Source organism: Gossypium hirsutum, chromosome D04 (assembly GCF_007990345.1).
Source record: "Gossypium hirsutum isolate 1008001.06 chromosome D04, Gossypium_hirsutum_v2.1, whole genome shotgun sequence".
Classification (NCBI taxonomy): domain Eukaryota; kingdom Viridiplantae; phylum Streptophyta; class Magnoliopsida; order Malvales; family Malvaceae; genus Gossypium; species Gossypium hirsutum.
Window position 1 is genome coordinate 1,724,411 of NC_053440.1, and position 60,948 is coordinate 1,785,358.

General features: G+C 34.2%; 2 protein-coding genes and 2 long non-coding RNA genes across 10 annotated transcripts; 2 read left to right on the forward strand and 2 right to left on the reverse strand.

Annotated features, from left to right (window-relative positions):
- The first annotated feature begins 12,186 nt into the window (after nt 1–12,186).
- Nucleotides 12,187–19,747, forward strand: LOC107931560 (uncharacterized). 4 transcript variants are annotated; one of them, XM_016863481.2, is made up of 10 exons: nt 12,187–12,330; nt 13,375–13,706; nt 14,935–14,974; nt 16,500–16,569; nt 16,672–16,717; nt 16,823–16,921; nt 17,071–17,139; nt 17,267–17,429; nt 17,644–17,777; nt 17,953–19,747. In XM_016863481.2, exons 2-10 carry the CDS (start codon nt 13,479–13,481, stop codon nt 19,495–19,497), a joined length of 2,394 nt encoding a protein of 797 aa, XP_016718970.2. In that variant the 5' UTR covers nt 12,187–12,330; nt 13,375–13,478; the 3' UTR covers nt 19,498–19,747. The 4 variants fall into 4 exon arrangements, with proteins under 4 accessions (XP_016718970.2, XP_040947546.1, XP_016718971.2 ...); XM_041091612.1 differs by having other exon boundaries at nt 16,515–16,569; XM_016863482.2 differs by having other exon boundaries at nt 13,375–13,652.
- Nucleotides 19,748–20,549: 802 nt separating this feature from the next.
- LOC107931572 (uncharacterized) lies at nt 20,550–27,413 on the forward strand. Its single transcript, XM_041091615.1, has 3 exons — nt 20,550–20,783; nt 26,530–26,796; nt 26,936–27,413. The coding sequence occupies exons 1-3, from the start codon at nt 20,603–20,605 to the stop codon at nt 27,406–27,408; spliced, it is 921 nt and encodes a 306-aa protein (XP_040947549.1). The 5' UTR covers nt 20,550–20,602; the 3' UTR covers nt 27,409–27,413.
- Nucleotides 27,414–29,708: 2,295 nt separating this feature from the next.
- LOC107931558 (uncharacterized) lies at nt 29,709–36,497 on the reverse strand. 4 transcript variants are annotated; one of them, XR_005912312.1, is made up of 5 exons: nt 35,909–36,456; nt 35,697–35,813; nt 34,444–35,064; nt 33,675–33,800; nt 33,387–33,576 (listed from the first exon to the last, which is right to left on the reverse strand). It is a non-coding gene; the product is annotated as an uncharacterized lncRNA (long non-coding RNA). The 4 variants fall into 4 exon arrangements; XR_005912314.1 differs by lacking the exons at nt 33,387–33,576; nt 33,675–33,800 and adding an exon at nt 29,709–30,475 and having other exon boundaries at nt 35,909–36,449; XR_001693268.2 differs by lacking the exons at nt 33,387–33,576; nt 33,675–33,800 and having other exon boundaries at nt 34,163–35,064; nt 35,909–36,497.
- Nucleotides 36,498–38,504: 2,007 nt separating this feature from the next.
- LOC121216218 (uncharacterized) lies at nt 38,505–39,237 on the reverse strand. The gene is made up of 3 exons (XR_005912315.1): nt 39,100–39,237; nt 38,899–39,011; nt 38,505–38,781 (listed from the first exon to the last, which is right to left on the reverse strand). It is a non-coding gene; the product is annotated as an uncharacterized lncRNA (long non-coding RNA).
- Between the last annotated feature and the right edge of the window lie 21,711 nt (nt 39,238–60,948).

Consider the following 60,948-nt stretch of genomic DNA (forward strand, 5'->3'; position numbering starts at 1 on the left):
GAAACCCAATACGTTAGGGCACGATTTCTTAAAGTTCCGAGCATTGAATATTGCCCTTATTATTTTTTAAATCCTCATTTCGAGAAAACGACGTATCACATCCAATACATTAGGACACGACTTATCGAATTCCCGAGAGTGAGTTTTATATATTTTGATTAAAGAAAACTTTCGATTATTTAGATTTAACGAGGAGAAATAGAACCCAATACATTAGGGCTCGATTCTCTCGGGGATTCCAAATATCGAGCATATGTGTTATTTTGAAAGGCTTTTGTATAAAATAACTTTGACATTTGTAATCTTTTGAATAAATAAAAACGATTGCATAATAGTGTACAACGCGGAATGATAATATGTAAACTAAAGCATGCATTAATGAATAACAAAGATTCGATATATGTGAATAAACAATATCATATATGTAAGAGCATCAATTTTATACCCTACACTATGCATATACTAACATCCATATTAGCAAGCAAAAAGAATTAAAAGGTTAATCTAAAAAAATACAAGCGAATTAACTAAAATGTAACAAGCCTTTTTCAAAATAATAAAAAGGTAACATGAAAGAAGAAAATTTACATATTAAAATGAATTTAAAATAATATATATATGTGAAAGTTTGAAATATACCAAAACATAGTTAAAAACGGGTAATTTACTAATAAAATCTTTTTTTTCAAAAATTATCGAAATGGGCCCATTTTTTAATTATTTACCGGAATGGTCCTATTTTCGGGAAATCGCGTCCACGTCAGCGCGATGTCAGGGTACGCGTCAGGAAATCGCGTCCACGTCAGCGCGAGATTAAAATAAAATACCGATTTATGTCAGCATCTCGCACTGACGTGGACGCGATTTCGGCCCGCGCATGAACAGTGCCCAACGGTAAAAAAAATAAAATACCGGGCCCATTTCGATAAATTTTAAAAATATAGGGCTTTTTTGGTATTTTGAAAAAAATTTTTGGATCTTTTTGTACTTGTATTTATTTTTTTAATCAATTAACTCTTCAATATTACATTAATAGCAACAAGTACAAAAAAGATTCAAAATTATTACCAACAAGATTTGAACCAAGGTACTAAGGGAAAATAGCAAGCATCTTAACCAACTAAGCTAAACTAATTAATTAACATATTATAGAAATATTGTTATTATCTTAATTATATTACTTATGTTCTAACGATTTATCGGACCTATTCCATACACGTGTCAAATCAAAAAAAATAATACAACAATTCTGTAAAAAAAAATCCGGTGTTTACTTCAAATAAATAAGGAAAATAATGATTTGAATGTTTCAAAATTCAATTTTAAACCGAAAAAATCGAAATTTAGGGGCAAAAAAGGATCTTTTTCAACGAAAACTTCGGCAAACCGCCTTCGGCTATTTGTCAGCGCGTAGATCTCGAAAAGTTATTCGAAATAAAAAAAATCGTCTCAATCGGACAACCGAGCCAAAAGTTATGGCCTTTCAAAGTTTTCCAAGCTAAAAAACATAAACTGTTCATCCACGTCAGCAAATCGCGTCCTCGTAGGCGCAATTTGTGTCCACGTAAGCAAAGCGCGCTGACGTGGACGCGATGTTCTGACACGTCCCCTGACATCGCACTGACGTGGACGCGATTTCGGAGAAAATGGCCCATTCCGGTAAATAATAAAATATCGGGCCCATTTAGGTAAATTTAAAAAAATAGGGCTTTTTTGGTAATTTTCCCGTTAAAAACAAATAATTTGAAATCAATAGTATTTTATGTACATACATATGTATAATAAAATAATTTAATATAGGTTAAGTACATAAAAAAATTAAATAGGGATGTTATCAGATAAATCTTTAAAGATGAAATATATAAAAATGGCTTTTGAAAGTCTATTATAAAATAAAAGTTATTAAAAATATTATAAAAAAAATAATAAAAGTTATTAAAAATATTATAAAAAAAATAATTCATCACAAAGTTATGATAATGATAAAATAAAAGAATTTAAAAATAAGTAATCGAAAATGTAACCAAATATAATAATAATGAAAATAACAAATAATAATAACAAATTAATATTAAACTAATTAATAAAACAATGGGCTGATTTGGAGTTAAAGCAGAAATTTTGGGATAAATCTGAAATAAACAAAAGGAAAAGTCCAAATTACAAAACGCGAATAACATAGGGACTAAAATTGGAAATATTCCTTGCCCATTCAAACGACGCGCTGCAAATGGGCTAAAATGAAGTAATATCGAAAATATGGGGGAAATTTTGTAAATAAACAAAAACTGAATTAAATCAAAGAAACAAATCGGGAGGACTAATAGCGCAAATATTCCCTCCTAGACCACAACACGCAGATCTAGCCGCATCTGGGTTGGGTCCTCGGGTCGTTGCCTAAACGGCGTCGTTTGGATGCTAGGAACCCTAGCCCAAAACAGCGTCATATGGTATTATTATTTAAACAAAATTTTCTAACAAAAAAACATTAGCAGTCTGTTTTAAAAAAATCTTCTTGTTTCCTCTGCTAGGGTTTCGACCCTAGCCTTCAGCGCCGTCTGAGACTCCGTCGATCTTTGCCGTGATTTCCCCGTCAACGGCGGTCGAAGCTACACCCCTAGGGGCTTTTTAGCTCCTCCTCACGCGGATCCAAAGGCGCTACCAGGTAAGACCCCCTTTGTACACGATTAAAAAATAAAAAAGAAGAAAACGGTAATGAAAAAAACTGAAATAGACAGAAAAAGATCACCTTCCCCAAAAACCCTTTGATTTTCTGCTGTTGTATTCTTTTTGTATTGATTTTTGGTGTGTGTCCGTAAAAAACTTACAAAAGTCTCACCTTTTGTTTTATAGGCCGAGAGAAAATGAAAAAACATCGAAAATACATTTTTTTCTTTTCTGCTGCGTGGTTTGGCTCTATTTGCAGGTACAGCGTACGGCGAGGGACGTGGCGTGTACGGAGGTGCGAACGTGGCACGTATGGAGGCGTGCGTGGCTGGGGGAAGCGTAGAGGGTGGCGCTGGAAGTCGTGCGGTCATGCGGCGCTGGGAACTGGGTACTGCTAGGGTTTTGGTGGATTTTGGGCTTGGGATAAATTAGATTTGGGCTAGTAATTGGTTATTGGGCTGGATTTGTAATTTGGGTTGCTAGGGTATATTGGGTTAGTGATTTGGGCCATTTGGGCCATTGAGCCCGTTGCTTGTAAATGGACACTAAACATTGGACTATTATTTTTATTTATTTTTTGTATTATTATTTAATTTGGGCCGGGCAAATTTGGGTTATTACATGTGAAATCACAGTTTCATACAATCTCTTCTCCTGCATAGATACCATTTACATTTTTAACACTTCTCCATGCTTCATCCAACTCCATTTTTATTTTACCAATTATTTTTAATTTATATTACAATATAATACATGATATTAATATTGTTAACGGAAAGTCGACTCATTCGGAAAAAAATCTTCAAAAAGTTGGTATTGCCTAAATGGATAACTACTCTATGTTGTAAGGTAAGAGTTCAAATCCCACAAAGTGCCAATATTAAGATTTTCTTGGTAGGTGACTGTAAGGGTCAATCAAGCTGAGCCAAGCTTTGATATTGGCTAACTTAAGCTCGAGTTTAACTCAAAATTCGGAGCTTGATACTTAGCTTGAGCTCAATTGAATATCTATTTTTAAGCTCAAGCGTGGCTAGACATATAATCGAGCCACTCAAGTTCGATTAAGCTCGTTTATCAATTTTCATACTCAAGCTCAATTGAGCTTGTATGTAGTCAAACTTAAGCTCAAGCGCATGTCGATAATTAAGCTTGGGGTTAAAATATATATTATAAAGGAAAAGCTTAATAAGATTGGTGACCCGCTCAAGCGAAGTATTACTAAGCTTGAATCTAGCTTGATCAATAGCTCGAGATTGACTTGATAATTATTGAATCGAGTTCAATTTCTTTTCTTTTCTTTTTTGAGTAAAACTTGAGTAGTCTTCGAGCACTAGTGTATCATTTACACCCCTAGTGACTATGCACTCACATGGTTTTCCTTTTCAAGCACCCAATGAGGCAGTTCCATTCTGTTGAATCTGTTGCCTCTTTAGGCACTCAAACTCTTGGCAAAATCAGGAGAAAAAATCTCATCAAGAACAATACCAACCGATTGAGGGGTCCACTAACTCTCGATAAACAACACTTAGAAGGCTTCTCCCGAAAGAGTATGAAATCCCTCAATAAAAAAGCATATTTTCTATCGGAGAGTCAAGTTAAAACCCTCGTTAGGGACAATAACTCTCGATAGTGTAGGGATCTAGTGCTCCTAGTATAGTTTTTCGTCATAATGCACTTATAATTTTTTGAACATACTGGTTTAAATAAAATTCAATCATTTACATTAATGTCATTTTTATTTTGTCCTCAACGATTTTTGCATGCAAGCAAAATTAACAAGCAAATATTGACTTGCTCGTTACTTAACATTTAACGAATATTAAGTTGCATTATGTGGTCAAATCACAATGCGAGAGACAACTTATATTAGTTGGTAATCTAAATGGTCCATTGTAACACCCTTTACCCATCTTGATGTATGATATAAGTGAGAGGTGTTGCCAGAGCACTTTCAACCTTGAACTAAAAATTTTCTTTTATAAAAATATATGTTTGAAAACATATTAATGTCCTTTAAATTAAATTAAACAAGTTTAGAAAGATTCAATATAATTAGGAATCAGTTCGAGTCATTGAATATTCATGAGGCACATCCAAGTCATAAAAAAATTGGTTGAAGCTCATTGTCTTAAACCGAAGTCATTCGGTTTGAGAAAAATAGGAGTGCCATCATAATTTAAAACATCAAATAATTTAAATAAAATCATAAAGATAAAGATAATATAAAAACATTTTGAAGGCTTTAAAATCAACTTAAAACCATTCGAAAACCTTTTTTGAGTGATCAAAAGTGCTCGAGGTCAAGTATGAGCTTTGGGAGCTCAAAACGGCCAAAACAGTGCAAAGGCATTGTCCAAGGGCTAAGATATCAGTACTTAAGCCCTAGGTATCGATACATGGTCCATGTATTGTAACATTTTAGCTACTGACTTGTTCTGGTCCAATAGCTAAGGCAATGATACTGGACCCTAAGCCCTTAAAGTTGAAAATTAAACAAAAAAAAAATCATTTCCAAACATATTCGTATCATATCAATAAGTATCAAGTCATAATTACATAGTTCCTAAACTCACAAAGATCCAAATTACAAGCCATAAATGCATTCAAAGTGAGCAATGAAACAAAAGCTTATAAAAGAGTTGTCAAAAGAGTTGAAATTTACAAATAACCTTACAAATTTAATTCCAATAAATGTTTTTATCTACATGCCAAGATTCAAAACCAATTATAGATAAATTTAGGAACTAAAACCTTAATCTCAAGTGGTGACGCGATGCTCCTAAGTCAAAACACCATCTTTTCGAAAAATCCAAAATCTAGGTGTTTAAAACAACTAACGCGTGAACTTGATGAGCTTAGTAAGTACATAAGGATAATCAAACTTATCCTATTCTGTTATCAATGTTGAGCCCTTAAGACAAATTTTTCAAAATTTATTAATGCTATGTTTAGCCTTTCTAACGGAGTCTTATCTAATTATCGAATCATGAAGCTCAACTTACATATTAATGGTATACTAATTATTCACATTATGGATCTTAAACATGTGTTTCTAATAAGCATTAGACCTCACATACGTTCATCTTTCTAACCAAAATCATTTAACTCAGTTTCGCTTATGGACATTGGTTCCTTATGCACGCCATATACAAACTTTGTTCATTTTTCCATTGGGTTTACAAAATCATAAGTTTTACTTTCAATTTTACGTCTTATGACTTATCTCATATTTCACTTATATCACAAGTGGTTGGAACATAGTATATAACATGTTTATTTTTAACTCAAGGATTTATTCAAATTGGTCTCTTTTAACTCATTAAACTTTTAACCCATACCACTTTAGGAGATTTCTTACAACTATAATTCTATTATCAAATCTTAATATGTTCTGCCCTTAGTAAATTCTTACAAAACAACTTGAATACATGTGACTCCTCCACCACACTAAAGGGAACCAAAGTGCAAAATTGTATAGTAGTGCAACACATCAATCCACCACACCAAAAAGCTTAAAAGAGCATAAACTACACAACACCAAAAAGAGAGCAACGGAATGCTAAGCTCAAAGGCTTCAGAATTTGCATGTTACTGCATAGCCTGAAGGCAATAAAACTCTAAATACAAAACTACTAACGTGTTTTAGACCCTAATTGGCATGTCAATCATATCCTAACATTTCACTAAGTCTATTATGACACATTAAAATTACAATTAACATTTATCGATCAAGGCCATTAGCACACACATATGCACACACGTCATATAAGGGCACTTTAGGTGCTTTCACATATGTTCAAATCCAAGTAATAATAAAGGCTTTACGAACATGTTCATTTTTCATAATATGGTTCACATGGACCAAGAGTAACAAGTTCAATTATTAATAACATTTTCCAAGTGATATTCGAGAAATATCATTATGATCTCAAATGTACCCAAACGTCCAAATTTCATCACTATATAAGTTTCCACACCTTTAGTACACTTTTTAGTTACATGTTGATTCTATCAACAAGTGAGAAACATTATTACATTTTTAGCTATGACATCATATTAAAATTCTACATTCATTAATTAATACATTTCATATATATAATCATATAAACCGAATCATTTTCGTTTTCAGTCTCATGGCAATTCACAACTTAAAAACATTATTATAGTCAACATTTATCTTTATAACTAATGCTTATTTTGACTTTTATGATTCACAACCAATTATTCTAACACATTAAGGCCAAGGAAATTAAACATAATCTTTATTATCCTAGCTTGCCATCTATATCTCACTAGTTCTTATCTCGTCAACTTGGGCATCCTCATCAATATCAATTGCATTTTCTCAATTTAGATTAGAATATATATATTTTACATTTATTTAGATTTAGTCCTTATAACTACAATCCATGTAACAAAGTTTTCCACTTTCAATAATACATGTAGCATATTTCAATTCTTAACAATATTCTCATAATTCACAATAATTTCTTATCTCATTTCACATGTCACTTTTACAAATATTGCAATTTGGTCCTTAGTACATTAATAGAACTTTAATAACTTTTTAATACATATAACATATTTCATTACTAAATATAATTTCCATAAATTTTCACTAATCCTTATCATATCAATCTCATGTCACTTTTACATTTTTTAACAATATAGTCCTTATAACAATAATATAATATTCAAAAATTTCAATTTCTTTAATACACATAGCATTTTACATTACTTAGCAAAATTTACACAATTCACTATTAATTCTTATCATATTTATCACACATTACTTTTACATACTTTCCAATTTAATCCTTTCTTATTTATACTTCATTAGTATTATTCATAACCTTACTATAACATTACACATATCAATCTTTTACATATTCTACTTCATGTATACACTTATTTTTAACAATAACATTCCTATCAAATTTTCCATCATTTACAAATTAGTCCTTTTTCACATCTTTAGTCTTTTCCTCACTTTTATTTCTATTTCTCCATTGTAATTTATTTAGTATAACACAATCAATTCATCATTCTTAATACTTAATTATCATCATGTCTAATTCTTCATTCATGTAACATGTAAAATTATACTTAAAATATTATATTCAAGCATTTATACCTCTAATTTAACCTAACTATTAACAACACAATTAAAATAAATAATCCTCTAGTTGTACTTACAATTCAAGGCTTGAAATTAAGCTTTCTTCTTCTTTTCACTTCTCCCTTGCTTATTCTCCACTTTGTCCTTACTTTCCTCTCATCTAAGACAACCATGGATGCTTATCTTATAGAATTGATGTAGCCACTACTTTTCTCTATTGATTTCACTCACTAACTATGAAGGGATTTGGAAGAAACTAGTTTAATTGGCTTGATATTAGTGAAAATGACTTAATTGAAAGAAAAGAAAAAGTTGGAGAAGGTGGTGGATGGAGGTAATGTGAATTTCCATCTTTTTCTCAAATTTTCTACACATTTCTATATAAAAATCTAATCAAAATATCTTTTAAATAAATTATTTACACTTTGACCCTCCAATCATGTTTTGCCACCAATTTTAATCATTAATTATTAAGTCTCCACAATTATCTTCTCCAATAATTACCATTTCACCCTTCAATTTTCTACAATTCCATGGATGATTCATCTTTTCTTTTGGTAAATTTCCTATCCTATTCCCACCTCATTTTCCATTGATTCCATTTAATCATTTTTACTTTAAAATTTCTCACTTTAGCCCCATTAGTTTTCACTCTCTTACAATTTAGTCAATCCCCCAAATTTATTTCTCTTAATATGTAGACTTTTTCAAATACCTTATGCACCTATCTTCATTTTCTCATAACATTGACAATTTTTAATTTGTCTTTCCCAAAATTTCGACTAATTTATCATGTATTTATCACTATTCCGAACTTTGGAAATTTTGAGGATGTTACATATCCAATTTCACATTTATTACATATTTGTTACCATTTTCCTATAAAAATTAGTTTAAAAAAAAGTAGGGTTATCCAAGGGTACTTATCATTAGATGCATAAATATTTCACACCAAGCTCCAAAATACTAGTTTTAATTATCATCCTAGCTCGATATTTCAATATCCAACAATTCCTCATTTTTCCATACACATAAAAATATATCAAAAATTAATATCCAAGGCTTCTAAGCTTTTATTCAACATCCAAGTTCAAATAACAAGTTAGGAAAGATAGAAATCACTATTTCTTACCTTGATGAAGCTTTCTCTCTCAAGCTTTAACTTTCTCTTTCTAGACTCAATAAAACCATTTCCTAGAAATGATGATTTGAAGGAAGATTCATGCTAATGGAAGAGTTTTCTAGTAGATTTTAGCAAAATCTCAATATAGGTATTGAGATTTTTGAAGAAATTACAAGGAAAGCTTGAAAAAAAATAAAAAAGATGGAGAGAACCTCCATCGAGGAGATGTTGGTCGGAAACATGGAGAAGCTAATTTGGAGGGAAGGGGGAGCTCTTTTCTCCCTTTCTCATCATTTTAAAATCGACCAAATGGACCAAAAGGCTTAAGTCCACATATGAGCCCACCATTTAAAACAATAATAGTCCACTACATTATTTCATTGGCCCAATGATTCAAAACTTATTTAAATTATTCAATATCTCATTCAATTGATGTTTAAAAATTTAATTCTTGAAAGATATTTAAAAAAACCCTTAAATTAAAAATTACCTTTTTGCCCCCATTTTGTCTTTAAATACAATTTCATCACAACAAATACTTATTAATCAACTCAAATTCCATAATTCTAATTTAAAACTTAATGCACGCCCTTGTATACCAAAAATTTTACTTTTACCCTTTATCTCGACAAAATTGAAAATTTTTTAATTAGCCCATACATTATCAAATCTTTCCAATTTGGTCCCAAATGTAGTTTCCATTATTCTAATACATTTTACAAACTATTTGCATGTTAAGTAATCTATATTAACTCATATTTTCTCTTTTGGGGCACTTTAAACTTTAGTCTTCGAAATTTTTAAAATTTTTAATTTAGTCTTTTTTGCCACATTCTCACTTTTAAAATTCTTTTCATTAATTTTACATATATAAAATCACTTTATTATCATAAAAATTCTTTTTTTTGGACAAATTTTCTAATTTTCTCGAAAATTCACTATATTCGTTATTGAAATGGTGTCATGTTTTTAATTGGAATTTTGGATGATACAACTCTCCCCTCCTTAAGAAAATTTTTTGCTCGTAATTTCATCCTAAAGATTACAACATGCCCACAATAAACACTTTCACAATAGCCATCATAAGCATATCTCACATGTCAGAGTATCACGTCTTAATTCACAGTTCCACAACACACAATCACATATTTCACAAGTTAACAAGGGAATGAGAAAGTTTACACTCAGAATTTAGATAGGGGTTTAGGCTACTTCTAAATTCTCAATTAACATTATGAATCGTGTTTACAAGTAGTGATTCCAAACACTCACCATACGCACTTTCACCTTGTCGCCGAAAGCTTAAACTATCTTTTCATTGCCTTTCACTTTACTCGTAGAAGGTCCTAACAATTCCAAAGCTTCACCAAAGTAAATCACCTAATTAAGATATAGCCATAGACTCACCTAAATCAACCAAAAACTCAAAAGTAAGATATATTCTCTTGAAACTAAAAATTTCGACTAGCTTAGTCGAAACGTAAAAATGTCAACAGCTACTCATTCATATCACATAAAAATTATTCCAATCGACTAATTATACATCCAAGAACAATTTTCAACCTTCAAACTACACAATACTACACAGATTCATGGTTTTGAAATTTTGACATACTATGGCAATTATCACGAAAATTTATTAAAACATTGGAATTATTTATGAGAAAACTTTAAGAGAAGTTTAAAAACCTTCTAATCACTTTAAAACAAGTTGAAAAGCACTTTGAAACATCAGTTTCATTCAAAATCTCGAAATCCACCATTAACAACTCAATTTTTGGTATTTAATAAAAACTGATGATTCAATAAGTAAAACTCCATTTAAAAGATTAGGTATTATCAAAAACTAATAGGAAATCAAATTGTTACCTTCGATAAGAGAAAAATAAACGTTTGGTTGAAAATCCAGAAAACTAACAAGTAGTGCAATGACAAAATCAATGGTGTTATTGATGGTTTTTATGGAATTCTAAAGAGGTTTAATGCTAGGATGATAGAAATCAAATGATTTGAAGTTTGGAAAATAAAATTGAAAAAATGGGGTTTAGGGATACAAGGGATAGCAAAACAAAAATAAGAGGAAGGGGTTTTGTGAGTTCTTGTAGGTGGGGGGAAAATTAGGTCGATTTTAAAGTTTTAGGTTACTTGCTTTTGAACCACTCTTGACTTTCACCCTTTTCCAAAATAGTCCTTATTTCAAAATTAAAGATCTTCCTTAGCTTATTTTCAAAAATTGATTAAATCTTCTAAAAGTTATAGAAGGAGACATTTCCAGTTTACCATGCTTGAATTATTGAATACATTTGAGCTAAAATCCCTAAATTAATCTCAAAACTATTAGGCCCAATTTTGAGGTGTGACAATGAAAATTTTTCGCTTATTTTGAAGACGCTTTATTTTTTTACAAAAGTTTTTACTCAGATTTTTCTAATTTTAAGTTTAAAATTGTACAAAATATTCTTTATTTTATGTCTAACTATTGTAATACATATATAATAAATAAGCTTTTTCTTCATGTTGTTACATTAGTAAACAAGTGAAGCATTATTGTGCAAAATATACAATGCATTAAACACGCCAATTTTATGTCTTACGTCGTACCTTGTTAGTTGCACTTCTATAAAAACACAATTGAATTACATTTGGAAATATTTTTATACACTCCTCCAAATATGAGCCTTTGCCATTTTCCCTATGGTGCTTGTAGTAAATTTCATTTAAGGAAAAACAATAACGTTAATTTTTTCCCAATGGTTCTTAATATAAATTTTGAACTTTTCTGGCTAAATGGTTCTTAATATAAATTTTGAACTTTTCTAGCTAAATTATTGTTATGAAAATCTTGACAAATCATGAATTGTTTGAACATTCTTATCACTTATTTTCTTTTTCATGGCTAAAGTATTTTTCTAGCATATTCATAATATAAAGTTCAAACCATTTTGGCTAAATTATTGTTTTGAAAATCTTGACAAGTCATTAAGTTTCAAGCTCTTGTCTAAATTATTATTTTGAAACAAATCATGAATTGTTAGAACATCTAGATGCTATTCAAATGAAGACATTCTTATTTTCCGTATTTTTCAAGTTGAAATTGAGTTGAAAGAAAACTTTTTCTTTTTTGTCTTTATTGGCGTAATCAGAGCATCATTAAAATAGAGAATATATTTGCTCAGCATACATTTGTCAATTCTAACTCTCCATGCAGCGATAGCCTTTTATGGTTATTGTGTATTCATTTTCTGGCGAATCCACCTAGATTACCTTAAATGGGTAATTAATTAAATGCCTTATAAAACGGTCGTCTTCTCCTCATAAAAACTTCACAGAATAGTGAAGAAAATATAGGCCTTGCCAAAATTTATCAAAAAAAATCTTGCAGATTCTTTCATCGCTGGTTTGCTCGAAAAAGGCAGAGTTGGTAATTCTCTTCTTCTTGGAGTTACGTCTAGAAATTACTTGCTAGAATATCATATAAACTAAAGTGCATTCTCCCAATTATCTTTTAGTGTTGTAATTGTTTTACCATTTTAAATCTAAACCAAGAGATTTTTCAAAATCATGTTTCTGTTTATATGCATGCGCCATCTACATTATTAAATTAGATTATGTTTCTAAGATACTGTTGGTTATCTTCTTTAGGAGATCAATTTCACTTATGTGAGATTTTGAATAATTTTAAAGTTTACTCTTGAGAAAAAAATTTTGAATCTATCATCAAGAAGAAGGTAGTTGTTTTTGTACTAAAAAATTGTTGTCATTTGTGATATATATAATAAAAAATGTTGAATTGGCTCCTATCTTATTTGAAAATGGGTTTAATTTGTTTCTAATGGTTATATGATAATACTCAAACTTTTACTACTTAGGGGCTAAAGTTCTTATTTAAAGTAGCTTAATTTAAGACTTTTCAAGTAGTATTCTTTTTTAGGCACTGTAGACATTTGATATAATACTGTTTATTGATGCCCAATGAGGCGGTTGACATACCAAAGGAAAGAAAGAAGCATGGAATGGAAGAAAACTCATATGAAAAATATTTATCTAGAATTCTCTATTTTTCATTTTCCCCTAATGCTCTTATTGGTTTTCCTTTTTGAAATTTCAGTTTGATAAAATGTGAACAGTTTTTGTTATACTATTACTACTACCTGCTAAATTATTTAATCTCGCATGTTTATTGATTTTTAAAATGGAAGTGTTGCTGAAGTATCATACCATAAACAAGTTTTCTAATGCACTTGCATGCAACTTGTTTGATATAGATAAAAATAATTCTCATATACATCACAATCTAGTCTTCATCTTTTCCTAAATAAAATGCTATTAAATGAGAACTATTTTCTACAAGTAAAACTAATTATGCTATTTTCTTTTTGTTCAATTTGAAATTTGACATGATACTTTCCACTCTCAGCATTTTGTATTTCTTACCTTGACATTTATGAATTCACTTTTAAAACAGGCACACAGAAACGAAGGGGAAGAAAACTAGTGCATTTTTGTACATAAAGGTACAAAAGTGCATCTTATGGTATTTATCGTGACAACGCAAGAGAATAATACATTATGTTAAGTGGGGAATATAGAAGGAGTCCACGAATAATTGAACTGGATGCACGGAAAGCAAAAGAGAGGAGCCAAAATAAGGGCAAAGCGATATGTGAAGTGACAGACGAGGAGGAGGAACTGGATAAGGGGCAAAATATTTTGAAACAAAAGCGCGGAAGGAAAAAGGTTAAGGTCAGAACTGTCCAAGATGTTGTTGTTAATTCAGTTGAATATAAAGTTCAGAAGGTACCATCTGTAGCTTATCCATTTCAAATGCTTTACCTTCAGTTGATCTTATTCTTTTATTCTCTCAATGGTAGAATTAGACCTCTTAAAATTTTCATGCGTATTTTGCTTTGAAAATTTGAGAAATGTCAAATTCTTTCCAATCATAAGGCATGATGTAGAATGGTGATGGTTAAAATAGTGCAACACATTTTAAGAACACGATGCAGAGTAATATCTAAGAATGTATCAACAAAGTTTTTAAAAAGTGAAGGTGTATATTGTGATAAAAAGTAATAGAGAGTGATAGGAAGTAAGGTTGGTGTGAAAGTCCTTGAGTTGATACATAAAAGGGGAAATATTTGGAGTTGGCTCAACAAATGTATTTTTTCTAACAAAGGGGGTAATAAAGTATCACTTGTGTGTTATAGATAATATAAAGAGGTATTAACTAGCAATTAGGAAAGTTTTAGGAGCAAATGAGGCACACTGTAACGGATGTGACAAATTGAATAAGCCTATGAAACCTATCTTTTTAGAATGCCAATCAATAGAACTAAGTTATCTTCCCTTGCATTGCTCAAGAAGTGATTTAGATCATATATTTATTCTTTTGTGACACAACTTGATTGATGTGTAAGTTGGTTCTAATTATTTATAGTAATTTAAGATACTATCGTAGGTTCCCATAAGTGATTCTATCTGTAGCCTCATCATTCCATGGCTATGATGCTATTGATCTCTAAAATTGATTGGAGTGTCATTTTATGCTAATTGTTACTATTGCATACAATAAATTGAATATAATGTGAATGTTTTAGTCAGGACCTGTATCACAAAGATCTTGAAACTAATATATTGTTATAGTTAAAGAAATATTGTTATATTTAACAAATCACATTATAATGAAACTAATATATTTTCATTTTATATCAACATCTCATTAGAATCTTTCTAGTTTCTATTGATTATTTGTTTATCTTAATTAGACCGTCAAAAGTGTAATCCTCTTAGTACATGTGCCCTAAAGCTTTTTTTTGGGATAAAAGGTGTTAATGTTGTATCTTTTAACAAAATATGCAAAAACTAGATTAAGAGCTGGAGTCTGCAACAATTTTCTTGTAAAAATATATGAAAGTTAATAACACTAGTTTACCGATACATTTGTTTCAATGTTTGTTTGAGATGGATATAGTTAATCCATTTTCTATTTTCATATTATGTCAAATCTTATTTGATTCAACTACAGGCCGACACAGGAAATGGCGAAGGTGGCCTTATAAATGCTGGTTAGCTCATGCATTAATTTAAATTTTGTTTTTTTATAAGCTTTATATTCATCCAAGGAAACATCAAAAGCTACAAACAAACAAAACAAACTATCTATATCTACACATGATAAAAAGAATCACCTATTCCAAAATGTTATAAGCTAAACACAAAAAAATCATTTATATAGTTTGTTCTATTAATCTTCTTGCCTTTAAGCCTTAAGTGAACCACTTCTTTAATGTTTCTAATTAAGTAGGAGCAAATAGATTCTTCAAAAAAGTGACATTGGTACACGCCTTGAAGCCTTCATTAATTTCTCATAAATTTATTTTAGCCCCACACTCTAACACACATTCTGCAAAAATATGATCCCTAATTTCAATTTCATAATAACAAAACAAGCAATGACCATCAATACCCATTCCCCTCTTATCAATCTCTCCTTGGTTGGAAGTCTATCTAGAATTGCCATCTAAGTGATGAAAGAATGTTTTGGAATATGTAGAGGAAACCAAACAATCCTATGCCATACAACCTTCTCAACTTTAGGCTTGATCACTCCCCAAATTCTAGAAGCAGTAATCTTCCTCCCATTCAACTCAGAATTTCTCAGCACAGCCACTGCTTCCTCTCTAGTTCTACAATTTTTCTCCAACTCCAACTGATGTTACTTTCAATGGAACCTATCTCAAAGAATAAATTTTAAGCAAGTACTCTTTGATCCAAGCAATCCAAAGAGATCCATGTTCTGCCAAAATATTTCATATATGTTGGACTCTCAAGGTCCTTCATTCCAAGTTCACCATCACCTTTAGGAAAACAAATCTTTTTTCAACTCACCCTTACTCCTTTGGCTGAGTCTTTATTAACCTTTCAAGGAAAAAAAAAAAACTAGAACACATTTGGTTGATCTTTTTAAGAATTGCTTTAGGTAAAATGAAGATTATGTACAAAAAAAAATTGAATCTGAAAGATAACAAATTGAACCAATTGCATTCTCCAAACAAAACTCAAAGTCCTAAACCCTAAACCTTAAACCTATGTTCTCTCCAACAAAGGCAATCAATCCTTCTCTGAAAGTCTCCTTGTAACTAGAGGAATACCAAGATATCTCACTGGCAACTACCCAATTTTGAAACCAATAGAACTTTGAATTAGGTTGAGTTCATCTTGTGACGCACCTACAACAAAAATCTCACTTTTTCTCAGCATTTAATTGAAGCTCAAGAAGTTGATAAAAATAGAAAGAATAATCCAAATACCCTCCACAGAATCTGCTTTACCCTTGCAAAAGATGAGCAAATCATCTGGAAAGCACAGATGAGTGAATTGAATTCGATGATATTTTGGATGAAAACTGAACACTCATTCATTTGCTCCCAAATCCAACAATTTCGAGAGGATATTCATGGAAAGGACAATGGATGACTCTGCCTAATACCCCTTGCCCCTTCAATTTAAAATTGAAAGTAGAGTTTTATCATTTCTTATGTGTAATCATCATGATGTGTTTAATACTTTTGCTCATGGTACATTAAGCAGCTATTGTGCCTTCAGGAGCTGCAATACCTGAAAAAAGCAAGCTCGAACTACTACTTGGTATTTTGCAGAGGTTTGTAGTTATCTTGTGGATTAGTCAGGCATTGATAATTTCAACTAAAACAAGCATGCCAGTGATTGTTATGAGATTTGCTTTCTTTCTTCTGAATTGTAGGAAAGACACACAAAAAATATTTGCGGAGCCAGTAGACCCTGAAGAGGTTGGTACTCCGTAACTCTTTCATCTGCTTTCCTTTTCAAGCCTGATGACAGTCAATTTTTCAAAACCTGTGATTGTGTGGTTAACTTTATTTTTTAACTGAAAGGTTGAATACTATTATGATGTCATCAAAGAACCGATGGATTTTGGCACGATTGCAAAGAAACTGAATGAAGGAAGCTATCAAACACTGGAAGAGTTTGAGGTCTGCTCCCAATCTATTTGTTTGACCACTTATTTGGGTTGCTGTTACAGACCATCTCTTTTACAACTTCCTTGGCAAACAATTTACTCCACAAATATAAAATCTTTGGATCATTTTAATTAATTGCTTCCTTTCACACTTTTACACAGCGTGATATATTTTTGGTACCCAACAATGCCATGCTTTTCAATGCTTCTAATACCATATACTACAGACAGGTAAGTCGACCAAACTTTTACTTATCATCTAAACTTTGTGATACTGTCCTTTAGAACTTGGCCACAAATTTTTGATGTTCTCAGAATTTTCTTAGTTCCCTGAACTATATCAATTTTGGTTTTCCAGGCACGTGCACTGAAAGAACTAGCTACAAGGCTAATTCATGCTCTTAAAACTGATCCTGAAAGCTTTGAAACTGAAGCTTCCATACAAAGGTTGGGACTTAGTGGGAGGACAAAGGCTGGAGCTAGAACTCTGAACAAGACAAATCCTAGCATTGCAGCAAGGGGTAGGTCTTGTAACCAACTGTGGCTATCTAGTTCATTCTTTTTATAATGATCAAATAAATGTTGAGTAGTCAAATATAAGCATATCTGCACATACAACGCAGCAGTATGTAATATGATGTGTGATAACAGTTGTCATATGACTCCCAAATGTGAGATGCTCTTTTGCGCTTAGCCACTAATTTGATGCTTTTCAAAAAAAAAATGTTTAAACAGGGTGTAGAGCTCAGAAACGAGCTCATGATGTTGAAGTGGACAGGCGTCGAACCTATAGACCTCGGAGTTCTTTCCAAGGTGGAAATAGATCATTAGTTTCAGCAGTTTATAATGCGCCGAAGCATCTTATGCTGGTGAGTATCATTTCTTCCAATCTAGTTAAATAAACAATCTATGGAATGGTGTAAATATATTTCAGCAATTTACAAGAATTAAATTAAGTGTTTTCAATCAACAGCCTTATGAGAATAGCATTCCCCTTGTAATCTTCTATTATTTACTGATTACTTGTCCTTCCTGGCCATTCAGAACAAGCAGGCAGATATTGGATATGTAGACAGCTTAAAGCGGTTTACTAAAGATATGGGTCCAATAGTTCAAAAGGTTGCCAATAAGAAGATAGACAGTTACATTTCCGAAGCCATGAGAGTTTGGAATATGACAACAAATCATCAGCTGGGGCCCCAAAATATGCAAATTCCTAATGCAGCCTTTGCATCAAATATAAAGGTTGCTCCATCTTTTAAAGTCCCTTCAAGCACACCGGGATACCAAAACAATTCAGGTGATAAAATGAACATTCACAGTGGATTCTCAAATGGAGGACAGGCATCAGTGATCATGAATAATGCTTTAACTGGAGGAATTAGTCAAACTGGTCGCAGAGTGGAAAGCCTTGGTGACTTCCAAGGGAACATGACTCCATATGCGAGTAGGGATTTTGCTCCATCTTTACATCTCCGTGGGAATTCTGCTGGGTACCAAACTTTCGCAGGTGCAACAATGGATGGTTCATCCAGCTTTTGGAATGGAGGAAAGGTGTCTACAGTTAATAATGCGGCCATGAATGATGTTTTAAATAAAGGTAAAGGAAAACTTGGAGATGAAATGGACTTCCAAGAAAAGATGTTTCAACCCATGAGAATGGGTTTAGATAGTGGAGTTGCTTTCAAGGATTATGCTGTTAATCAAAGCATTGGGGTTCACTTGGATTCTTCTTTACCCAGTTATGATTCAGGGAATGGGGAACTTGATTTGATCGCATTGTGGAATACAAAGGGCAAACAAAAGGAATTAGACGGGACAGCCATGATGGTAAACCCAATCAATGTGGATAATACTGTACGAAAAGCTGGGCATGGTTCTTCGTGGTGGATGCAAGAGCCTATGGTTAAAAGTAAGATTGATGCTTCCTCATCTTCATGGCGTTCACCTTCTCAAGTCATGACAGGGTTCGATGGTACTCAGACCATGGACTACATGAGCGGAATGGGTTCACCTTCTCAAGTCATGACAGGGTTCAATGGTACTCAGACAATGGACTACATGAGCGGAATGGGTTCACCTTCTCAAGTCATGACAGGGTTGAATGGTACTCCGACCATGGACTACATGAGCGGAATGGGTTCTCATTATGCTGGTAAAGGAATGTATGAGAAAGAAGTCATAGCTGATGGACAAGGCTCTAGCTACAGAAACAACGTAGAGCAGGTTGGGGTAGTTTCAGATTTGTTCAAGCCAGCGGAGATGGGAGTTCAACCCGTGAGTGAATACTGTTTTCAAGATGAAACTATATCAGCTGAATTGGCATCCTTACTACAGCAAAAAGGAGGCTTGGATTCACTATGTAACGTTCCTCCAGATGAGAACTGGTTTGGGAGTCTAGGAGACAAGAATTTGATGAGAACATCAGAGAAGCCATTGGAGTATGAGAGGTTTCAACCTGAAAGCAATGCAGCAGCAGCAGCTACCGAGAGGTTTGGACCTGAAAGCAATGTAGCAGCAGCAGCTACTGAGAGGAGGCAGAAGCAAACTGTGGAGGGTGCACAGCAGGCACAATGGAGGTGGCTATAATTCTCTAGTCCGAACAAAACTGCCAATGCCTACATGGCATGATAATGCAATAAAAGAGACTTGGTTATTTTTGTTATTTTGGGATGTGTGTTTGGTTATAAATCCATCCAAAGGAAACTACAGGACTTGCTGCTATGTTAAAGAGCTCTGTGCTCTACCTTTTTATGTGTGGAATGTGGTGTGGGGACTATGATACTATTCTATGACACCCCACCATACTCTTTTAACTTTGGTAATATCTTATTAGTCCTATCTTCTTGACCAGGAATTTTTATTTTTCCCTGCTACATCTTACTGCTTGCATCCTTAGGAGTTGTTAAATCTGCATTCTGCTACCAGAAGCCATCTGGCCTTACACTTTGACACCCATTTGCATTTCCAGTAAACAGCATGCTCTATTTTGACTTAGAGGCTCACAGAGTGAACTTTCTGTGCTATCCAAATCCGATTAAGCCCAAATTATTGACTTTCCTGTTCTTTTTAACCCCCTGCAGTTTGACTTAGATGCTAACAAGTCATTTTAATCATTCAAACATTATATCTTGAACGCTGTTAACTATATATGCCATATTTACATTTTCATTTGTCACCTAATTTTTAGGTTAATTTTATTTTGATCACCTAAAAAATATCTTCTTTTTTCTATTATTTTGGTTTCTTAATATATCTATTAATGTAAGTCCAACTATTAATCATTTGCATTTTGTAGCTTCATTAAAATGAGAAAACAATAAAAACTAAAATAATATACAAAAACTAAAAAATGTATATAAAATTAACTGTCGTTAACGCTTTAATGACTAAAATGAAAACTATTAAAATTAAATTGTAAGAATTTAAAAATAATCCCAAAAAATTATTCACTTTTTTTGGAGGTAACTTTTACCTGTATTCAACTGGCCAAAAAAGTTGCACTCTTATCTAGATTCCTATTCCTAGCCAATCTGTAAGGCACTCCCACGTAGGAAAAGTTGACAAAGAGTTCACCTTCTAAATAGAGCTTTGGAATAAGTATTTTCTTCTCAAAAAAGTTAAGCAGCTCTCCTTTTCAAGTTTCCTTTTAATCAAAAAGAACCTTGTTTCAATCTTTCTTCACATTTTTGGTATGGGGAAAATCTGGATCGAAGTTTGTATAATATCAGCTCGAGGTCTCCGGCGTTCGTCGTCGTTTTGGAAGCTACAGTGGTTTACAATTGGGTGGATCGATCCTGACAACAAATACTGCACCAAGATTGATGCTTCGGGAAGCTCAAATTCGGTATGGAAAACCAAGTTTGCAGCTGTTAGTACAAAACTCCGGTAAGAAAAAAAACTCGAACACACGATCGGAACTCGAAAAGAAAAAGAAGAAATATGTTATGGCTCCAAGGCGTGTATCAAGCCACTATCTTTAAGGTTATATTCGCCCCCACTTATCTTCAGTGTGCAAACGAGTTCCAAGCAAATTAACCTCGAGGATACAATGAAGCCAATGACTATTTGCGTTTTGCACTGACGAGAATAGTCCTCTATGCACTGACTAATGTATAACAAAAACTCAATTTCTACAAAGGATTTCTGCAGTAATACTTTATAGAATAATCTAATAATATTAGAAAATGAAGGAAGAGAAGAAATAATATTAGAATTTGTTGATATGATTTCCAAATGAAATTCTATTCCTATTTATAGGAATTTTCATGTCTCTTCATAGAGACATCTTTCAATAGGTGTCTTTATGAATAAATAAATAATAATAATTATTCATTTAATTTTGTAACTATTCAAATAATATTTTTTGAATAGTTATAAATTTTTTTTAAAAAATCAAATGATATAACTTTTGACCAATGACCAAAAGTTTTATCTTTTGATTAATTACACCCATTCATTTATAGTTATTGGGATACTATAAATATTTGAAAATATTCCAACAATCTCCCCCCATTTTCAAAATATTTAGATTTTGATATTCTTGGAAATCAACTTGCATAAATAAAGGTGTCTTACGATTGAACCTTCACTTAGTGAAAACATGTTAAAGTTAATCGAAATTGTATGGTAGACTAAGCTTTGAACCAACTATTCCATTTGATTAACTGAACACATCTCACACAATGATTTCAACATCAGTTAATGCATAGTATCTAGGGACACTATTATAGCCATGTGTCTATGTCCTCTTTTCATGAGTGCTGTCAGAGCCAAGCCCTTAAGCTCCTAGAAGCGGCCACACTTCCACTCACATAGGTAGATCCCATCAAAAGTGTTCCCGTAATTATAACACTCTAACATATTTATGTTATGGGTCCATTAAGAGTACATTACTCATCCTTCCCTTATCATTACGGGTACCTAGCACTTTAATCTTAGGATTGATTTATTTATAGTGCTAACAGTCACATACTAATGATGTACTTTGTCTCATTGAACTCAAGACTTGACATTATACCAAGCGTTGAGTCGAGTTTCTATCATGGGTGACTCTAATTAATAGGCTTGAGTCCCATCCCTTTTGAGGTCCTTTTTACTGCATCTCTAGCAAGACTTTTTGTCAAAGGATCTGCCAAATTTTTACTTGACCTCACATAATTAATAGTGATCACTCCATCAGAGATTAATTGTCGGACATAACTATGTCTTAATCCAATGTGTCTAGACTTTCCATTATATACTTGGCTATATGCCTTTGCTAGAGTAGCCTCACTATCACAACGGATAGAAATAGGTGAAATTGGCTTAAGCCATAAAGGTACATCATAAAGCAAATTTCTTAACCATTCTGCTTCTTTAGATGCAGCGGCTAATGCAATAAATTCTGCTGCCATGGTGGAATCAGTAATACATGTTTGTTTCTTGGAACCCCAAGAAATGACTCCTCCACCAAGAATGAAGATCCACCCACTAGTAGATGCATGATCTTCCAAACTTGTAATCCAACTAGCATCCGAATACCCTTCTAAAACTAGAGGATATCCATTATAACACAATCCATAGTTAATAGTTTTCTTTAAGTACCTAAGTACTCTATTTAAAGCTTGCCAATGCAAACTACTTGGATTACTTGTGTATCTACTCAATTTTCCAATAGCATATGCAATATCTGGTCTTGTACAAGTCATTATGTACATAAGACAACCAATTAGACTTGCATATTTCAATTGATCAATTTTCCTACCAGCATTAGATACTAATTTTAATTGAGGATCCATGGGTGTAGATGCTGGTATACAGTTGAAAAGATCAAACTTTTTAAGCACATTTTCAATGTAATGTGATTGTGATAAAGCTATAGTGCTTTCATCTCGGGTTATTTTAATCCCAAGAATAACATCTGCTACACCCATATCCTTCATAGCAAAGTTGTTTGACAAGAATTTCTTTGTGTTTTCTATTTGTTCCAAATCCGTGCCAAAAATGAGCATGTCATCTACATATAAGCAAATTATAACACCCTTTCCATTATCAAATTTACTATATATGCACTTATCGGATTCATTTATTTTATAGCCATTAGCTAAAACAACCTTGTCAAACTTTTGGTGCCATTGTTTTGGTGCTTGTTTAAGCCCATATAAAGATTTAACAAGCTTACATACCTTATGCTCTTGTCCTGGAACAACAAATCCTTCCGGTTGCTCCATGTACACTTCCTCTTCCAATTCACCATTTAAAAATGCAGTTTTAACATCCATTTGGTGAACAACCAAATTATATATAGAGGTAAGTGATATTAATAGTCTAATTGTAGCAATTCTTGCTACTGGAGCATAGGTATCAAAGTAATCAATACCTTGTCTTTGTGTAAAACCTTTTGCTACCAACCTTGCTTTAAATTTATCAATGGTTCCATCGACCTTCATTTTCTTTTTGAAGATCCATTTACAACCTATTGGTTTGGAACCTGGTGGAAGATCAACTAAGATCCAAGTTTGATTTCCCATTATTGAATCCATTTCATCATTTATTGCTTCTTTCCAAAAAGCAGAGTCTTGAGATTTCACTGCTTCTTCAAATGTAATAGGATCAGATTCGGTATTATAACAATAAGGTATCTTATTGCATATACTTTCACCTTTTCCTTCTACAAGAAACATAATGAAATCTGGTCCAAAATCTTTGACCTTTTTAATCCTCTTACTTCTTCTTAATTCTTGACAAGATTCATCATTATTATCAATTTGTTTCAATGGAATCTCATTCTCATTTGAAGAATGAATCAATTGTTGTGGTTGTAATTGTCTTGATATAGAATTAAATCTATTTTCATCAAAAATAGCATCTCTTGATTCAATAACCGTATTAATTGAAATTGAATCATTTGGTTCAATTACTATGAACCTATATGCCTTGCTATTATGTGCATAACCTATAAATATGCATTCAATTCCTCTTTCACTTAACTTTTTACGTTTAGGTGTTGGAACTTTTACAATAGCTCTACAACCCCAAACCTTTAAATAATTAAGGTTTGGTTTCCTTTTCTTCCATTGTTCATAGGGGATTATTTTAGTTTCCTTATTAGGAACTCTATTTAATATATGACAAGCTGTTAGAACAGCTTCTCCCCAAAAACCCTGTCCAAGACCTGAATATGATAACATTGAATTTACCATTTCAATCAAGACTCTATTTTTCCTTTCAGCTACACCATTTTGTTGTGGTATGTAAGGGGCTAAAACTTGATGGACAATTCCAGTGAGTTCAAAATAACTTGGATTATAGTATTCTCCACCTCTATCCGATCTTAAGCACTTGATAAATGATTCACACTGAAGTTCAACTTCAGATTTATAAACTTTAAATTTATCAAGCGCTTCATCTTTTGAATGCAATAAATATACATAACAATATCTAGAACAATCATCAATAAAAGTAACAAAATATTTCTTTCCACCTAATGTAGGAGTATTATGCAAGTCACATAAATCACTATGTATCAAATCAAGCAATTTTGTTTTCCTTTTAACCTTAGGGAAAGGATTTCTTGTAATTTTAGTCAACATACAAGTATTGCATTTTTCAATATTATTATTAAAAATAGGAATTAAATCTAATTTATACATGTCATTCAATTTTCTATAATTCAAATGACCTAATCTATAATGCCACAAACAAAATGATTCAACCATATAAGCAGAAATAGTATTTTTATTCTTATTAATAATATTAAGTTTGAACATGCTTTCATACATATACCCTTTTCCCACAAAAATTCCTCCCTTAGACAAAATAAACTTATCTGCCTCAAAAACAAGTTTGAAACCAAACTTATTCAACAGACTTCCAGAAACTAAATTTTTCCTAACTTCTGGTACATAATATACATCATTTAAGGTTAAAACCTTTCCAGAAGTGAATTGTAGTTCAACAGACCCTTTGCCTTTAATTGTTGCGGTGGAAGAATTTCCCATGTACAAGACATTGTCATTTTCACATTGTGTGAACTTTGTGAACATGCTTTTGTCTTTGCACACATGTTTGGTTACTCCGGTATCAATCCACCATGTATTATCATCTTGTGCCATATTAATTTCAGATATCATTGCAACGAACTTTTCGTTATTATCAGCCTTAGAAGATGATTTCTTCTTTAAAAATCGACATTCATTCTTGAAATGTCTCGGCTTTCCACAATGATAGCATGAGCCCTTTTGTTTCTTTTTGAACTTAGGTGCTCTATCAGTCTGATTGAACTTTCTCTTGAATGGTTTAGTAGTCTGTACTTCCTCTGTAACATGTACTTTGGCATTTTCAGAATTTAGGTTCTGATCTTGTTTTCGATACTCTTCTTCAATACGAAGATGATTTGCCAAAGCCTCAAGAGATATTTCCTCTTTCTTATGTTTTAGACTTCTTTTAAAGTCTTTCCAAGATGGAGGAAGTTTGTCTATTATGGAGGATACCACAATCATTTCATCCATTTTCATATCATATTGCTTAAATTGATTCAGCATCTTTTCAATATCACGAAATTGTTCCATAACAGAACGACCATCAACCATTTGATAATTATTGAAACGACTGACAAGAAATTTCTTACTTGTAACATCTTCGGTCATGTATCTTGCCTCCAATTTGTCCCATAATTCTTTAGCGGTGACGTCGTTTTGGTAGGTGTCGAACAAACCATCAGATAAACCATTCAATATGTGGCCCATGCACATGTAATCAGCATTGTCCCATTTTTGTCTTTCTCGGGTTGTAGCAACAGATTCATTTTCATTCTCTTCAGGTCTTGGAGTATCCAAAACATAAGCAATCTTCAAAGTTGATAACAAAAAGTGCATCTTTTTCTGCCATCGTCGAAAATTGCCACCATCAAAACGATCAAGTTTAACAAAGTTGGAAGCCAACTCCCTTAGTGTTCCACTTTCATGTGTTGTGGTAGTCATCATGAAATATAACCTTAAAATTGTTAGTACAAAACTCCGGTAAGAAAAAAAACTCGAACACACGATCGGAACTCGAAAAGAAAAAGAAGAAATAGGACAGGCTCCAATGCGTGTATCAAGCCACTATCTTTAAGGTTATATTCGCCCCCACTTATCTTCAGTGTACAAACGAGTTCCAAGCAAATTAACCTCGAGGATACAATGAAGCCAATGACTATTTGCGTTTTGCACTGACGAGAATAGTCCACTATGCACTGAGTAATGTATAACAAAAACTCAATTTCTACAAAGGATTTCTGCAGCAATACTTTATAGAATAATCTAATAATATTAGAAAATGAAGGAAGAGAAGAAATAATATTAGAATTTGTTTATATGATTTCCAAATGAAATCCTATTCCTATTTATAGGAATTTTCATGTCTCTTCATAGAGACATCTTTCAATAGGTGTCTTTATGAATAAATAAATAATAATAATTATTCATTTAATTTTGTAACTATTCAAATAATATTTTTTGAATAGTTATAATTCTTTTTTAAAAAATCAAATGATATAACTTTTGACCAATGACCAAAAGTTTTATCTTTTGATTAATTACACCCATTCATTTATAGTTATTGGGATACTATAAATATTTGAAAATATTCCAACAGCAGCTCTGGTGGATGAGTCAAATATTCAGGACATGGTGCTGCATGTTGAAGTATACAGTAGAGAGCCTATTTTTCTTAGGGAAAAGCTTCAAGGGACTGCCAGTGTTGCCTTGAAAAAATTTCTGGCCAAATATAACAACAATTCCACCTCTTCCAGTGAAGAAGTAGGGAGCTACCAGTTGCGCAAAAGAAATTCCAACAAGCCTCAAGGATTTGTTGACATCTCTATTCGTATCTCGAAGGAGAGGGAAAATCCTGCTTCCCTCCCAGGTATTTAATTCCTTTTTTCTTTTCTTTTGCACTTGATAATTGATATGAATCTTAGTTCTTGCTAATTCAGAGGGAGTTCGGTCTACACATTCTCCAATTTTCATTACAGTTTGGATCAAAGGTAGAACTGGTTTTGCAGGTAATGAAGGAGGACTTGTTCTCATGGACCATAGAACTGATATTCCTTTATCCTCTAAAGGTGGCTATCCAGTAGAGGCAACAAGGCCTCACAATCAATCTCAGATGAACATCCCATTCCCATATAAACATCCAGTGCCATATCCTACAAGCAATTACAACCCATCTCAAGGTGAACCATCAGCTTCTGGACCCGGCTATCGTCCACCTAGGAGTGCCACTCCTCCACCTCCACCCCCTCCCTCTAATGTTGGTTACATTCCGACATTCCTTCCGAGAACAGAGACTTACATGAACATGCCATCGTCTGTGGGAGCTGGAGTAGGGCCAAGACCTGGTTTTGCAATTGGAGTTAGGGCAGGAGCACTAGCTGCTGGTGCTATGCTCTTTGGGGATGACTTCATGTCAGGGTTTGATGTTCCTGCTGGCTTCCCGGATCCCACCCTCGCCATATCCACCGATCCTCCTTTCTGATGTAACACGGCTTGTAATGTAATGCAATGCAATTTTAGTAATCCCGCATCATATATATAAATTAAAATATTCCACAATGTCTAAACTCTCAACCACGTTTTTGAAATATTTAGAACATAGTCAAATTAATGAGCCACAAATTATCCAATTAAGTGACTAACATCACACATATATACACACACCCTTTATCATATACATTTCAAAACCATGTTCATCATCTAATGGGTTAGATAGTTCATACTCACATTATCTTTGATGCACGGCTTCTAAAATAAGTTTCAAATTTTACTATATCTCAAAATTTTATAGAGCCGTGTGATTATATATCATATTCGTAGATATGCATTCTCGATTTTCCCCTATTCTTCCTTAATTGGAAAAACTATACAAATAGTATTTGACTTATTCAATTTCTAATCAAGACCATTTTTAGATAAATTTTGCAAAGTAGTCAAACCTTTGATTCATAAAACCAAAATGATTCCATGGACAATGAAAGATCATTTTATTTGTTATTTCATAAACCTAATTTAGCATATGATTATAATTCTAAGCCAATCAAAATATCATGCTCATAATAAATTAATATTTGATTTTCATTAAATAAAAAATTCATACTTCTTGCATAAGGTAATTAATCTCAACATAAACATAATCATTAAATTTCAATTTATGCAACAATAACAAATCCATAGATTTTATATATATTTTCTTGTTACGTACAAGGTTTCTTTTAAATCGAAAGTTAACAAGACTATTGACCTCATTGTTGCCCCATTGTTGATAGACATTTGTTGCAACCTACATTCAGAACTTGCAAGAAGCTTATTTTTGCAAAATAGTGTTAATTTGGTTCGAAAATGATTTTTTTACACAGTGAAAAATAAAAAATTCGAAAACCGACCTAATTTTTTATATTTATAGCAATAAACCTAGACTGAATTTCTACAAGTGTTTTTGGATAGATGGATCATTGTCGTTCCCAACATTCAACGAAATGATTTTCTCCGCTATTCTCGTACCATGAACTGTTTCGAGTGTGGGCTCGAATGATTTGAATCAAATACAGAACTAGAGATAGTTCTTTTTCTTTGGTGTGAAAACAAAAATTTTCTTCTCAAATAGAAACTGGCAAACTCATTATTCTAGAAAATATATTTAATTCTTAGAGAATAAAAGTCTCTCTATTTTTAGGCAGAATAATGATATCTGAAAGTTGTGTTAATAGCCCAACCGATACCATCTATTTATCGAGAGAGAAGATAGAACTCTTGTTAAATTGTAGAAATTTATTTCAACTAAAAAAACGAACCCCTAGTCTAACTAGAAGTATACGGGGCAGCAACCTTAGTTAATAATACTAGGGTTTGTCGCCCTACCCTTTTACATAAAGGGCTTTTGGGAATTTTTCATATTTGGTTCAATTACAAGTACTTCTCGAGCTTTCAACCCAATACTTTATAATTTGATCCAACCCAATATTTGTTTTTCTATTTCCCAAAATAAACTTCAATATATTTCCAATTAAATAATTTTCTCAACCAAATTCTAATTCCGTTAAAATCATAACGACTTTACCGTAAAAGAATCTATGAGAAAATATATTTAATTTTTCTGTATTCAACGATTCACTATGACAAAATGATTTATTTCTATTTTTTAAATTTATTTAATTCGAAAAACATAAATTCATTTTCCAAGTCATTTTCATTTTCATTTTGGAGAAAATCATAATCATTTCCAAATGATTTCTCATTTCTCCATTTTCACCATTTCTATTCATTTGATTCATCATGCAGTTTATTTCTAGTTTCAACAAGCTAACAGAAGGACCGATTGGACGTATGCAATTAAGGCTCAAATGATTTATAATTAAATTTCAGCTTTTAGCTTATTAATTATAAATTCATTTAGTCACGAAATGATTCCACTATAGTATCGTGACTGAGCTTTTCTCAACGGCATAACATTACGAAAACAACTCGATCAATGCTCGTCTAATAACATTATCAAAAGCATGTTACCCTCATAAGATATCATTAATCTCTTTGGGCTAATATTCGTTCTCCAAATATGATCCTATTTTATCTCATGGTAACCATTACATCTTCCTTTATGAAAAGTCAATCACTATCAAATAATAATCAAGTCATCCATCATAAAGACAAACGATTTGTGGCCACATTTACTTTTCATCAACCATGTAATGCCAATGAGAAAATATCATTTACCCATGTCCCGAGCTATGAATTTCACTGTTGTGAACAATGCTATATACTGCAAAAGTCACCCAACACACTAGCTTTCAATTCTTTATTATCTATTTGAAATCAAACTTTTACTTACATCAAAGTGTACGAGTCATGCATACATAGTCTGTCATCCACTCAGGATTTAGGCATGTCACACTATGAATGTCACAAGTGAATAAATCCATAAACAGATTCAAGGTTTATTCTTCTTAAGTCCAGTTTAATGTACTATCAATCCAGTCAATCACATCTATGTCTCTATCTTTTGGGAGTCATCAGCTCCGATGCTCAAGACAAAGTATCTCCCCAATTGAACTTGATAGACAACATATTAATCTTTCAATCGGCATATCATATGCTATCTGTCGATTCATAACATAGAGTAATCTTAATTTTCTTCATTTTGATGAAGTTTGTAGAGATTTTGGAATATCTAAAGGTGTGTCTTCAATAGACTTTGCTCATGGAAGATGTGTATTCCTCCGAGTATTGATATTTTCCACTATTTTGTCCAAAAGGAGTAACAGATAAATCTTTATCAAGATACTCTTGTAGAGTTTTGTCAAAGGAACATATGTTCTTATCAACTTATAGTTTCTATAAGCCTAAATTTAAAACATCCATCACAACCACAATTTATATCGATGGAAAATGTCCAATTAAAGGATCCTTGAAATGGAAGATAAGAACTTTGTTTATGTTAAAACCATGGATATTGATAAAAGGCACATCAAACCAATATTAAATTCAAGTTATTTGGGGAGAGGGAAAACTGAATCGAAGCGGATTAAACCTTAACATGGCGAGAAAGTAACCTGAAACATAAGAAAAACTTAAGTGAGTTTAAGGTAATTCGACGAACAAGGTAAATATGAGAACTAATCAAATCAACTCAAAAAATAGAAGAAAAGAATAAAATAACTCAAACAAATGAGGGTTTCTTGAAGTTTGTAGCACGTTTCTTAAAAAAAAAAAAACCTAAGATCTTGAAACTTATAATTGAACAAGAAGATGGCGTGTTAGAAAAAAAGGATTATGATGAACACAATCAAGATTGGAAGAAAAGATATGCAAAAGATGGAAAAAGATTGTATGGAAGATGATGAAAAGATGATGTCTTATAAAACCCTTTAAAAAGAATATTCAAGAAGCTTCACAAATGGTTCTAATTAACCCCCTAAAATTGAACCCTAGTAAATTGGAGAGTGAAGAACTTCCTATAGCTTCTAGAAGAAAACTAAGAAGAAAACAACTTTTGAAATAAATAATAAAGATATCTTGTAAAGAAATAAACTCAAAGAGTTGTATTTAATCAAATAATGAAGATATATTTACATAGGCAAACTAAATACATCAAAATAAAACTCCTATGAATAATGAAACTCTAATTGATCTAAACAAGAAATAATTCTAATGGAATTAAACTTTCTTGTTGACTAAGAAACATAAAAATTCTAAACAATTGAAAATACTAAAAAATATCCTAAAATTAGAAATAAATAAATAAAATATAAAACCTAATAAATACTATATTGAATTCATATATATTCAAAATTAAGCTCTAAAATCGAATCCAATATGATTTAAACTCAAATTAGAGCTTGAAATTCACAATTTCCTATAATAATCTGGTTTAGAAATTTTGCTTACATAGTCTTCACTAAAATGATCATAACTTGAGCTCTCGAACTTGAAATTAGGTGATTCAAAATACGTTTCAAATCTAATATATTGTTCTATCATTAGTTAGAAAACATCTCAACCCAAAAATGTCTAAATCTCATCCAAAAATGCGTTGCAAGTTAACCAATTTTCCAGAGTTAAAAATTGGCAGATTTGATAAACTTAATTTAATAAATTTTACCCATCCGTGCACATAGCAAATAATCTTGTTTTCCGCACCAAGTACGTAATGGTATTTTGATTTGTACATTTGGAATTATATTGACCGGGACATGATGGCTAGTTGCATCATGAATTGTGTTGTAAGTGTGTTATCTCGTCTTTCTCTTTATGTATAACCCATTAGTATGGAAAGAGAGATTATTTGCTCTATAACTACAACCTTAGAAACATATACAGTCGAATTTCTTTGAGTACTGAGCTTTACGAAAGGGATCCCGTGCTTTTGTGGGATTCAATTATTAATTGCAAGATCATCAATTATGTAAGCCATTTAGAAATGGAGGGTGGCTTTATTTCTCATGTTGACCATTTATGCTCCAATTATTTGGATCAGACTTTAGGCATTTGAATAGTAAGACGTTTAAGTGCAATGTTGTAGTTGGGGAAGAGGGTCAAGTAGATTGTTCCCAAATTTAATGAGATTACTACAATACTAACGTAAGCATGTTCATACTTGAGGTATTTAGAGTTTAACAAGGCAAAGAATAGTCATCCTTTGCTGTCATGGGAACTAAATGCAAGTCTAACCACACCAAAGTGAATTTGTTGTGGAATTTCTAAAGTTAGTGTTCTATCAAGCCTTCAAGGAGCATGTATTTTAGGGAGCTTGGTTTTTTTGGAGGAATTAAGGCTTTTAATAAAGAAATTTGATGGTATTTTGAAAGTTTAATATAAATTCAAAAGGGAAAGTTTTGAGTAATGTATCTAGTTAGACTTTGGAATATGGGTAACCTCATGTAGATTGTCCAACTTATTGGTGGAAGTTTTCTTTAGAGAAGGAAAACGAAGTCAGAAGAAAGATAGTCTAGAGGAGGCGAAAGAGAAAATTGTCAAAACTAAATGATAGAATTTCATGTTTTTCTTTTCTTTTGGTTACTCTTCCCATATAGTGTCCTAACAAGTGATCAATCTCTTGTTCACTTAACTAAGGTAATGTGTATTAGTCTAGTTGTATGTGCGTAAGTATGGCTTTAAAGACGAGACTAAAAGATTGGTATTGGATCAAAGATAAGCTATAGAAAATAGTCCATAAGAAAGTTAACTTGTAGAAACCTAATTGCTACTCGAAGAAAAGATCATAGATGCCTATAAGGCCCAAGCATATTGGTCTTGTAGCATATGTGTGACTCAAACTAAGAAATTTCCATAAAATTTCCTTAGGGTTTGTGTGTAATAAAACTATATCTTTCTAAACTCACTCTCTTTGGTTGTTAACTCCCTCAATTCTTGGCTAGCACGAAGCTTGTTTGACATGAGTTATAAGCTTTGCAGTTGCAACTCTTACGGATCCTCTACATTAAAAAACTCGTGAAATTGATTAGAGACCATAGAACAAACACTATAGATAGCAATATAGCAAAATGATTTCTAAAGAGTTGCTCTAATCAAATTAGTTGTAATTTCCACTGTGACGATGACATAGCATCATAAAAGTTGGACTTTGACTAGACCATGTCACCAAGAGAGTGCTTGAAGATCAAAAGTCAACTAGAATACCTTGATCCTATGTCTAGGTCACAAAGCTGCATTTCTACAGTTCAACTTTCTTATATACTAATTTCTATTATAGGTTATCTGTGATCCAATGTCAATCCACTTGTCTTGGTATCAAAACCAACTTAGAAATATTTATGAAAACTTCTTACAACCTTTGTCACAGACTGAAATTGCCCATAAGACCATAGATGTCGATGCAAACATATGATCCTTTACTATCAATCCGGTATCATCAAGCAACTTGGTGACAATGCCATCAAACTCTCAAGTATAAACCTAGAACACCCATTCATCTACCTTTTTCGAATCCCCTACTATTCATGCTTTCTTAAAAAGGTGTCACCATTTCTATTGTGCCTCAATTGTGTACAAAAATCTTCTTGTGGGCAATCGATAGATGCTTTTGCCGAGATCACTTAAGGACTCTATTAAAATGATTCCACCTTTTAAACGTATGGCAATCATGGCTTAAAGATGCTATTGATGAAACCTACACTATCTTCTTCCATAAGCCCTACACCAAAGAAGGATTCAAACCTTTAGTTGAAACCCATACACAAAAGAATGACAATACTAAGAAATTCTAATTGCTGTGTCCCAAAAACAACATACCAATCCTTGTCAAGGTCCAGTCGTTCCAAGACTCTCTTTAAAAGAATTGATACCCTCCTTGTAGGGATCAAACTCATACCATTTAAAATGCAAAATCATCTCTCCACGTATATATAGGATGAAACCCTATAAAAATGAAAGATTCCTTTTTAATTTTTCAAAAGTATTAGTTTCCTTTTTACTCCAATTCAAAACGATCAATCCTTAATGATTTGGATGGATGGAGTCGTTGATCATGTGTTGGCAAGTGACTAATTTCCCTTAAACAAACCTTTTTTTAATAAAATAAAAAGACTGAAATAAAAAATATATATTTGAGATGAAGCTTAAAATCAAATCAAATATAATATAATATAATATAATATAATATCATGCAGTAACTAGATTTCAAGTTCCAAGTAGCAAGTACCATCATAAACAGAGAGTAAAGTAATGCATGGCGATACACATGTAATCCAACAACTTCAAAGTTGAAGTTCCAACAAAGATAGCAACTAATTGGTAATTAGTTATTTAATTAAATGAGTGTGCTCACTGCATAAAATAATGCCATTTCTATTTCTCTGCACACTGCCAGATGCAGCCAAAGAGAAAATAATATGGTTTCCAAATGTACTTCCCTTCTCGGTAACCAAAAAACCAACATATATATATTAGAGCTTGGAAGCATATTTATATATATATATGAAACACGCTTAACTAGCCATAAAAGCAGGATATTTGTGTGACTTTGGAAATCAAGGGAGTTTTTACGGCCATCTTTACTTACTTTACCGCTTCTGCTATTGGCTAGTGATGGTCATGCTTCTAGCTATTGTCAAATTTCGAGGTGTGAACAGTCCAGCAGTGTGCAGCGGCCAAACATACACATGCCAACACGTGCACCAAACCATTCGCTGTCTCACTGAAATTGCAAATGGAAATTTCATGAAACAAGCAGTCAAGAGGCATCAATATTAGTATTTTACTTACACTGCTAGCTTTCATTGTTCTCTTACTACTTGCTCTCGTCGTACCAACATGGAGCCTTTAGCCTTTACCATGTCTTGCAGAGCATCGTAAATTGTTTCATTTCATCAGATGGGGGCTGACAGCTGACTCCACTTGAAGAAATTAAAATTTTAACACTACAAATGCAGGAGCCTGAGCCTGAGCCTGGAAGCAAAGCTATATCTATATATTAGAGAATGGAATCAAGGCCAATGCAATGACAAGGCATACTCTTCTTAATTCGTCTGCCAAGGAAAAGAAATGGGCGTCTGAGGACTGGAGAGACTGTCAATAATGGACCCTATGCAACTGCAAGCCAAGTACCCTAACCCAACTAACCATTTCCATTTCATAAGTAAGATGGCCTGCGCCAATGCTCCTTAAACTTGGTTTTTCTTTCCTGCCAAGTAAAAAAGTACCAATTTAACTAGTATTTGATGCATGAAATATCTATGGAGGATGTCTCTTTCTGAAAAGGAATTTTGCAATTTGATTGAGACATGGAGCTACTTGACTGCTATATATTTATGGTCGCAATTGAAGGTAAACACAGGGAGTACGTATGAATTAAATAAAATAAATGAGGTGAAGAGAAAGAAGGAGCTCCCTTCAGTCCAAGCACGGAGAAAGGGGGATGCAAAACCATCTCCCGCATCATTCACACAATCACAGTAGCAAAATCGCCAATATCCGTCTTCTACTGAGTGCTTGAATGAATGAGTCGGCAGCTAGTCCAACCCCCTTGTTCCTATCCGTAAGTGGGCTGATGGAAGCTCTCTCTTCCCATTTCTCTAACTTAACATTCCATTCCAACCCAAGATGCAAAACATAACATGGTTCAACTTCATTCTTCCTCAACCAGCCGCTAAACCCCAAACTTCAGTTCAAGAAGTGGTTCATAAGCAATCCGTTAATTTGGGTTTGATCTATTTCTATGTTTCTTAATGAAAAAGGACAACTTTTTAACTTAACTAAGCTAAACAGGCGAAATGAAAAGAATTCATTGAATAAACAAGATCCATCCTTGATTACCCTTTAATCATCGAAACGACTTGCAACATGAGAACGCCGAACACTCCGGGTGGTGAGAGAAGAGTTGTTTTAAAAAAGGGCAAAAAAGAAAAGAAAAAGAATGCGAATTTCCTGCACCTAGGGTGTTAGGTCAATTAGTGCTTCATCCTTCAAGGGTACATATAATAGAAGATAAGAGATGAGATATATATAGATAGAATCATAGAACTTACCGACCAAAGCGGCAAGGCAATGTTGAGTGATGAGATATGGGCTATAAAAGGAAGTACTCGGGAGAGGAGGGGGAAAACTGACAGATAGACAGGCCTTAGGAATTAACCCTGGAAACTTTGACAGACAGCAATCACATACATAGAATACCCTATTTTCCCACTTGGGATAACATAAATCATAATCATGGAGAAAGCAGGAAAATGACACCAAGCAAAAGTGAAATTAATAGAGTGAAACGTCATCTAAACATTATTTGTAAGTGATGCAAGTACCGCCCACTTAAAACCCTAATTCTGAGAAAAAGTAAAAAGAAAAAAGAAAATTAAAGGGATGGCAGTGGAGTGGAGTACCCTGCAGGGATCCAAACAGGAAATAAAGTAAGGGAAAGAGAGAATTAATGCAGAGAGAGAGAGAGAGAACGGTGTCTGATAGGGGAAGTAATAATAAAGAAGAAATATATACATAAACATGGGAGGAATAAGTGTATTTGATTACATTTGTCAGGCAAAGGGAAATGAAGGGTCACTGTCGTCATGAGAATCAGAGACAGGAAAGGGACTCTAAATCTTAGCATATCTAACGAGGAACGCTGTAGATCAGTACACCTCTTCTCCTTTCTCTTAAATTTTAGTATTATTACAAGTATACGTACGCTTTACTCGTTAGTATAGTATATACTCTTTGTTCATCATCCATACATACATTTTACTTACTCTTTCGCTTTCACTCTCAATCGCTCACTGTCTCACTCAATGATTGAATGAATAATATATATATACATGCATATTCTACTTTGTTTAGTTAATGCTTTTCTAATTCCTCCAATTAAAGCTGATCCACCCTCCTTTCCATTTTCATCTTCCTGATGCTTTTTCCTTTAAATTCAGAGGTTTCAACAGCTACCATACTAGCACCAGCCATGCTTTAGGTATCTTTTGCCATTGTAAATTGATAGAATACCAAAGGGTTAATTAAGATGAATGTTTCAGAAAATTATGAGCCTTCAAAACAACACACTATGCATACATGAAATACTTTCTTTGCTTTAAAAGAGGGAGATAGAGAAAGAAAAAGTTTAGGGCTTTGAGGGTACTTTCTGGCTCCTGTACTGTCATGTAGTGCGGAGGTAAAGCTTTATATAGATAAATTAATGAATATAATTCTGTAGCTATAGATATTGATGATACTAAATGGTTCTGAGGACACCTGTGTTTCTTTAATTACTTGAAATGATTGAGTTGAGACGGTGCTGGGTTAAGACTGAGACTGGGACTGAGTTGATTGGTGCACAACAGTAATATATTGCACATAGCATATTTTGCCCTATAGCTCTGAAAATGTGACGGAAATCGAAATGCAAAAAAGGGCGTCTTTTTTTCCAATAAGCTGTAACCCTCCTATCCTATCCTATCCTATCCTATCCTATCCCTTCCTCTGGCTCTGCATCATACATAGTGCTTTTGTGGAGACCACTCAAGCTGGTCTTGTTTCCCATCATCAGCATCATCACCCCCTTTGATGCTAAAAGGAACTTTTCAAAGGCATCAACCTGTACAAAACCCTGCAATTGGGTCCTCTATTCAAACTACCATGATTTAATGTGCATAGAACCAAAACTCTAGCTCATGGGACTATTTTGAGATTTTACTGTTGTGGTCGAGATTCCAGACCAGACATTTAGGGCACGTTTGGTTCGCTATATTAGATTAGAGGTGTATTGGAATAGAGATGTAATAGTAAATCAATTGTTTGGTTGAATGTAATGGAATAGAGGCGTAATAGTAATCTTGTGTTTGGTTGAATGGAATAGAGGTGTAATAGCATAATGAAAAAAACTAAAATGACTAGAATACCTTTAGCATAAATTTGTTTTGGTAAATGATTATTGTTATTGTTATTTAAATTTTAATAAGATTATTAATATCAATAATAAATAATTTAATCATATTTAAACATAATTATTATTAAATATATTATAATTAAAATATATAATTTAATAAAATTCTTAATAATCAATATTCTTATATGAATTTACTCAAATCATAATATATGATACTATAAATATAAATTAACATAATTATTATTAAATATATTATAATTAAAATATATAATTTAATAAAATTCTTAATAATCAATATTCTTATATGAATTTACTCAAATCATAATATATGATACTATAATTTACTCAAATTCTTATATGAATTTAATAAAAGATCATTTGAAATAATTAATATTAAAATTAACATGTAGCTGTTTGTTACTCATTCTTTGTTTCTTATTCTTTTTGTTTTGATCATGTATCAATCATTTAAACCAAATGCTTGGTTGTATTGGACAGTGTTTTATTACTTTATAAATGCATGATTTTATATACACAAATACATATGTATAGGAAAATTATCTGAATGAATGGTTAATATTTATTATCAGCAAAACTTAGTATATACACACATAAATTAAGGTAAGATAATTAACTCGATATCTAGCTTGAGCAGCTCGAGTTTGTCTAAACAATACATCAAAACTTTTTATTTTGAAGCTTATAAACTTAAACAGCTTAAGTGTCTTATTTTTCATTATGCTATAAAGGGAATATAAATAAATACCAGAATTTTGATACGAAAAATTGCAGCAAGCAAAGCAATATCCTGCTATTAAACTCACTATAAAATATGTAATATAGCAAATAAAGATCTCTCAACTGATCTTTAATCTTTTTAATCATTTGTAAATAAAAGAAAAAATTACAAAAAAGAACAACCTGCAGAATGTTTGATGACAAAAACTAACAAAAATCCATGATTCAATATCAAATTCAAGATGCATTCTCCTTTTTCAGCTTAGCAAGTTCTTGCTTGATGACTCCAGACCTCTGCAAAACCGTATTACAGCTCGTCAAGCTTCGATTGAAGTTTTGAGGAAGTGCTTTCAAGAAAAGAACTCTGGTATAAAACGGGTAGACACAATAGGGGGTGTATCGGAAACTGACCTTGATCTTAGCCAACATAAGCTTGAACCTATCAAAGTCGTTGAGAGATGCTCTTCTCTTCTGGACAATCAACTTTCTACCCCACGAGCTACTTTCCCATTTGTTCTTAACATCTGTAAGTTAACATAAGAGTGATAAGAAAGAAACATATCTTCAAGAAACAACATTACAAATGCTGGTGAAAGCTGTCGTCGTCCTTACCAGCCTTCTCTATAGCTTCGATCAACCCATTTGTTCTTGGAAACACGTGGAATGTCAATTGTGATATCTGTCAATGTAAGCCTCTTGAAGTTCATTTGTTTCAGGGTAGCATTGTAGTTAGGAGACTGCGCCTGCAATAAAACAGTACAGTTGATCACATATGAGAAAGGTTAGGAGAGAAGAATGACTACTACGCCAGTATAGAAGATTGAGAAATGTCAAACGATAATCACCAATTGTGCAAATAACTCTATAGCTAAAATGAATGCAATATGCCGAGGCGAGGATGATGATATAGACTTAACTGAACTCAGCCCAAGAAGGTAGAAAACTACTTTAGATGGATGCCACTACTTTGGTCACCTACAGCTAGATTCAGATCATCCATAATTTCAACTATCAAACCATCACATTATGCGCAGATGAAAGTGACACAGCTTAATACTAGCTTGAGAAGCTGATTCATTCATTATTTACAAATTACTCAGAAGTGGTTCAATAGTTTAGTTTATATATAGATACGAATCTCCACAGCATAAACAAGAATAATACCTAAAGTTGAAATGCAAATCTTAGCACAAACTCTTGGCCAACAGATCAAGAAAACATTTAACAAAAAGGTACCTGCTTTATTAGGCAAATCAGGTCGAAACATCTTGCATCAGAACCAAAATGCTCCATCATCTTCCTAGATCAGTGTTGCAAGAGCTTTTAACTGTCAAATGTCTACTCCTTTGAACCTATGAGATTTAGAGCTCTAGGTAATGAGAAAGGAAAGAACAGGCCAATTCAAGAACTTGCAGGCCCCTGAATGCATATCTAACTTATAAACAAAACAGAAACAATCATCATAACATCATCTTTTCCTAAAACTGTTTTTCTCCCCAAACCAATCGTAAAATTCCAAGGCTAACTGAGGTGAGTTCTGAAACTCGCCAACAACACGACTCACCAATGCATTTGTAAGACTTGGGAACACTTGATCCAAGAATTTCCATCTTCTATGCTTTAAATTAACACAAATCGCTCTGAATACAATGTCTTCACTATTTGGGCAAGAGAATTGCTTACCTAAATGCAATCCTCGGTTGAAAAAGCAACTTCTTTTGGACAAAAAAGAGCAAAAAACCATAGAAATATCGATAGCCAATTCATCAAAAGTAACACTTCTTTCTGTAAAAAAGATTAAAACAGAAAAAGAAAAACCCAAATCACTATAGCAACATAAAATCTGCTTAACTTACAAGAGAGGGGGAAAGAAGAGAAAGTTGCAGTCTAAAAATGAAACACGGCAAAGAAAGAGATGAACTAAGCTTACAACAATACTACTAGCTTCTAAGCAGCTCCAACGGAGTGTGTCTTGAAGAACGAATGCCGACGAACTTATGTGTAAAGAAAGAAAAATAGAACAGAGAAATCAACAGGCAAGAATGCAAATAAAGGGATATAATAATAGGCAAAATATGGGGATTTTACCTGACAAATGAAATCGATGGGAGGGAGCAAATCGGCAGAGGCTAGAAGGAACAGAAGAGAAACAAAGGGGAAGCCGATGGGAGGGTAAAACAGGAAAGGGAAACTGAAGCGGCGCCTAATCTTGGCAAAAGGGATGGATTACAAATCGGTGAATTTCACCGATTAGATCAGTAATGTATTACAATGGTATTAGCAATACCATGAACCAAACATAGGAATAAGGGGGGATTAGGTGGGCCACCGATTAGGGGTGTATTGGCTATGCCAATACACCCAACCAAACATGGTGTTAATACTTCAACTAACTGCTTCTCTATAACCATGATTAAAATGGTCGGTCTACATTAGAGATTGTGTGACTTGGATTAAGTTATCTGTTCGTCCGTTACAAATTCATTAAATATAATGTTTGGATTGGGGTTGTGACGCCCCTAAGATATAGACTATGCCGCACAAATTGAGTCTGTTTGAATTTATACTTCTACTATTTGACTTTAATTAGAATATGATTTTTCAAACCCTTAAATAGACGTGGTCAAAATTTTCTTATATCATTTTTTTCAACATTTGTGAATTTATTCTCCTTTACACATGGTTTTTCCCTAAAAAGATTTCCGCGTAAAATTTGTGTATTCTTATTTTTTTTATTGCTTTACGATTGTTCTACCGTCATTATTGACGTTTATTATAACAGCCTAAATTGGTGAAACAGTGATCAAACATTTCAAATTCATCCATTGATTATGATATCTTTCTCGGTATGATCAAATAACATGTGACAACATGTTATATTTATGCTTAAAAGTCTTAAGATTAATAATGCTTAATCCTTTCAACCCAAGCCGATCATGCCACTACTTTAGTGATAAATTTGTGTGGGTTTCAAGTTGATTATCTTGAATTTTTGGGTTCAATTTTTATGTTTGTAAATCATTTCTCTCTTCTTTCTGAATGTAATTGTTCACTTGTATAAAAAAGAATCATTTGAACCCAAATTGTGGCCTATTAATTAGATATTCACATTTTTCAAGAAAAATAATGCTTAACCCGCTTAACCCTTTCAAGAAAAAATAATGCTTAACCAAACTAATTGATTGAGCCTTAATTCAACGAGCACCATTGCTATTGCAATAAGCAAGTGGACATAGACTCGGACGTGCATAAACTAATTGGTATTCACCGTCAACAGTCGTGACTAATCATTTCATCATGGGTGTGCTTTAAAGAAATAAACGACTGATCATGACATGTGCTCCATTCCCATGAGTAATGATCGAAATCCTGATCACTTGATTAAGGGTGAGAGAAATTTAGCCTCTTACTCATCCATGATTTGCTATATTTTTTTAAAAAACATACATACATACATACATACATACATACATACATACATATATACATACATACATACATACATACATACATACATACATACATACATACATACATATCACACGTTATCATATCACACACGTTATATATGCCAAACTAGATCATATCACATTTATTGTATGAGTGGAAAGAAAAAATATAAATAATATGTAAAATATATATGAGGAGGGATTCATTTACACCGAGGTAAAACTAAAGAAGTAAAATCCTTTTGTATTTTTTGTACGATTAATACTTTAGCGATCTAGTTGTCATATTTCATTCATATAGATTGTGCATGTAAATTTTGACATGAATTAAAAATTTCCAACTATTTGATGCGTGCACGAATAGGTTGAAATTTATTAAATTAATTTCACCAAAGCTGTCAATTTTCAAGTTTGAAAAATCAGTTGACTTGCGACACAATTTTAGATAGTATTCAGACATTTCTAGGTTAAAATGCCTCCGTACCAACGAAAGAGTTGTCTTTTAGTTTCAAAATACACTTTGAATCACCTTATTTTGACTTCGAGAGCTCAAGATATGGTCGTTTTAGTGAAAATTATGCAAACAAAATTTTTTGGACGAGTTCATTATGAGATTTATGAGTTTCGGGCTTTGATTTGAGTTTAAATCATATTGAGTTCAATATCAATGCTTAATTTTGATTATATATAAGTTCAATAAAGTATTTATGAAGTTTTATATTTTAGGGATTTATTTATTACAAATTTTTAAGTATTTTAAACTAATTTAGCTTAAAAAGTAATGTGATGACTAAGTCAATTGCTTAGAGACAAAGGAAGAGTTGTTTCCTTACTTTCCAAGTAGCTTAGGTCTGTATATATTATATTATATTTTCTATAGACATCATATAATGCATTTTTCTTGATTGTTTTTAATAAAAATACTCCAAGGGTGTTGTGCGGAAGTGTGTAAAAGAGTAAAATTATTGTACTAAAAAATCACACTAAGTTCAATTCCCAGGAAAGAGAGGTGGATCACAAGGATCACTTAAGTACCAAGTCTTTCCTAGCCAGAATATCCATCAATCGTAATTTAATAGCACAATAAATCACTACAATCACACTAACAATTCATGCAGAATAATACAATAAATAACATAAGAATTTATCGAGGTTCAGTAAATTTTGATTACGTCCTCGAGCACTACCAAATATATTTCACTCCAAAATACAAGTGAGAATTTACAAAGAGAGAGAGAGAAAATAATGCCTTAAGTAGAGAATGGCAAATTTTGGGATGATGAAGAAGAGAAATGGTTAGACCTATTTATAGTTGAGGTTCAGGGATCAAAATTGCAATTATCTTATGCCAAATTTCAATCCCACTTTTGGTGCCTTAAATATCAGATTTTGATACTCATATCTTTCTGATGCTCATATCTTTCTGATACTCATATCTTTGACTTTTTATAAATATGGATGATTTCCAATAATCTCCACCTTGAAGATTTGATTCGAATAACCTTATTTTCACACAATTCTCTCTGCCTTTGTCAACAACACTTGATAGTGTCTTCTTCAACTGTTAAACATGCTCTTTCATAAACTGATCAAATCACTTGTACTACTGCCTCGATTATTTCAATCCATAAAGCGACTTTGTCAGTTTGCAAACCCAATTTTCTTTATCAGCAACCTTGAATTCATCTGGCTGAGTCATATAGATTTCTTCTTCTAAATCACCATGTAAAAATGCGGTCTTCACATCGAGCTGAACTAGTTCAAGATCATATTGCACAACCAAGGCTAGCAAAATCCGAATAGACGAATGCTTCACAACTAGAGAAAACACTTTATTGTAGTATATTCCTTCTTTCTGAGCATAACCCTTTGCTACCAATCTAGCCTTGTATCGAACTTCATTTTTACCAGAAAATCTTTCCTTCTTTGCATATACCCATTTGCATCCAATTGCCTTCTTTCCTTTGGGTAGTGTCACCAACTCCTAAGTCCTATTTTTATGAAGAGACTGCATTTCTTCATTCATAGCTTGCTTCCACTTTACACCATCAAGGTTACTTCTTGCTTCTGTGTAAGTAGAAGGAATATCATCATCTGTAATTAGAAGTGCATAGGCCACCATATCATCAAAGCGAGCAAGCATACGAATCTCTCATCTTGGTCTCCTATATGCAATTGAATCATGTTGCTGTAGAAGTTCTTGGGTTGAAACTTCTTCATCATTTGTTCCTTCAATATTAGTTGGATCATCATTAACCTTTTTAAGCTCCACCTGCTGCAAAGTGCCACTGGTTTTGTTATCCTTTTGTGAATCATTGTTCTTCATCATGGTTGACTCATCAAAAGTCACATCTCTACTGAAAACAATCTTCCTTGTATCAGGACACCAGAGACGGTATCCTTTTACTCCACCAGTTATACCCATGAATAATGCTTTCTTCGCTCTTGGGTCTAACTTAGATTCTTTTACATGATAATATGTAGTGGAACCAAAAACATGTAAAGAATCATAATTAGTAACAAGTTTACCAACCCACCTCTCCATAGGAGTTTTTCTATTTATTGTAGCTGATGGCAACCGGTTAATTAGATGGTACGCATATGCAACTGCCTCAGCCCAAAATTCCTTGCCCAATCCAGCATTGGACAACATACATCGAACTTTCTCCAGTATAGTCTGATTCATACTGTTGTGGTGTATCTCAAACAGTAAAGTGTCGCACAATGCCCTCATCCTGACATACTTGTAGAAATGGATCATTCTTGTACTCAGTACCATTACCTGGTCGAAGTCATTTGACCTTTCGACCAGTCTAGGTCTCCACCATCTTTTTTCATTTCAGAAATGCATCCAAAACTTCATTTTTTCTTTTCATTAGATACACTCATACTTTTATTAAATAATCATCAACAAAAGTAACAAAATAGTGCATACCTCCCAAAGAAGCCACTTTAGTAGGTCTCTACGCATCACTGTGAACGTAGTCCAGAATTTATTTTGTATTGTAAATTGCTGAACCAAATTTTATCCTCGTTTGCTTGCCCAGAACACAATGTTCACAGAATTCCAATTTGCAAGAATTTGCACCTTTCAACAAGCCTTGCTTGGCCAAACTCTGCAAAGCTTTTTCACCAACATGTCCCAATCGCATATGCCATAACCTAGTAGCCTCTGAATCTGTATCTTTCGCAAATGCTGTTGATGTTGATCCAATAACTGTACTTTCATTTAAATAGTACAAGTTATTCCTTCTTGTGCCTTTCATCACCGTCAATACCCCAGCTAATAACTTTAGTAATCCATCTCTCAAAGTGATTGTGAGCCTTTTAGATTTTAGGACCCCTAATGAGATGAGATTTTTCTTCAAGTCAGGTATGTAGCGAACATCTGTCAAGACTTGAATTGAGCCGTCGTGATTCTTCAATTGGATTGTACCTACTCTCATTGTCTTATAAGTGCTGTCATTGCCCATAAAAACAACTCCACCTTCTAGTTCTTTAAGACTAGAAAACCAGTCCTTATTAGGACACATATGGTAAATACATCCCGAATCCAAAATCCACTCATCTGAATGACATGCCATTGCCATGCCAACCAAGCTAAAGTCTGACTCATCATCATGCTCCGCTACACATGCATCAGAAATAGCCTTGCCCTTTTGTAACTTAGGACAATTCTTTTTCCAATGCCCTTTCTCACGATAAAAAGCACATTCATCTTTGGTAGGTCTCCCTTTGGACTTACTCCTTCTACCAGATTTGTTGCTATGCGAACGACCTCTTACTGTTAAGACTTCTGTAGTTGTGTCTCTGTGATCTTTTTTATCTTTCTTTCGAGTCTCAAATCTATACAACGCACTACAGACTGCATCAAATGCGATTGTATCCTTCCCATGAAGCAATGTGGTGGTAAGATGATCATATTCATCAGGAAGAGAATTCAACAACAGTAATGCCTTGTCTTCATCTACAAATTTCTCATCCAAATTTAGCAAGTCTGCTAAAATTTTATTGAATAAGTTCACATGGTCATTCATCGACATACCGGGTGCATACGTGAATCGATAAAGTTTTTTTTCATATAAAGCCTATTTTCAAGACTTTTTGTTAGAAACTTTTCTTCTAGTGTATCCCACAACTTCTTTGCTGAAGTCTCCCTCATGACAGAGTACTTCTGCTTTTTGGCCAAACATAGGCGAATTGTTCCACATGCTTGTCTATTGATCTTGGCCCACTCCTTGTCATCCATCTTGTCAGGTTTTTCTTCAAGGGCTATATTCAGCTCTTGCTGACATAAGACCAAGAACTTTGGTCTAATGTCACGGGCCAAAGTTCAAAGCTCGTGACCATCGCACCAAATGCATCCAATGGAGGTCTATTGCTTAGATGAGAATTATTTGGCCTACAAGAACTGGCCCGATTCAAAGAGCTATTGGACAAGCCTGTCAGATTGAAGCCTGGTTGGCCCGATAATGAAGAGATGGAAACTTAGGCTAATATGGTAACTAATCTTAGAAGATAGAGAAAATCATATCTTGTAAATATTAGATTAGATAAGGCTTATCTTGTAAATCCCTAAAATTAAGGGATATGGTTAAATCTCATCCGTCGATGTAAATGTATCTTGACCGTCAGTTTTGGGGGAGCTCAACTATAAATAGAGAGCCCCCCTCATTTTTACTCACTCCATTCATTGTTTCATTATTCTTTATGAATAAGAGAAATAGAGAGCATGTACTCAAATACTTTGCGAGCGTTCTTTCTGTTGTTCTTCTTTTAGCATAAATCACTTCCGCTCTTATATTTGGTGCCTTGGAGGAGTTCTAAAAGAATCCTCACTTGAGTTAAGGCTGACTTGGGCGAGTTTGGACGAATGGATCACCTAAGGCCGCACGGATTGCAAGATGAAAGGTCTAGCCTCGTGACAAGTGGTATCCGAGCCAAGTTTTGAACCAAGTGATATTCGAGTTGGTTCAAAGGCACCGTTGAGATGTCAAAATAAGTAGTTGGCCAGAGTGAGCCAATGGAGACCCGTGGGAGGGCTAGAAAAGCTAGTCGCTCAAGGGAAATGCTGACCGTTTTGGAAAATCGAGTGGTCAATCTCGAGGAATTCGTAGGGAACGTGAAAGAGACGCTTGAATTGGTCGAGGGACGCACGGATGGGTTTGACTCAATGGAAGAGTAACTCAGAGATTTTGTGTTAGATTCTCTCGATGCAAATGGGGAAAAGATGAAGGAATTACTCGAGTCCACTGCGGAAAAGCTGGCAGAGAGGGATGAGAATCTCGAGGATATGGTGTTAGCTATGAAGAAAAAATAGATGAGCTCAAATGGGAGGTCACGATTTACAAAGCTGCTTTGAGTAATGGGATGTTGTCTTCAAGGCCGAAGCAACAAGTAATGGATGTTCCCAAACCGGAGAAGTTTAAGGGTGCACGATCCGCAAGAGATGTGGACAACTTCTTATGGTAAATGAAGTAATACTTCTGAGCGATGGGCATCGAGGATGATGCCATTAAGGTAAACATTGCTTCAATCTATTTAACTGATGTAGCTCTCTTGTGGTGGCGTCGTAGGTCCACGGATGATAAACGTGGTGGTAACGCAATTGGGACTTGAGAGGAGTTCCAAAGAGAGTTGAAGAATCAGTTTTACCCCCAGTTTACCGAGAAGGAGGCTCGAGCAAAGTTGCGTTGTCTTACACAACAAGGCACTGTTCGGGAGTATGTTCGGGCATTTAGCGAGTTAATGCTTCAAATCTCCGACTTGAGTGAGAAAGAAGCTTTCTATTGGTTCGAGGATGGGTTAAAGCCGTGGGCAAAGCATGAGTTGCGAAGGTAAGGAATCACTGAACTTACTGTAGCCATGGCAGAAGTAGAGTCTTTTGTTGAGCTTGGTCCAACGAGAGACAAATCCGAGGCATCTAAGCCCAATGGAAAGGGCAATGGTGACAGAAACCATGAAGAAGATGAAGAGGGACATAGCGATGATGGCAACAGTACTGATAGCACAAGTGGCAATGGGAAACCACGAGATGCGAATTGGGGATTCGACAACCCAAGGAACAAGAGGAATAAGATAAAATGCTTCTTTTGTCAATGACCACACATGGCTTGAAAATGTCTGAATAAAGTGATAATTTCGGCAATCAAAAAGAAAGATGAGCCGAAGGAAGAGGCGAAGCCTACCGAAGGAAAGACATCGAGAGTCAATTCGATGGTGCTCATTCCTGGGAAGAGGAATGGTGGCAAAGGGTTGGTGTTTGTGGACATCAACATTGCGGGTCAGAAGCGGAGTGCTCTTATTGATACGAGAACATCAGACTTGTTCATGTCGGAAAAGGCTGCGAAGAAGCTTGGTCTGTCGATTAGAAAATCGAATAAGAAGATCAAGATAGCAACTTTCGAGAAAGCCCCAACTGTGGGAGTACTTCGTGATGTGGAACTACAAATCGGCAAATGGAATAACAAGAAAGATTTCGAGGTAATCCAATTGGATGATTACGATTATGTGCTTGGCTTAAACTTCCTTGACAGGATTCAGGCAACTCTGCAACCATGGGCCGATCAAATCCATATTGTCATCGAGCAGTCAACAAAAACGATTACACCGGTGCATCGAGATATGAAGGTTAGAACCAAGGTGTTATCGTCAATCCAACTAGTCGAAGATGTTTCGTATGGAAGAAACATTAATTCGTCGGAACGGAAAGCTACGAAAGCCCCTTCGAAAGTGTTTGTGGCGCAAGGGACCGATATGAAGCCTGCGGATTCGACTGTGGAGCCGACATCTTTGGGAAAGGTGGGTTGTGCATCGAGCTTCGAGGAAAAAGGAGCGATGCAAAAACAGTCGAGACAAGTAAATGGTATGAGTAAGGTACATTGCAAACACTCTGATAGTGTTTTGAATTCTGACTTATTAGCTTGACAAGATCGTAGGGGCCCTTTCAAAGTTCATAAGCAATGAGGCAAAGGGACTATAGGTGGTACGAGGCTAAGATGTGAGAATCCAGGGGATTCCAGTGGGAACAAGTCAAAATTGGGGCAAGTTAAAGCAGAGACTTCTTGCCAACAGAATGTACCAACGAGTGCAACGGTTCAAGATAAAAGGAGACGAAAGTCGAGGCATAGGTTCCGAAGGAAGGGACAACCCGATTGCAAGACAAGTCGGGAAGAAGCCGAGGCAACGAGGAAGTTTCAAGGTGAATCAAGTCAGTGTCATCCAGAAGTCGCAACGAGGAAGTTTCAAGGTGAATCAAGTCAGTGTCATCCAGAAGTTGCGAGAATGGGTGGGGGAGAATGTCACGGGCCAAAGTGCAAAGCCCGTGACCATGGCACAAGAAGCGCCCTATGGAGGTCTATCGATTAGATGGGGAACATTTAGCCCACGAGAACTGGCCCGATTCAGAGAACTATTGAAGAAGCCTGTCAGATTGAAGCCTGGTTGGCCCGATGATGAAGAAATGGCAACTTAGGCTAATTTTAGTAACTAATCTTAGAAGATAGAGAGAATCATATCTTGTAAAGATTAGATTAGATTTGATATGGAAAATCTTGTAAATCCCTAAAATCAAGGGATATGTGAATTTCGTCCGTCGATGTAAATGTATCTTTACCGTCGGTTTTGGGGGAGCTCAACTATAAATAGAGAGCCTCCCTCTCATTTGTACTCATCCATTGTAAACTGAATTCTTAAGAGTAATAGAATTCTTTGAGCATTTACTCAAACACTTTGCGAGCGTTCTTTCTGTTGTTCACTTGTAGCTTCTTTTGGCACAATCGCTTTCGCTATACAAATTGGTGCCTTGGAGGAGTTCTTAAAAGAATCCTCACTTTTGGGCGTAAAGGCTGACTTAGGCTAGTTTGGAACGAACGGATCGCCTAAGGCTGCACGGATTGCGAGACGAAAGGTCTAGCCCCGTGACACTAGAAGCTACTCTTGCAAGAAGTTACTTAGATTGTAAGAAAGAATCATAAACTTCGAGTTGATTGTTTGAGCTCTTGAAATTTAACCCTAGGCTTCCGCATCACTATTTATTTTATGTAAAACTCATCAATTGGTTGATAGATATTCATATATACACTTTTTTAGATCGATAGGATAGCGATGTCGGATCGATTCAAAAATTTACATGCATGACGAGTATAATTATATCAATAAATTCAACGATTGAATCGTTAAAAACTTGAAATATTAATTGTATAAAAATATACAAACATATGTAAAACTACTTTAATTTTACACCAGTGTAAGTGGAGATCTCTCCAATACTTATAATGTATATTTAAAATAAATGATTTTTTTAAAAGTGATAGGCTTTTTTTGGGATAATTTACCTTTTTATTGAGACGATAGGATAAGTGATAATTATTATTATTATTATTATTATTATTAAAAGGTAATTTTTATTGAGGTGGTTATTTAAATAAAATTATTTTTTATTAAAAATATGTATTATATAAAAGATTTAGAATATAAGTATAACATTATTATCTATACTTACATAACATGTTTAACAATTAAAAAGAAAATTTTAAGAATTGAACTTCAACTTAAAAGAGAGTTTTTTTTAGGTAATTGCTTATTTGACTTTTTAATTTTACAAAAAATAATTATTTTAGTTTTTTTTAGGTAATGGCTTATTTGACTTTTTAATTTTACAAAAAATAATTATTTTAGTTTTATATTTAATTTTTGGTATTTTTTTAGTTCTTAAACTTGTGTTATTTATCAAATCACTTAAAATGGATGAGAAAGTTAACGTTTGTTAACTTTACTAATGTGACATGCACGCGAATTGCCATGTGAACGCCACATCAACAATTACTTTTTAAAAATTTTAAAAAAATCAAAAAATTATTTTAAAAATTAATTTTTTTAATTTTTTTAAAATATTTTTAATTTAAAAAATTAATTAATTGCTAATATGACATACACGTGTTAATCCACATGTATGCCACATCAGCAAAGTTAACGAATGTTAATTTTTCTATCTATTTTGGGATAATTTGATAAATAATACAAGTTTAACAGCTAAAATAGAAAAAAAAATTAAATGAATAACTAAAATAACTTTTTTTTGTATTGTTGGAGGGCCAAAAAGGTTTTATCAATTTGCCTATCATTCAAGTATTGAATTTTAAAAATTGGTTCTGAACTTTTCTCAATTGAGTGCCTTTGGATGCACTTTAAGGCCAATGGACCTTTTTTAGGCAATCTCATTGCAGTATTCCTTTTAAGGTGAGTTTGGATGGGCGGTGTGTTTACCTGTAGTTAGTGTAAAAATAGCAGTGACAATGAAATTAGACACCATAACAATACTGTAGCGTGAGACAAAATATAAACTAAACGCACCGTACCGGACCCACCACCCATGGAAACCCACCCTTGAATTGTAATTTCTAAGTGGAGCCAAAGGCACCATTGGAAGCTATAATGAACCAATTGGTTTTATCTAACAAATAATATGATCGATTTCTCTTTTTTATCCTATTAAAATTTATACAAACATTAATTAATTAAAGTATTTATACAAAAATATGAAATTAACAAATTTTTTTATGTTAAATATTATTTAAAATATTTATAAAATAATTAATTGAGTGTTAACTTAATTGAGTTAAGCCAAATTTTAGGCGTTATATATCCTACCATTAATTTTAATTTCACTGCCATCCATTAATGAACTCGCCAATGCTTAGTGTGGAATGGTAGGAGATATGGCTAAGCAGGGGTAGAGAGGGGCAAGCCCCCTGAAATAAAAAATTGTTTATATAGTTCCTTTCGTTTTCAAAAATCACATATTAATATAATGATAAAATCACATTTTGATCCCAAAACAATTTCCTAACTCCACCTTTGTAACTAAAGGTGAGAAAGGGAACAACCATATCAGAGTTAAAATAGATATGGACTAAATTATAAAACATTACTATCATGAATAAAACACTTGCATATACATACATGTAGGATATACTAATGCTTTCCATCAGTTAACATGGGAAATTCATTTTCTTTCTTTCTTTTTGGTTCAAGATATTCATTGTGTTTTCTACCTTAAAATTTGAATATATTATTAGCTAGATAGGTTTTGATTAATGGAGAGCATTAAGGAAGAAGAAAGACCCATAAATATATAATAGTTCATTTTTAGTTACCTAGTGATAGTGATAGTGATAGTGATTGTGTTGTATTTGTGTAGTAATTAATGTTGGTTGAATAGAATAAATTAAATGCTTTTAGACAAAATTTTCAGGGGTGAAGTTAGAAATTTTTTTTGGAGAGGTCAGAATTAAATTATATATTTTTATGATAGTAAAAATATAATTTTATCATCATTTTAATAGCCTATATATTTATAATTTTTAAAAGATTAAATCAAATTTTTTTCATTTTTAAAGGCTAAAGTGTAATTTTATCATTAATAATTTAAAATTTTATAAACTATAAAATAACCTAAATAAAGAATTTTCTATTTTAAGGGGGGTTGGGGCCCTTGCCAGCACCCTGTCACTGAAATTTCCCTCTTCAAGAAAGAAAAAGAGAGGGGGTTGGGGCAAGATAAAATAGTTAGGGTAAATTAATCATTAGTTACTAAATTATTGGTAAGTTTTTGTTTTAATCAATTAACTAAAAAAATAAAATTTGGTCACTGAACTATTCGAAAGTTTTCATTTAAATCACATAACTATTCAAAAGTTTTTATTTAAGTCACTAAGTTGTTAAGTTTTTTTGTAAAATTTCTGTCAACCAGTTCCAAGCAATGATTCGACAATCAGTACGGTGGATCAATATCTATCAACGAGTAGAAGAGCTTACCTTATATCCAAGTCGATCTAACGATCAGTGTCGGAGATTAGAGAAAAAACTATTGGAATTTTAATTCTCAGATTCGTGATGTTCAAAGTTATTTCATGAAAAAAAATTGAACTATAGAAGAGAAGAAGAAAGAAAGTTTTCGGTTAGTGCATGCAGTGCGAATAGAGAATGCCATATAGCATCGATTTTAACAGCCCAACAACTTAAATGAAAACTTTTGAATAATTTGATGACTAATTATATAGTTTAACCAAATGATTATAGCTAACCTAGCTAGCGAAGAACAATGCAAAACATGATTGGTAAATGGTTGTGTGAACCTACAAATCTTGAGAGTTGAGCAACAACCAACCGGGGTATGAAGATATCATATATGTCCGGTTTAATACCAGCATTTAGGATGTGCAACCTGCAAGACTATGACCTTATTAATTTTATTACTTGACAGGACTGGACATATATAAATCTTTATATGTTTGTCAAATGAAATACCACTATCTCTGCAATTTATTCCAACAACTGGTACTGTTCCACTAGGGGGAACACTTGGAATTTTATGGGACCACGAACCATTGATGCATCACTATGGAAAAAGTTGATCATAACACTATCCACAAGTCACCCACCCGTATGGGAAATTCACTAATGGATATTTGATCATGTTTGCATAGCCCACTAGTATTGAAGCATTAAACAAACTAACGAAGGAGGCATAAAAGAGACAGGAATAAGTTTATAGATGGATGGCAAATTAGGTAATATTTATATAAAAATTAATTGAAATAAATAATAAAAATATGTGGATTAAGCACATTATTAAATTTTGATGCAAAACTCAATTTGAGTTTACCTGTTCTAATAGCTTCTATCAAGCTTTGTCTATATGAAAACAATTTCACTTAAAATTTAGTTTCCATTACAAGATAATATATATATAAACCAAATATTTACATATTTTAGTGTAAATATATTTTAAGATTTCTCTTCAATTTTAATTTTTATCTATTTAAAAAATTATTTTTATTTTCTTTTTCCAACAAAGTACTATAGCTTTATAACTATTTGTTTTTTTAGTAATTTACTTTTCTTTTATTAAATTTAACAATATAAAGAATTTCACAAATTTTTTTATACTTTTTATCATTGTATTATGTTATATTTATGAATTTAATACAAGTTCTAAAAATATTATAAAAGCCAAGTCGGGCTCAATTTTAAATATTGAAATCAACATTTATTTTGTTTTTTAAACAATGAGTATGATTTTTTTCTCCAAGTTATATTCAGCAACATCTACAACTTGAAAATATTTCAGTTTTACATAACCACATCTAATGTCTTCGTAATATTAACGACACAAAATGACGTTCTAGTAATGAAAGTAAAGGTAATTCTAGTGGGCATACCTCCTAATACGGATATACTTAGGTGTTTATATCGAGGTCTTTTTGGTGTTCTCAGGGTGTTGATTGCATGAGGAAGCATGGAGGATGAAAACCCTTGCATGTGATTGGTTGGACCTAGTGTCACGGACTTAGATTTTTCCCACGCGATCCGTGCGGCCTTAAGCAGTTTCTTTGCTTTAAGAACTCCTAAGTCAGCCTAACTCGCAATGATAAAAGATTCAATAGAATTCCCTCAAGGCACCACGAAGAACAGCAGAAGAACGAAGTAGGAACGAACGTTGAAAGATGAACGAAAGCCACAGAAAAGCAAGAACACTTGAGAGAAAAGTTTGAGTGAACACTCTCAAAATTCTTATTGATAACTGAATGAATTACAATGAGCAAAGAGGTCTCTATTTATAGTTGAGCCTCCCTAAAATCAACGGTGTAGATTAAAGTACATCAATGGCTACAATTAAAAGCTGTATACAATTAGAACTCTAAGATTACATAATCTTATCTTCTCGAATAATATATCTTTAAAGATTATCTTCTATATTTATCGGGCTCTAAAGATGGGCTTTCAATCTTTCCAAGCAACGGACCAGTTTGATTGGGCCAAATGACCTCCCTTAAATACGATGGATCGCACAATTTTGTCATGGTTACGTGCTCCCATGCGCAACCCATGACATTCTCCCCCACTTGTTCTAGCGACGCCCTCGTCGCATCCTCCTTATGGAAATGGTCAATCTTCCCTTGGAACTGCCACAATGCCTCGGCAGGTTCCTAACTTGCTTTGCTATCAGAAAGTCCCTTCTATCGAACTAAGTATTCATGCCGTGGTCGGTGGTACTTTCGTCTAATTACCCGATCTGCCTCAATGTTTTCGACTTCAAAATCGTATGACACCTTTACCCCCATCGGTGCTCGTTCGGACTTGCCTCGATTCGGATCCTCTTGATCCCCATGAAATGGCTTAAACATGCTTACATGGAATACTGGGTGGACTTTTAGTTTTGCTGGCAACTCCAGCTTGTAGGCCACCTTGCCTACTCTCTTTACAACTTTAAACGGTCCCTCATACCTTCGCACAAGCCCCTTGTGCAAGCCAGTATATCGCAAAATCAAGTGTAGTTTAGCAAGGACTGAGTCACCCACTTGAAATTGCACATCCCTTCGGTTCTGATCGGCCCACTTCTTGCTACGCTTACTTGCCTTGTGTAAACAAGCTCTAGCCAGGTCATTTGTCTCTTGCCAATCTTTTGCGAATCGATAGGCTGCCGGGTTTGGTCCTGTATAATGGGTCACAACAGCGTTGCGTGTGAGTGGCTGCTGACCCGTCATTATTTCAAATGGACTTTGATTCGTGGCCCCACTTCGCTGCAAGTTGTATGAAAATTGGGCCACATCCAACAACTTTGGCCAATCCCTTTGTGTGGCACTCACGTAGTGTCGAAGATATGTCTCCAACAATGCATTTACTCATTTAGTTTGTCCATCGGTTTATAGATGCATGTTCGTGGAGAAGTTCAAATCTGAGCCCATTGACTTGAACAATTTCGTCCAGAACTGACCCGTAAATCGCCCATCTCGATCACTGATAATAGACAGTGACACTCCCTGATATTTCACCACATGTCTAAGGAACAACCGAGCTGCTTCCTCAGCAGGGCTCTCCTTAGTTGCCAGAATAAATGTCGCATACTTTGAAAACCTGTTCACCACAACAAGAATACTCGTAAACCCGTCAGACTTAGGCAAACCAATAATAAAATCCATGGATAAACTCTCTCATTGCCTTTCCAGAACTGCAAAGGTTGAAGCAAACCGGCTGGAGTCTTTAACTCGGCCTTGTCTTGTTGGCACACTAGACAAGTTTTCACATAGGTTTCCACATCAACACCCATGTAAGGCCAGCAACAACGATCCTCCAAAAGGGCTAAAGTGCGATGCATCCCTGGATGGCCTGCCCAGTTCGAGTCATGACACTCATTCATAACTTCCTTACGTAGTTTCCTATAATTGGGCACATAGAGACGGTGTCCATGAGCGTATAACAGCTCTCCGTCAAGCCAAAATCTTCTCGTTTTTCCCTCATTGGCAAGCTCAATCAAATTTTTAGCTGTGGGATCATTGGACAATCCGTCTCGAATGCGTTCTAATAAAGAACCATCAGGTTGGCTAATTACTGTGAATTCCATCTTTCGACTGAGTGCATCAGCCATAATGTTGGCACTTCCTGGTTTATACTCCATGGTGAAGTCAAATTTCGCTAGTAAAACCTGCCAACGAGCCTGCTTGGGAGACAACTTTTCTAGGTTAGAAAATAACTATTGGCAACATTATCGGTAAGGACCACGAACCTGGAACCCAATAGATAATGTCTCCAAGTGCGCAAGTAGTGTACTACCGCAGTTATCTCCTTCTCTTGGACCGTATATCTTCGCTCCGTCTCATTAAGCTTTCGACTCTCGAAAGCAATTGGGTGCTCATCTTGTATCAATACTCCCCCAATAGAATAATATGATGCATCCGTGCGTACCTTGTAAGGCTTCGAAAAATCTGGCAAGGCAAGTACGGGTTCTCTCGTCATTTCCTGCTTCAATTGATTAAAAGCCTTGTCATATTCCAGATTCCAATCCCATACCTTCCCCTTTTTCAACATGTTCGTCAAAGGTGTGGTAATTCTAGAGTAGCCTTTGACAAAGCGTCGATAATAATTTTCTAACCCAAGGAAAGATCTCAACTCCGTTACCTTGGTTGGCTTCCACTCAGAAATGGCTCGAACCTTACTCTTATCTATTCGGATCTTACCACCTCCCACAAGGTGGCCTAGGAATGACACCTCTTGTTGGGAAAATGAGCACTTCTCCTCATTGATGAACAACTCATTTTCCCTCAAAGTTTGGAACACCTCCCTCAAGTGTCCCATGTGATCCTCAAGAGACTTACTATACACCACAATATCATCAAGGTAAACAACCACAAAATGATCAAGAAAAGGTTCAAGTACCTTATTCATTAGAGTTCAAGTACCACAATATTCGTAAGTTCGAAAGGTATTACAAAGAACTCATACGAACCGTACCGTGTCACACAAGTTATCTTTGGCTCATCCCCCTCGGCTATCCGAACTTGATGGTACCCCGATCTCAGATCTAACTTGGTAAACCATCTTGCACTACCAAGCTGATTGAACAAATCTGTAATAAGAGGAATAGGGTACCTATTCTTCACAGTGATCTTGTTTAGAGCTCGATAATCGATGTACATTCTCAAAGATCCATCATGTTTCTTTTGAAACAACACTGGCGCACCGTATGAGGATTTAGATGGTCTAATGAATCCCGCATCCAAAAGTTCCTTCAATTGTTTCCGCAACTCTTCTAATTTTGGTGGAGACATACGATAGGGAGCCCTTGCTGGCGGCACCACATTAGACACTAACTTGATTTTGTGGTCCACCTCCCTCTTGAGTGGTAAACTTTTAGGCAACTGAGCAGGTATTACATCTCGAAATGATTGTAACAATTGTCTCACTTCTTTCGGGGTCTCACTTACAAACCTAGTGGTCTCTTTGATATTCAAGATGGCTAAATATGAGACTTCATTTCTACATACTCCTTTAGCAAACTGAATTGCTGACAGTGTTTTTCCCTCAAAGCTTTTTTTCCTTGTCACTTTCACCATGCATTGATGTTTCGCGTCCGAAATCACCATGTAATTGCTCGAAGGGGCAATAAGAACATTAACCTGATCAAGGAAACTTAGTCCAACCACAAAATCATAATCATCAAATGGTATTACCTTAATGGATACCTTCTCAGACCATTCGCCGAGCTGAAGATCCACTCCCTTTGCAACCCCCTTGATTGGAACACTTTCTGAGTTTACTGTTTTGATCCGACCCACTTCATTATCTATCTTGAGGCTCAGTTTACAAGCAGCCTCCTCGGACATGAACAAATTAAAAACGCCTGTGTCAACGAGCGCATTCAATTTTCTGCCAGCCACAATGATGTCTACAAAATCAAACCATGGCTCATTCTATCTTCGACACCCCCTAGTATCGAACCAAGATTGTTATCCTCCATATCAAACTCCTTCTTTGCTTCCATAGCCATGAGAGCGGCCTTCTTTGGGCAGTCTTCGATCATATGTGGGCCTTTCTTTGTCTCCCCCACTATTACCCTTTTGATTAAATCTGGGCTTAGAAGAATTGGTATTGTCTTTCTTTCCACCAAATTCAGCAAGCGATTCTGCTACGTACATAGCCTTGGTGAGTTCTTGAACTCCTCGGCGTTGCAACTCTTGCTTCGCTCACGGTTGTAATCCGTCCATGAAGGAAAAGAATGCCTCTTTTTCCCCCATATCTAAGATTTGGAGCATAAGTTCACTAAAATCCTACACATACTCCCTCACAGTGCCTTATTGTGCAAGCCGACGCAACTTTGCCCGAGCCTCATCTTCAGCATACTCTGGGTAAAACTGTACTTTGAACTCACATCGAAACTCCTCCCAAGTTCTAATTTCAGTCCCACCATGTCTCACATCAGTGGACCTACGACGCCACCACAACAAAGTAACGTCAGATGAATACATCGCAGCAGTAGTTACCTTAGTGACATCCTCCGTGATGCCTTTGGCATGGAAGTATTGCTCGATTCCCCACAAAAAGTTGTCAACATCTCTTGCAGACCTTGTTCCCTTGAACTCATTAGGCTTGAGAACATCAATATTGGGCTTGGATGAGATAGCAACTAACCCACCATTGCCCAAAACAGCCTTATAGATTGTGAGTTCACCCTTGAGCTCCGCAATCTCTCCTTTCAAGGCCACCACCATAGCCTCAATAGCATCATCTCTACCAGTCAACTATTTCACATTATCCAACACATACACTTTGAGCTGCTCCTGCATGGACTGTAATCCATTATGTAGCCTATCATCGACATCATCAATCCTCTCCTTGATATCTCCCACGGAATTCTCGAGAGTGGTGACACGATCATCTAAAGCTGACAATATGTCCCTCGAGCGGCTAGCTTTCCTAGCCCTCCCACGGGTCTCCATTCCCTCAATATTCCTAGTAACTTCTTTCGACATCTTTCAACGGTGGCTTCGAACCTTAGCTCCAATACCAACTATCACGGACTTAGATTTTTCCCACGTGATCCATGTAGCCTTAGGCAGTTTCTTTGCTCTAAGAACTCCTAAGTCAGCCTAACTCGTAATGATAAATGATTCAATAGAATTTCCTCAAGGCACCATGAAGAACAGCAGAAGAACGAAGTAGAAACGAACGTTGAAAGATGAACGAAAGCCACAGAAAAGTAAGAAAACTTGAGAGAAAAGTTTGAGTGAACACTCTCAAAATTCTTATTGATAACTAAATGAATTACAATGAGCAAAGAGGTCTCTACTTATAGTTGAGCCTCCCTAAAATCAACGATGTAGATTAAAGTACATCAATTGCTACAATTAAAAGCTGTATACAATTAGAACTCTAAGATTACATAATCTTATCTTCTCGAATAATATATCTTTAAAGATTATCTTCCATATTTATCGGGCTCTGGAGATGGGTTTTCAATCTCTCCAAGTAACGGACCAGTTTGATTGGGCCAAATGACCTACCTTAAATACGATGGATCGCACAAGTTTGTCATGGTTGCGTGCTCCCATGCACAACCCATGACACTAGTATCCTCCTCTTGGTAGGATTGTGTCCCCAAAGCCTTTTATTTGTCCCACCCTCTTACCTATGATAGATACTATTGTTAGGGATAGCAATGGAGTGAGACAGGCATGGATATTGCAAAGTCTATCTCTCCATGGTTATCATGCTCTACTTCACCATCCACCCGTCCCGTTCTACTATGGATCTATAATCTTGAAAATCACTATCATCTTTAGAGATGTTGGATACATCCATTATTCAATCACCACTTCACCCCATTCCGCTTCAATTTAATTTTTGCTACTTACCTTTAATATTTTTAATATTTTTCGAGGTAAGTAAATATTTAAACATAGTTTTTAAAAAATTAAACACAAACCATATGGGTTTTCCTATAACAGATTATTAATTTTTACCATTTTAATCTATATATACTTTTAGTGTCTTTTCAGTTAAAAGTGTTTATTGGATGCTCAATGAGGAGTCTTGGAATCCAAGGGATGGCACTTGAAATGCCATTTGGAAAATCCCAGGCCCTTAAAGAGTTAGACAGTTCATTTGGATAATCTTAATACGAAGGCTCTTAACTAACTCTGAAAGGGTCTGGAGGGGAATTAGCCACGATGAGTTGTGTCATCTTTGTGGTCATCACACTGAGGATGTTTTACATGTTCTTAGGGACTGACCATGTGCAAAGGATATTTGGAATCAAATCAGTTCCCTTAATCAAAGTAAACGATTCTTTGAAGGTAATATTTCGGAATGGTTACTTTCGAATCTACAAGACCAATCAAATAATAGCACGAGAGACTTAACATGGGCTTGCTTCTTTGGGATAATACTTTGACACATTTGGAAAAGCTGAAACTTATTCATTTTCCAAGGAAAATCAATGAATCCGAAGGAAATTATCAAGGTTTCCTACAATTGGACAAAACAATAATCTTCAGTCAACAATGAAGTCTTGGTGATAGATCCGCAACAGTCTTTTTGGAATCAGGTATGGGTTTTTTCCTTAATACTAATGGTGTCGTTAATCCTATTTCTGATTTTTTCGCTATAGGTGGAGTAATACGAGATGGGAAGAGGAATTAGATTCTGGGCTATAATCATTTTTTGGGGATGT

Excerpts from the sequence above, each read along its gene's own strand:
- LOC107931572 (XM_041091615.1), top strand. The coding sequence starts at position 20,603 with ATGGGGAAAATCTGGATCGAAGTTTGTATAATATCAGCTCGAGGTCTC. Across the intron at positions 20,784-26,529 it reads AACCAAGTTTGCAGCTGTTA|CTCTGGTGGATGAGTCAAAT; the intron begins GTACAAAACTCC and ends TTCCAACAGCAG. Across the intron at positions 26,797-26,935 it reads AAATCCTGCTTCCCTCCCAG|GTAATGAAGGAGGACTTGTT; the intron begins GTATTTAATTCC and ends CTGGTTTTGCAG.
- LOC107931560 (XM_016863481.2), top strand. The coding sequence starts at position 13,479 with ATGTTAAGTGGGGAATATAGAAGGAGTCCACGAATAATTGAACTGGAT. Across the intron at positions 14,975-16,499 it reads AGGTGGCCTTATAAATGCTG|CTATTGTGCCTTCAGGAGCT; the intron begins GTTAGCTCATGC and ends TACATTAAGCAG. Across the intron at positions 17,430-17,643 it reads TCCTAGCATTGCAGCAAGGG|GGTGTAGAGCTCAGAAACGA; the intron begins GTAGGTCTTGTA and ends ATGTTTAAACAG.